Source organism: Pinus tabuliformis, chromosome J (genome assembly GCF_031772625.1).
Source record: "Pinus tabuliformis cultivar Carrire ecotype Pingquan chromosome J, CPIR1, whole genome shotgun sequence".
Taxonomy (NCBI): Eukaryota; Viridiplantae; Streptophyta; class Pinopsida; order Pinales; family Pinaceae; genus Pinus; species Pinus tabuliformis.
Genome location: NC_142295.1, coordinates 1,012,943,348 through 1,013,015,436, shown reverse-complemented (window position 1 = coordinate 1,013,015,436; position 72,089 = coordinate 1,012,943,348). Strand labels below are relative to the sequence as shown.

The 72,089-nt window shown below is 36.8% G+C and overlaps 1 protein-coding gene across 1 annotated transcript; it reads right to left on the bottom strand.

The window, feature by feature from the left end:
• Positions 1 to 35,597: 35,597 nt before the first annotated feature.
• On the bottom strand, positions 35,598 to 48,540 carry LOC149230296 (uncharacterized). Its single transcript, XM_089381267.1, has 3 exons — positions 48,505 to 48,540; positions 48,190 to 48,371; positions 35,598 to 36,102 (listed from the first exon to the last, which is right to left on the bottom strand). Exons 1-3 carry the CDS (start codon positions 48,538 to 48,540, stop codon positions 35,598 to 35,600), a joined length of 723 nt encoding a protein of 240 aa, XP_089237393.1.
• Between the last annotated feature and the right edge of the window lie 23,549 nt (positions 48,541 to 72,089).

Below are 72,089 nucleotides of genomic sequence, written 5' to 3'. Positions count from 1 at the left end.
TTCACCACCCCCTACTATATGTCCCAAATAATTCAAAGATGTTTTGCCAAATTCAGATTTTGAGAGTTTAACATAAAGTTTTTCTCTTTTCAAAACATCTAGTGTCTGCTTAACATGCTTTAAATGTTCTTCCCATATTTTTCTAAATATAAGAATGTCATCCAGATATACAATAAAAAAATCATCAAGAAAATTTCTGAGTACATCATTCATTACTCTCATGAAAGTAGCAAGAGCATTAGTTAAGCCGAAGGGCATAACCAGCCACTCATACAATCCCTGCTTTGTTTTGAAAGCAATCTTCCATGCATCTTGCTCTCTGACTCTGACCTGATGATAGCCACTATGCAAGTCTAACTTGGAAAAATAATCAGCTTCTTTCAACTGATCTAATAGATCATCTATGCGAGGAAGGAGATAACGATTTTTTATCATTATCATATTCAGTGCTAGGTAATCAATGCACATTCTCCACGAGCCATCTTTCTTTTTCACCAAAATAATTAGAGACCCACATGGTGATGTGCTAGGTCTGATGAACCCCTTCTCGAGTAGCTCCTATACCTACTTCTTGATTTCTACATTCTCTAAAGCGGACAACCTATACATTCAGACGTTAGGCAATGGAGCATCTTGCTACAAATTAATATCATGCACTATTTCCTTTTTGGGTGGAAGACATTTAGGTTCTTGAAACAATACATCATATTTTGAAACAACTTTTTCTAAATCAACTTGATTTTTAGCATCACAACCCTCAAATACATTGGTTTTATTAGGTTTCTTTTCCTTTACAACCATCAGTAAAAATTGTTTGCATGAAATTACAATTCGTTTCATCTGCCCTGATTTTATGAGAGTATAATTATTCTTGAGCTTACGAGCTCTTACAATATATTCGATTCCATCTTTAATGAGTAGATACTTGTTCTCAGCTCTATATAAAGTAGCTTTTCTATCATACAAGTAAGGAATTCCTAAAACAATTCCACATATATCTAAAGGAACTATATCTAACTCAACCTCATCTACAAATGCTGACCCAAAAGAAAACTTAAGTTTACATTATCTAATCACTTGTAGCTTTGCTTTGTCACATAGCCAACCTAATGGATATGGTTTCTTGTGAGGTGTGGTGAGTAATCCCATCTTCTTTACAATTGCTTCGGAAATTAAATTTACTTGTGAGCCACTATCAAACAAAGTATAAATCTTTTGATGATTGGAAATAACTAGAATATGAAAAAGCTCACGTCTTTTTCTCTTGTTTTCTTCATTATTAGCAGATTGTGCAAAATTACTAGTAGATGCTTTAGAATTTTTACCTTTTATACATGTGGCTGCTATTATTGCTTCATCTCCTGAGTCTGACCCCAAATCCTTTTGAATAGTTGCAACAATCTTCTTCTTCTTGCCCTCAAACTTCTTAAGTTTCAACTCAGACGGGTGCAGAATCCGGCAGTGTTCATCGTTATGCCCATCATTCTTACAGTGAGTGCATGAGGACTTGCTCTTCTGTACAAGTTGTCTTCCTCTATTTCCATTTATGTTTTCTTTTCTCCTTATTTTTGCTTGCAGTGGGTTGGGATGATCCCCCAACTTTTGGGTTCCCATTCTTACCTCTAGCTCCTAGATGCGTAGCCTGAATGGATACCTCATCTAAGATAGTGGGATTAAACATGAGGATAGTGTGCCTCATTTAGCTGTGTAGACCACCTATATACTTCAATAGAGTCTCAGATGAGTCTAAAGAAATTCCTAGAATCAAAGCTCTTTTCCTAAATTCTTGAGTGTAACCTTGCACACTTTGCCCTTTTAGTTGTTGAAGAGTTTGCCAGCTCAGCATGGCTTGCCGCATGTAGGCTAGTGGATAGAATTGCTTTTTAATTGCAGAAACAAATTCACTCCAGACAGAAAGAATCTTACCATGTTTCTTCATGTTAGCTTGTGTCCTGCCTTCCCACCATACCAAGGTGGTGTCTCCAAGGCGTAGGCTGGCCAGCTAAATCTTACTCTTGTCTGAGTCAATGGTTTACACTCTGCAATAAACATCAATCTGTCTGATCCAATTATCCAGCTTCTCTGCATTCAAATCTCCATCATATATTGGTAAATCAAATTTAACATCTAATTTAATCAAAGATGTCTTCTTTTTATTTTCAAGGCTATTAGGAGGCATGAGCAATTTTTCTTCTTTCCCTTTGCCTTAAGAGTGTTCATGGAGGTGAGATTCTTCTACTCCTTTGTCTTGTTTGGAGCTTGATGAATCTTCATCTCTATGTTTTTTATAGTCCTTATACATTTCCTCCACCATGGATTTCAGGGTCATAAAACTATCCATGAACTGGGGGTCTGATTCCAAGGGATTTTCTTCTAACATTCTCCTCTTAGAATAGACTCTTCCAATTTTTGGGTTAGTTTCAGTCAATTCTCCTTCTCCTAATTTAAGCTTTGATCTAGTTAGCATTCAACAACAAAATCCAGCACAAGCTTGTCTAACCTTAGTAACCCTAAGCTCTGGTACCACTTGCTCTATAATTTATCCAGGACAAGGAATGAAAGGTATTACAGACTCATGTGCATGGATGTGCCTATGTTACTTATGCAACGGATTGATAAGATTGCGAGAATACGTAGACACTAAGGCAATCAGAGAAGACATAACAGTCAAACATGTAAACAAAACATGTTTAATAAAGAGTTCACCCAATGCTCTTGGGCTATGTCTCCTAGTCCAACCTTTAAGTGGTGGCCTCTCTATTATGTTTTCAAGCAGAGTTTTTACAACAGTGAGCTTGATTTAAGACTCACTAAACAAAATGGAGTCAGTCGGAATGGAGTGCACATACTCTCCTTACTAGAACTCGACCTCTAAGGGTCACAATAGTATGACAGGCCTATGCTGAGGAGTTTTCTTGAACCTCTCAAGCCTTCAATGGAGTACAAAGACTCTTTGACTCTCTCTAGCTCTATTTGGCTCGATGTTGCCTTCAGGTTAGCTCAGCTTCCACTCTCTGTTCTTCGTTATTAGCTTTCTGTGTCTCTCTGTGTTGCCTCTCTCTACTTCTGTCAATTTATGGCTTTAAAGCTAATCTGTTCTTTGACTCCTCATTTCCACTTCCTGTCCTTCTGGTTTCCTTTCCTCTATCCATTCAAATTCCTCTACTCTGCATCATCATCACTGGGTAACACCTCGCAGGGAGGTGGCCACCTGTTTACTAACAAACTGGGTGTCAGATTCTCTGAATCATACTCAAATGGCCATTAAATCTATTTTCTTCAATATCGCCCACGAACACGAAACGTTTGCCAACTCATCATCCACATCAGACTTCAAGTCCCCTGTCATCTTGCCTTTGACCTATCAAATCCGGTCAGTCATTGGGACGTATCTCCGCCATCGATCTGGACCCCCTAGATCCTACAGTTTTCCTTCATATCAGGCGGACAAGTTGCACGACATTTATCCATATGATGCGGGTGGTTTTCTCTCTCTTGCGCTAGACACGTGTCACTTGATGTGTGGCATCGGGTGGGACTCAGTCAAAACTTCTTACCGCCTCGAAGCCTTCCGATATCCTACTGGTTTTAGGGAATCCCATGCTACGGAATCGAAACAGTTATTTTTCTGGATTTTATAGCATTTTCGGGTCTGGGCACTTTGGGGCTTTCCTTCACTAAGGGGGATTCCCATCGCATATCAGAATCCACCTATGTTTCCCGAATTAGCATCCGGTTTCACTAGTTTTGTGCCATTGCACTTTACCATGGGCCAACAGTCTATGTGCTTGACCGAGGGTCCTCGTTGCTCCGCTCTGGCCACAACTGCAATTGTTATAAGGATTCCTTCTTATAGCTTCGAAATTTTCTAAGACTTGAATATTTTAGCATAATTTGAAATAGTCATGAAAACTTAGAGAGTTTCAAGATCCAATTCGGATCACCCAATATATATCTATACCTCCCTCCATCTCTCCTTATTCTCCACTATATCTCAACGCCCCCAAAAACACATGCTATTTCACTTCATATTTATCAATCTCTTTGTCCCTCCCTCCCTCTCTCCATATCTCTCTTCTTTCCTCTCTTCACTTTCCATCTATATCTCTATCTCCATTTGCCTCTCTATATCACCACCAAAACATACACTCTATTTCTTCAATCTATCTACCTATCCCTCACTCTCTCTCTCTCTCTCTCTCTCCCCCACTTCTATCTCTCTTCCCTACTTCTTTCCTCTCTCCCTCTCTCTCCATCCTGTTTATCACTCCCTCTCTCCCTCTCTCCACCTTTCTCTCTATATTTCTTTCTTCTTACCTCTCTCTCTCTCCCCCTCCAACTCCATCTCTCTTTCCCTTCCTCATTCCACAATCTCACATCCTCTCTCTCTATCGTACTCTTTAGCCTCCAACTCTGTTACTATACCCCCCCCTCTCCTTCTCTCCCCCATTCTCTCCATATCTCCTTCTTTGTCTTTATCTCAACCCCAAACATCCACACCCTCTCTCCATTGTTACTCCCTCTCTCTCTCCACTTCTCACTCTCTATGTATTTCTTCTTCCGTCCCTCTCTCCCCCTCCAACTCCATCTCCCCATCCATCCCTCTCTCCTCCTCTCTCCCTCCCTCTCTCCTCTCTCTTGTACTTCCTCTTTCTCCCTTTCTCTCCTACCTCCCTCTCTCTTCCCCCATCTCTCTCTCTCTCTCTCTCTCTCTCTCTCTCTCTCCCTCTCCCTCTTTTTTTTCCCTCTAATCCTCTATATTACCCCATCACTCTCCTTCTCTCTCATGTATTATCTCCCATTATTCCACTCTCTCACTCTTTCTCTCTCTCTCAATGTTACTATATCCCTCCCTCTCTCCTTCTATCTCCTTCTCTCTCCCCTTCTCTCTATCTCTCCTTATTTATCTCTTTATCTCACCCCTAAACATACATTCTTTCTCTCCATCTCTCCCTTGTCAATCCCTCCCTCTCTCCACTTCTTACTTTATATGTCTTTCTTCTTCCCTCCCTCTCTCCCCTTCCAACTCCATATCTCTATCTCTCCCTCTCTCTTCCTCTCTCTCATCCTTCCTCTCTCCCCCTTTCTCTCCTACGTTTTTCTCTCTTCCCCCGTCTCTCTCTCTCTCTCTCTCTCTCTCTCTCTCTCTCTCTCTCTCTGTGCTCTCCAATCCTCTCACTATCTCCCTCCCACTCTCCTATCTCTTCCCCCTCCATAACTTTATGTCTTTGTTCTTGCCTGCCATATATATAGAGTTAATATATATCATAATATATTAATATATATTATAAAATAACAAATTTAATATTGGATTAAGACAAAGTTATTGTATTTAATAATATTAATATTATGATATATTAATATGAATATTAGATTTAATAATAATAATAATAATTTAATATTAATATTATGGTTAATAGTATTTTTTGCATGGTATTAATAATAATTTGGCCCATGATATTTTTCCCATTGGCTTCACCTAAGTAAAACCTATTTTTTGAGTGTTAGTAAGTGTAAAGAGGTTTATGGAGCAAATATAAAAAGAGGTTTTATTTATTTACCATACCTCTTGTTTATTTATATTTATATTTTTTTATCATATTTCTTTTATTTACAATGGCATTTTGCCTATAGGCTTGCTATATAATTAGATGTTGATTTCTAATCTTATTTGATATGTTTTTATTTATTTACCATACTTCTGCTTTATTTGTATTTTTATTTATTTACCATAGCTCTTTTCTTTAATATATTTTAAATTTATGTTGTGTTTATACATAATAATAATTAGATTGATTTTTAAATAGGGCGGACATTAGATTAACAATGTTAAATGTTAAATATTAACGTTTACATTTATGTTTATGTTTACATTTACATTTAAGTTTACATGTTTAGGTGAGATCTACCCCATGGGTGCAATAATTATAAATACATATAAATAGCCAAAAGAAATTTTATATTAATTAAAATAAAATAAATTTCAATTAATTGAAAGTTAAAATAATATTATTTGAATGAAAGGTTGCTTTCTATTTTCAAAGAGAGTAAGGAGATCTGTAATTATTTTATTTAAACTCTGAATTACAACAAACTTAATATTTTAATAATTTAAACTATCGTTTTGGGGTTTTGGGTGATTTTTCCATATTGTTGGAAATAATACTGAGAGGGGAGGTGAATCAGTATTAGTCAAGTCACTAATCTTTCTCTTTTTATACTCAAATTTACATACGCTACTTCAATGAAGGTAACCTGCGTGTACACGCAACTGTGTTTAAGGAAACTAGTGTATATCCAACAAAATTATGATTCAGTTGATTCATCATATGTTGATCTTTAATCTGTGCATTAGTACTTTATTAAACATTAAACAATAACCATGTGTAGTTAACAACAGAATGAACCATCACACATAAGCAACACACATGAACACCAAGATTTAGGGTGGAAACCCAATGTGGGTGAAAACCACCTGCTATTGTCATCTCTTTCCTCTTTTAATAATAGGAAAGTCTCTTTACAACATTGTGTTGGTGCAGACTCATACCAGTACGCAGGCTTCTACCTGCAAAAGGTTGCTACCTTCTCTTGTTCTCCAGCTTCTACTAGAAGGGAGCTACAACCCCCTAGCTCTTGTACTAGCCACTATGTTTACTAGTACATAGGTGCCGACCTATAGAAGGCTACGACCTTCTTTCTTCCTCCAAGGACCACGTTTCATAAATTTTCAGACTGAATGCTCCTTGTACACAAAAATACACATGAAGGCCGCATTTCATATAATTTTCATAGTGGACCCATTATCAACATTGAAGCTCAAAATCAATCACCACCGCACTACAACCATTAAATACATCTCCATTAACCAATCATTGAAACCCAATCATAAATCTCTGAATCACCCACAACTGAATCACTGAAAGCCCATCGTCACTGAAGCAAATCACAATCAATCAATCTAAACATTTAGTATACTGTCATCAAACTATAGTCACCAGAACACAGAGCAGAACCCAGAATTCTGCAACAATAGCCAGATCCAACTATAACTTCAAATATCATATTACATAATGTATATGCTACTTAGATGTGTTGAACTATCATGTATATGCGCTTTTGTCAAAGCCAACCAGCGTATATGTCTACAAATATTAATTCATAATCTTGTAGCTATTCCAGACTTCAGTCATACCCAAATCATAATATTTACAAAACAACACATGTGTCAATATTCAGATCTAGACTATACATGGTCAAACCATATAATGATAATTCATTTCAAGCCTTAAGATCTGATCCATCATTAGATCTTATCCCTCATCAACCGCTAAGGTTCATCCTTGGTTCAAATCAAGCAAAGCACCATAAGCCAATAACCTGCATATTATATCTCACACTTGATCATATATTCAATACTTGCACACCTTGGCCTAATGACATTATCCTCCTTATATAGTTTTAGGCCTCTCTCAATACCATGGATCAAAACCACTTAGGACAAATACCTTGGACCAAATACCTAGGGCCAATACCTCGGACCAAATACCTTGGACCAATACCATGGATCAAAATACCTCAGACCAAATACCTCGGACCAAAAACTTAGTTTTCCAACATATACGTGCTTTTCCTTCTGTGAAAGTGTGTGTGTACGTAGACGCTACTTGTGTTCAGTGAACCTGCGTGTATACGTAACTTGGTCTATGTGAACCTGCATATACCTCTCTTTCTTCATTCTTGTAGTCTAATCTATAATTATTTGTTGTTGAAATGATGTACATTGATCTGTCATCTAAGAGAGTTGTCATAGTACATTACTTCTAAACTGATTCCTTTGAACTACCTTGCATTTTGTCACAACTGTCAGGCATTTTGTCACATCTTATATCTCTTTTGTAGATTCATCTACTTACCATATACAAGTGAGTTGTTCTGCTACAAGTGGGTTGCCATCAAATACAACACATGCATCATAATGCCAACAAAACCGTAGGGGTTATAGATCATCTTGCCTTGATAATTGGAAATGTAAAGGCATTGTTTTGCATCTGGCACTATTTCCACCAGGGTAACACCTATCGAAATCTCTAGGAGGATAACACTGATCCACATCGTGCAATTGAATTTTCAGTGGATCCATGTGTTTGGTGCCCCTGAAAACCAACATCTCAACCATCAGAGTGATTTGAGAAAGAGGGATGCAGTGAGCTACTGAAACCTGGAAGGTTGGATTTTCAGTGGATCCATGTGTTTGGTGCCCCTGAAAATTGACATCTCAACCATCAAAGTGATTTGAGAAAGAGAGATGCAGTGAGCTTCTAAAACTTGGAAAAAACTAGTAGGTTTATAGATTCGAAGTTCCTTGTAATGGAGACATGGTAGGTGCTTCAGATGTTGGTTATATGTTTGGAAGTTCAAACAGCTGTCGATGGATCAATGGATGTTGAGGTTTCATCAAAAGTCGGTCTCTGAAAAAGTTTAGGTTGAGGAAACCTTCGGATTCGATGTTGGATTACTCTCACATTATTGTTGAGCTAAATCAAATATTCAGCTTGCAGAATGATTGACCCAATCGTTACACACTATGGCAAAGGTAAAATATCTTGTTAGCTAGATCTAGTGAGTAACTCTTAACAAAGTGTGAAAAAACTTTTCATAATTAATTTTAGATTTTTTGGAGTATTTTCATATTAATTTTTTATTTTTATTAGATTACGCTTTTCATCTATACCTAAGATGACAGTGGATGGTTCCAAACTTAGATTTAACATTTTTTAATTATTTAAATCATATTTATTTGACTTTTCTGGAGCTTCTTTACATTATTTATTTCTCTTTGGAGATTAGATCTTCCATATATGTCTTCAAAACTTGGACCCAAAAAACCATTATCTTTTTTCTCTTAAATGTGTTATTTTTTTTGGTTGAATTCAAATTGCAGATATCGGCAGACATGCTTGCGAATGCAACTTTAGAAGCCATGGCCAAAAATGCAGGAATGCATGGCGTAAAGGTTTATCACGTTGCTTCTTTGGTGGTAAATCCCATAACAATTCAAGAATTTTTAAAAATAATATTTGAATATTTTAAATGTAATCCCTACATTGATCGCAAAGGAAACTCAGTAAAATTGTTGAAGCAATTGACTTGCATTAATACGATGGAGAATTATGGGTAGGCTCTGGACACAATGGTTAGTTCACCAAACAATGTAAGTTGTAATGATACTCTGTGTTTCTTACCCGAAATTTTGATGACTATAAGTGGAATTTGAAAAGTTAAAAATTTACTCATGTAAATTTTATTTTGCATATAATTTCTAAATATAATATTTGTTTAAGGAGTAGATTCGTTATTTAATCTAAAGAATTATTGATTCACCATAATTATAAAATAAAAATATATATAAAATGAATCATTGTAAACAAATAATCATATTGTAGATAGCGGGGTTATGAAGATCATCTACAAAATATATGTTACATCAATTGAAGCCCCTGGAAAATATCTACAAGCCATATGCATTCTACAAAAGAAGGTGAATTATGTGAAATGGAGATGAAATACAAATTTATTGGTGTTGTGTTGTTTTAAACATTTTGATTGGTAATGAAGCAACATACATTAATAATTATTTTAATATATTTGTGCAAATTCGATACAATTCTAAAAATTTGTTTCAAGAGCTCTTTGAAGATGAACGAGATAGTTTCAAATGAGACAATTTCATATTTGATGTTAAGATTATCGAGTGGAAAAATTACATTGGAAATATTCATATTCCCTGAATTTATGAATATATCTTAAATGGGTGAATATGTATCAGTGGATCACAATGGTTGCAATGGCCATGAAGACATCAATTTTCACTTCACGATTCACTATTTCTGGGAGTGTGATGGGGGTTGTTGGAGCAAAAAGTTTTCCAGATATAAATGGAGTTCGTGGCAATGTGAACTTTGAACTCATTTTCACCAGCAATGATCTCATTAATGATGTGTTTACGTCACAGGGAGGTAGTTAAATGTTTAAAAATATTACTCCACAGAAATGTAGGTTGGTTGCTTTCCATCATGAATACATAAAATTCATCAATCCTCGAGTAGTATACAAATATCAAGTCATATCAAATCCCACTACATTTTTCTTCAAAAAGGAAATGCCATGATATTTTTCTCTCTTTGCCTTCATTTGATACATAGAGTAAGTTTGGAGATTCCTTAAGGATGAGTGGCCAGAGGACACAATAGCCCTGCATGAAATCAAACGTGAAGAAGTGGAAAGAGTGGGCTCTGTGAGCCAATTGTTAAACAAAGGAAGAAGATACAAGGTCATACTTAATGTCGACCCGAGCTAGGATGGTGCTACGCATGAGGTACAATGATTGAGGTTTATAGAGTATATTTTCTATAATATTCACTTTCAAATACGTGATTCTCATGTTCTCTTAACAATTGTCCAAAGAGGCTCTCCAGAGATGGAGTTGGGCTTTGGAAATATGGTAGTAAATGACATCTTTTATTTCCCAAGCTATGATATGGATGCCTTAGTTGTTTCTCAGGGTAACCCTATTTTAGGTGTTCATTTATAGCTTTATTCAAATGATGTCCATGAGGTGAAGTGCCCTCAAAGAAGCTCCTTGGCAAAATCAAGTGCTTTATCATGCAATATTTGATGCATATGGGAAATTTTATTTTAATTTTAGTCAATGTGGAAAATAAAGGTTGTTTCCATTCTACAAGAGTGAGAATACAATATTTTATGCTTCACTTCCATCTATAGAGGTTCTTGTTGAACAAATTCATGTTAATATATCTCAGCAATTTCAGGTCCCATGTTTCTCAGTTGGAGGACTTGTGGTGACTTCTGAAGGAGTCAGTTTTGAAGGTGTTAATATATTAGTTGATGATGAGAAGGACCTACAACAAATGTCTAGAGATATTACAAACTCGATCATGCATCATCAACACGCTACACAATCAAGGCTGAGAAGGATCACTTCGAGTTTAGCAGTTTGGAGAATTTCATGGTTGTGCCAAACATGGCTTCAATCCAAAAGATAGAAGCAACACGTTATAATATTTGTGGTTCCCTAAAATTAATGACAAATGGCTATTATGGAAAGTGTCAAGTTGGCTTGACACATGGGCTAGAAAATGTTAAGCCTCAAATAAAGAGGATTGATGATATGGGAAACTTTTGCTTCGAGGTTTAACCATATTCATATCGAATATCCCCAATGACCACAACAGCAGAACATGATTCTGGTCTTCAAATTTTGCCATTACATATTGATGTGATAGTAACTAGACCAATGTTTGGCATTGAATTTATAAAGGCCCTTGTTGATATCCATGGATCAGTAATATGCAAGGAAGGATGTGACTCCTCGATTTCTATATCACTTACTTCTCTAGTTGTTAAATTCTAGGTTCAAAGAAGATTAACTCTTTAAGTTTAACTTCTCTGGCTATTGAACTCTAGGTTTAGAGGAGCTGGTCATATATGTTGTGTCTTTTCTTAAAGAAATATGTGTCTTCTCAATTTGTTATTCGAGAGGCTTCCTAATATCTGATGTTTGTTAATGGGTGTCAAATTTATCTTGGTAAAAACAAAATTTATGCTTTTCTTTTACATGTGAAATGAACAACATGTTTCAATGTTTAAGAATGTTTGCATTTGATACTTAGTTATCACGTATAACATATATATATATATATATATATATATATATATATATACAAAGCATATATTGATGTAGCTTAGGTTGAATATTATGTTTTAGTTTATTATGTCTTGTTTACAGATTCAGTATATCCAATAGACATGAAATAAAGCCAAGCAACAACTTTGTTTCATATCTATTCCATAATGAAAATCTACACTACCTGAAATAAAAAATTTAACCTGCTATATGGTGTGAAAAGACCATAATATTCTTCCATGGCTTTTTTCCATGATGTTCATAATGAATATTTATGTCTTTTATCTCGTAAATGAGTGCAAATTTAGCCTATCCTGGTTTTGAAATGCAATGCAAGAACTTTCAAAACATCCCATACCTCGACATATCAGATCCCCACTCTCTCATCTCCGTATATACAAGTTTATGTAGATATAACTGAATTTCATGATAGGGAAATCAGTGTATTAGGTTTCTTTCTTCAGAGCACCCCTGCTCTAGAGATGATAGAAATTTGTTTAATTGATGACTTGAATTATGACGATCCACGATATGTAAAGTTTTTGGAGGAAGTGATGTTTTTGAATAGAGTTTCAACGCAAGCAAGGATATTGGTATGAGAATCTTCTTTTTGAATACACACTTCAAAATATTTAAACTGTTGACCAGTAAAAAGGCTTTCGAGCTTCATTTTCTTTTATTTTTTCTTTATGGAAGGGCAGGACCAATATAGGTTGTATGTGGATACGAGGATGAATTCTACTATGGATACGAGGATGTGGACACCAATGGAATGACCCTCTTAGTCTTGGGAAACATCGATTATGGAAGCGGATGATAGTCTCATGGAGTGGGTATGCGACATTTTTCCCCATTTTCATTTTGTTTATCATTCATTATTTTCACTGGTTCTAATAATTAGTTTTAACTATTTATCTTTTTGTCATTTATATCATTAAAATTCCATGTTTCCCAGGCAAGGTAACATCTTCGGTTGCGTTAGATGAGCAGACTGTAGGATTAGGATCTTCCCAATGAGTTTTGAACATTTGTCCAATATGCCTTGTCGATTTTGGATTGTCATTGTGGGTTATCACTTCAATTGTTATCTGGTTTGACATTTGATTGACAACGAAATTTTGTGCTTTTATAAATTATTTGTATGTTAATTTTTAAAAGTATTTAAGAAATTTGCCTTCAGTAGCCACACTTCAAACAATGGATTTCACACTACTAGGTTTAAGGTTTGGGTTATGTATTTGGTTAAAATTTCCCAAGATTTATATCATATCTCAAGTGTCAGGTTTGGGTTATTTGTTTGGTCAAAATTTCCCAAGATTTATATCATATCTCAACCTTTTGAAATTCAGGCATTCATGCCATTCAAATGTAACACATCATGACAAGGATGAGCCCTATTAAGCTCACCAACTCTGTTACTATGCTTCATGAATCATAATTCAAATGGACTTTGAATTTGGTTCTTTTCCTTAAGTAAATAGTATTAAGCAAAATCCTCTCATTCAAACTCAACCCCAAGTCATATTAAAAATTTTGACATGTGAATAACATTGGCTAGGCAGAAATTTTGACACCCAAGTCCTTGCAAGTTAGACAAGACTATCCATTTTTTAAAAAAATTGATCATATCCTTAAATTGTTAGCCCTTGGACTCCTTCATTAAAGAAAATATCATTCTATGATATTGATAATTGGTCTATCACAATGTGGATGAGGCGAAATATGAGTTAAGGAGTAGAGAAAGAAATTTTCCTTGACATTTCCTAGAATCTTTTGAACTTTTGGGGGCACATCACATGACACTACCATCACGACACCAACATTTGTTGGTAAAGTTCCACTACAAGTGGCATCCACTGATTCATGTTCCTCAACCTGTGACCGTAAACATGATTCTTCCTAAACATTTTTCCTAGATTATGATAATGATATATAGTCCTTATCATCGTAAATTATGGATTTTATTTCTTCACCCATGCTCCACCTTCCCCATCCCAATTGTAGATAAGCATCATTTTCTCTTGCATGCTTCCCTCTGATTGCAAAGTTATACCCATACTTGAAATCCGCATCTTGATCTTGGTTCTTATTCTTCTCTTCTTCTTCTAAGCTAAGCAATCATAAAACATTACCTCCCTACCACCACAAATAGATAAACCATTTTTCCTACACTATCTTTCAAGCTCCATAAGAGGAATACTAAATAATTCTCGAGTTTTTTCTCCCTCTCCAATCACCATCGCAACATCTTGATTTGGACCAGATCCATCTGTAATGTCTGTAATATTGGATTTAGAACTATCAAGGTCCTTCAAGCGTGGGGCATCTCCACATATTAAATGAAATGGAGGGACAGCTGAATTTCAAAACTGAAGAAATGTAGCTCTCCATCCGTTCACATAAGCATATGAAAGGAGAGATAAGTCTGACCAAACCTAGAGAACTTTCATCACTCTCTCCTGGAAGGACGCCATAATATAAATGTAAAAAAATTCACAAAAATATCCACACAGTCATTACACTAATTATGATATTTTTTTTTTACGAGTAAAAATTACTATCCACCTTGCTAATTGATGACCAGTAAAGGACTTGATTTTAATACATGATCTATTTTCATCATTACTATCCTCAACATGTTCTATTATTTAGAATGAGATTTTGTGAATTGGTAGGTGTGTTTTTCCACATTTATGTTTTTATATCTCACACAATTGGAATCCTGCTACATTTGGCCTCCTCTACTTCCCTAGGCTATATGTGTTAAAGAGGGTACAAAACAGTAATGATATGTTCTTTTTCCATAAGTTCTTCCCATTTTTTGGATGAATTCTGTGGAAATTTTATTCATGCCAATTATGTGGCACGAAATAATGTTTCGCTATTCTTTTTTATCATCTCTTGTTTACGAGTTAGCATGCTTCTATTGTACTAATTCATTACGACTATGTCATGTAAAGGTCAAGTTGAGTGGGTTTTACATTTTATTTCCACTATAGTCAACAATTGAATATATAATTTTTCAGTTAGGTTGAATGATGGGACAACACACTTTGATTTCCACTAGTGCTCTCTTTTTCATATACTATCACAAGTGAACAAATGCAAACTCACTTTTCTTTTTACCTGGATAAGAAAATGATGACAACATTGTATTTTGTAGTGACAAGGATGAATATGTTATGAAAACACCTCACAAAAAGATAAAAAAGAGATATGAACACCTTCGAAATAAGCCTCTTCAAGGGGGGAACCTCCTTTACATTACACAAATGAATAATTCTTGGATCCTACAAATGAAAAGAGCTCTTTTCTATGTATAGGAGTCTAAGGGGTCATAATATAATCAAAGCCAACATAACAATAATCATGTAAGGGCACAATAATAACAATAGCGGGCTTCTATGGGGCACAATAATAACAATATGGGGACTACATGGGCACAAAAATATGATAAGGGGGTTGTACTAATAACAATAAGGGGTTACACTAGTAGTATAGGGACCTAACATGCCCCTCTCCTTCAAAAAGTGTTGTCCTCAACACTTGGGTAGTTCTTGATGCTTCTGTATAAAATTATTGTCCTCCCATGTGGAATCTTCAGTGGGTAAGTTCTTCCACTTGATGATATACTCTGAAATTGATCTATTTCGTAGATGTCGAGTTCTTGTTTTTGTGACTACTCTAGGTTCCAATATGATTTTTCCTTCCTCATGAAGCTCTGGTAATATTGTTTGAACTGGGATCTTCTACAACTTTTGAATGAGTGGCCACACTTCTTCGTCCTTATTCTATTCATCCCTTGCTTCAGTTATCCAATCTGGTTGGATAATAGAAATAACACAAAACAATGCTTCTACATCCCTCATCCTTTCTTGAGAGTGCATCTACAACAACGTTTTTCTTCCCTTTTTTGTAGATGATTTCAAAGTCATAACCCAACATATTTGTGACCCATTTTTTTTTCTTCTAAAGATAATATTTGTTCTAAAAATTATTTATGATTGTCATGATCCATTTTTAACTTGAAGTGTCTTCCCATTAGTTAAGGTCGCCATTTCTTAAGTGCATGTAGTATTGCCAACATTTCCTTCTCATAAATAGCTTTCTTGAGATGCATACGTAAAAATACCCAATCACCTACATTAAAACTTCTTTCACTGTGATATTGATAAGCCTATTGTTTCATTCTATTATACACCAAATTGGTGTTATCCTTTAAAAGTTGGAGAACTTGTTGTTGGTGCTCAATGTGATCTTTCACTGCTTGAATATTTTTCTTCTTGATATGTCCTTCTATCTTGAGAGTTTGAGGAGTGGTAATTTCTTCCAATGCATTGCAAGATATGGTTGGATTCATTTCTTGATGCTCGATGTGATCTTTCACTTCTTGAACATTTTTCTTCTTGATATGTCCTTCTATCTTGAGAGTTTGAGGAGTGGTAATTCTTGCTAATGCTTTACAAGATATGGTCGGATTCATTTCTTCTTTCTTTGGGGTTGGTTCATGGTTTATATCCTCTTCTGTTGATGTTTCTTGATCCTTTTCTTCCTCCTCTTCATAATTTATGTAAAATAATTTCTTTCCGGCACACTTTTGACCTTTAGTGTATTTGCTATCACAATTGTAACAAAACCCTTTTTCACTTTTTTCTTCCAGTTGTTTTCGTGTAAACCTTGTAGTTTGTGGAAGGCTAGGAGAAAAAACACTTCCATAATTATAGTTGTGAGTGGTGGGATTCCTTGTTTCCATAATTTTTCTTTCAATTTTTCTTGCCCACCTGAATACCTTCTCCAATGAATCAGGTTCCCAAAGACAAACCTCATGTTGAAGGTTATCCTTTAAATTTCCTATGAAGACATCAATCCTTTGCTTCTCTGGAATATCATTTACCCTTATATTCAATTTTTGGAAGTCCTCAATGTGCTCTGCCATTGAACACATTTGTTTGAGATTAATCAATTGACTAAAGAAGGTGTTTTTCTTTGTATCCTCATAATGTGCTATCATTTCCTCCGTGAAAGTTGACCACATAACAAGTGGTTTACGAGAACAAAGCCCTTTATACCATAAAAATTGATCCAATTCTAAATATGAAGATGCAATACATACCTTTTGTAACAGTTTCACGTCATGCAGATTGAAATATTGCTCCATCTATAGTATCCAATTTACTGGATCCTTTCCTTCAAACTTCCTTATATCGCCTTTTCTTGATTTTGGGAGCTCAATCTTGAAACGACTATAACTCTGTAATTTTGGATCTTCCAGTTTTGAAAGCATGAACTGCAGTACACCTCTATGTCCTCTTTCTAATGTAACTAGTCTTATCAAAATTGGATTCTCCAAGAAAGCATTATGCACAATCTCCCAAGATGACCTGATTATATACCTTTTCAGAAGAGTGAACTTGTATGAAGTGCCATGTTTAACTGTTTTGAACTTCGAATTTGAAAAGGATACATAGAAAACTACAGTCCGTCCTCTTTCTGTAACTTCTTACTAAATTTAAATCTAATTCTCAAAGAGACAATTATGACAATTTTCCCCAAGTCACTTGTTTGGGATGTACTTCGGGAGCCTACCGAAACCCTAAATGTCTTGGACTGTATCTTCAAAAATATTGTGAAACAAGATCTAAAATTTGTGCCCGAGCTTCCCCATGATTTCGACCCACATGGGTTTTAATTTTAGAGTCTGAACCTTCATATAAAACAAATTATAGTGAAACGTACACGATGACCAATTTGAGATGAAATTATGGAGCTTACAAAAACCCTTACTTCCTCAGATCATATCTCTGAAAATATAGCATGACAAGATCTGAAATTTGGGCCTGAGTTTTAAACTGATTTCTTGTCACATGGGTTTCTGTTTTAGATTCTGAAACGTCGTAGCAAAAACATTAAGCGAACATTCCACGATGACCTATTTGGAGCAATGAAACCCTAGAATCCAAAGATATGATACCAAATGTTAGGAAACCATCTCACAAAAAGATAGAAAAGATAGATGAATGCCTTAGAAATAAGCCTCTTCGAGGGGGAAACCTCCTTTACATCACACAAATGAATAATTCTTGGATCCTACAAATGAGAAGACCTTGTTTCTATATATAGGAGTCTAAGGGGTCATAATATAATTAAAGCCGACATAACAATAATAATGTAAGGGCATAATAATAACAATATGGGGACTACATGGGCACAAGAATATAATAATGGGGTTGTACTAATAACAATAAGGGGTTATACTAGTAGTATAGGGACCTAAAAAAATATGTAATGGAGCTATGCCTTGAGCCCTTGAGCTCATCCTTTCCTTACCCAACATGACCATCTCCTATTGGTAACGGAGTTCAATTTATGAACCAGAATTTGTCTTCAATACTATTTCATGATAAAGAAAGAACACAGCCATTGTTGGATTTCCTTCGAGCACACAAATACCAAATCCATGTCATTTTTATTTCCTTGGTTAATATATTGCATCATTGTGTTTGATAGTTAATTCATTATTATTTTATTCCAATAAATCTCTATCAAATAGCAGAAAATGATGACCTCGCTGTTTTAGAGATATATAATATGAATTAATTAAAACTTCACAGGGTTATTTCAATTCTCATCTTTCTATTTCACTTCTTTAGAGAAAACTATATATTCAAATACCAACTCAACTCAAACCAAACTAAAATAGAGAATCCTAGTTATGAAGATGTTTCTCTCTCCATACATTATAATGACATTATTTTTTTGAATTATACTTGAAGTTCACTGATAATAACCTGGATTTATATATTTGTTTTAGCACCAAATTGAAATCATGGTAAAAATATGAATGTCCCATTAAATATGACCTAAATATGATTCAAAGAATATCACCTTTAGTCTGAGCATGTGGCAAAGTAATTTCTAAGGTGTGAAGTTTTATTAGAGGCATTGATTGTTTATTTGTTTTGGTTAGAAAATGGTTTTCTCTTGCTTTTATGTGACTTTCAATTTATCATATCTAACATGATGAGAAATGAGAAAGAATAATGTGTGACATTTATCTTGCAGAAATTGATGTTGAATGAAAGGATAAAGAGTTTAAGCAAGCTATAATCCACTTTGGTAAAGGTAGAGGGACATCTTAAAAAGTTACCTAGGAATACACCATATACATAGTTTGAACATAAGTAATATATGGCTTTTTCGTTTGCAGATATGTTCTTTTTTTAATTCAAGATATCATAGCAAGACAAATAATGATATTGTAGAAATTGTTAGAGGACCTCATTGAGGTCAATTTTTCTAATGTTCTACTTGATTGATGCATTCTCATGACAGGAAGGCTTTAAATACGAATTAATATGTAACCAAAATAAATTATATTCAATTTTTATACATATAAAAGATAAAAACAAATGTCAATTCCTTCATTTGATTGTTACTTGACTTTGGTGTGGGCAAGTTACATGAAATGTGATTGGAAAAAGGATTGGGAGACAATATAGAGATCATGTCTTGGATATGATTCATTTGTTGTTGGAGATCCTTCAGGCACTTCAGCCATCGACTTGGAAATGTTTCTAGTAAGTATTCCTATGGTTTTTAATGTTCTGATTCTTTCACCTCATGGTTATTTTGGGTAAGCAAATGTTTTAGGAATGCGTGATAAGATATCGATGGACAGGTAAACTATTTTTTTATAATTACAATGTCCATTCCATGATATCCTCTCTTTATTGTTTGATTGTATTTTTAATGTTTATTTCGATTTTTCATTGTATTTTAACTATGAAATTGAAAGTGCTTGGTATTATGTTTGTTTAAACAACAACCAAATCTTGAAGATGAAATTAATATTACATGATATTGATTGAAATCCTTTTAACTATTTTGTATTGAAGGATTTTCATGATTATTAGAAAAGTTTATTTTCATGTTGTTATTTGAGAATGTGTTGTTTATATACTTGACCAAGTTCATGCATTAGACAACAAATTGTTGTTGTGAATAAAATGACAAGGATTAGACATCACACATCAGATTATTTGTTTTAACAAGTAATTTACAACTTGAGTGTTTTTACATGTAACTTAGTTTGCATGATTGTGCCTAAGAATTCCTTGAAGGTTGAATACTAAGTTACTAAGGTTTTCTTTTCTATGGTGACTTTAATTTGTTTATACAGGTCATCTAGCCACATAGTGGCCATTATCGCTCAACTGAAGAAAACTTGTTTGAGTTTCTTGCTGTTATAGGGAAGAATGGCTTTAACATTGTTGATGTTGAGGTATATGTAATATAAATCCTTTATAGTATACTTTCATTTATATTCTAGTGTTCATCGTCTTTCATGTCTTACACTCTGCATTCTAGGTTCTTTTGTTTTCAAAAAGGGACCTCAGTATTGATGGTAAAAAGTGGGATTTGAAGAAAGAGGAAAACAATATCACTCGAGAGAAAAAATGAAAAAATAGAGAGAAGAGAACCAGTCCAATGGTACCCTTAAATCCAATATCCCGCATAAGACACACACATAGAGACTGATGTTCAAGTCTTCATAGTTGGTGAATTCACCTACAATGACTTGGCATTAGACAACAAATTGTTGTTGTGAATAAAATGACAAGGATTAGACATCACACCTCAGATTATTTGTTTTCACAAGTAATTTACAACTTGAGTGTTTTTACATGTAACTTAGTTTGCATGATTGTGCCTAAGCATTCCTCGAAGGTTGAATACTAAGTTACTAAGGTTTTCTTTTCTATGGTGACTTTAATTTGTTTATATAGGTCATCTGGCCACATAGTGGCCACTATCACTCAACTAAAGAAAACTTGTTTGAGTTTCTTGCTCTTATAGGGAAGAATGGATTTAACATTGTTGATGTTGAGGTATATGTACTAAGGATTTCTTTTCTATGGTGAATTTAATTTGTTTATACAGGTCATCTGGACACATAATGGCCACTATCACTCAACTGAAGAAAACTTGTTTGAGTTTCTTGCTCTTATGGGGAAGAATGGCTTTAACATTGCTGATGTTGAGGTATATGTAATATAAATCCTTAATAGTATACTTTCGTTTATATTCTAGTGTTCATCGTCTTTCATGTCTTACACTCAGCATTCTAGGTTCTTTTGTTTTCAAAAAGGGAACTTAGTATTGATGGTAAACAGTGGGATTTCAAGAAAGAGGAGAACACTAACACTCGAGAGAAAAAATGAAAAAATAGAGAGAAGAGAACCGGTCTAATGGTAACCTTAAATCCAATATCCCGCATAAGACACACACATAGAGACTGATGTTCAAGTCTTCATAGTTGGTGAATTCACCTACAATGACTTAGCAGCACAATGATAATGTTTTATAGTGATGAAACAACATTTCATGTGCAAATTGTAGTCCAACCAATGTTAAGTTGGAATCTCATATTGTAATACTTGACATTTCATATAATATAATTTATGTGGTTGAAATTATTTATAGTTGCACTTGATATTGTTTAGTATTTTAACTAACATATGTAATTTTGAATTTTCATATTAGATGAACCAATTCACATTGTATGATGTTTTTTTAATTTAGTCGCAAAATCATACTAATTAATCTATGTTGATTAATAATGAACACATAAAATCAATCAAAAACTACTAAATTAGTTGTGTATATTGATTAATGATGAACACAAATAAAATGAATATACAACTAAATTAGTCATTTATAATGATTATTAATGAAAATAAATGAAATGAATATAAAATGCTAAATTAGTCGTTTATATAATGAATATGAAACTACCGAAAAAATATAAATGACTACTGAAAATGATTAAGTTCTCATTACAAATGACAACTAAATTTTGCATATATATGACTATTAGTAGCTAATCTACAGTATCTTATAACACGAAACAAATTTAGTCATATTTCTTTGGTCATTACTTGATTTCAAACGATAACTAAAATTTGCATATATATGACTATTAGTAGCTAATTTACAGTATCTTATAACATGACCAACATTTTGGTCATATTTCTTTGGTCATTAATTGGTTTTCTCAAATGATTATTTAGTAATATATTCTTTCGTATATTTGGTCATTAATTGTGTCAATTAATGACTAAATCACTAACTAAATTAATGACCAAATTTATGACTAAATATACTGCTAGATGATAAAATTGAGACAAGCAATTAATGACTAAACCAAAAACAAATAAAAGTTGGTCGCGTTATAAGATACTATAAATTAGCTACTATTGGTCACCGACTGAAAAATAGTCATTTATATGCAAATTTTAGTCATTGTTTTAGTAAATAATTAGTCATTTTGTACTAATGTTAAGGAGGGGAATCTAACTATTTTTGATATCTAGACCATTGTATCCATTTAGATTTTTCGGTTTTTTTATGATATCAAAATATTCTCTAAAGTGTCTTCTCAATTATTTGTTTTCCCTCGAAATAATCTCAGTGTTCTCAAGGTTTATATGGTGCTTGGTTTTGCTGGAGTGCTCAACAAGGGCAGAGAAGTGAGCATGTCATTTCTAATAGTAGCATCATGTTCTTTCATCCTAATTTTAAAATATATTCCATGAGTACTGTTTTAGGTAGGCCAGGATGTAGACGTTTTATCCAAGGTATGCATCAATTACAAATTTCCTTTCATGGGAGGGACAGGAGTAGTCACAAGACAATTATTGTAGTATCCAACTATAGGTGGTGTTGTCATTGTGGATGTACGGATAAGTTGGGGAAATGATGGTGGGTGACCATATATGTTTCCATGGTGTGGGAGAGGTTTCTTAGGTTGAAATTAGGTGATATTCCCAATCAACCTATCAACAAAATTTAATTCCCTTAGTTTATCTTGGTTGGAAGATAATGGTCCTGGAGCATATAGAATAATAGAGTATAAGAACCTTTATTGTGCATAAATAAGTTCAAATTGGAGATAATTACTTATGGATTATTCCTCATTTTTGGGCATAGTTGTGGCTACATATTTCACCATAATGGGAAAATGTTATTTGAGAAAGAAATATAAAATAAGGGGACCTGGGATGTCCACTTTACAAAGACAGTGGGGTTTTCACCACTCATGGACATGGTCCACTATATGGGTAGTTGAATTCTACTAAAATTGAGTAAATAACTCCAATATAGTGTGATGGCATACTAGGAGTTGAAATAAGGTTAGAAAATATTTTTCCAAAGACTCAAAGGTGTCATGTTCTCCTGAAATCTCATTGACATACCACTTCATTGAAGTTAAAGTGAGGGTGTATTAAAAAGTATTATTTTAACTGAGTCCTTAATGATGTTATTGGAAGAACACCATATATAAAAAGACATGACATGGTTAGATAGGTATTATCCCTATTTACCTTCTAACTTTGGAATAGATGATGGTAATTTGGTTGCTATAGATGGCCATGGGGTCATGGGATCTGGGGTCATTTGTTAGCTTCAAACACAAAAAAGAGGTTGAGTGAAGCTACAAATGGAATGGCATGCATAGTGGTGGCCCTTATGGTGTGACCTAGTTTCTATCTAGTAGTATTTCCTAAAGAGGAATATGTTCCTAACAATATGTTGTTTTGAAGAAAAAGGTCGAGTAGTAGATGGTACAATACCTAGCACTCATCCAACCAATGTTAAGAGCCTTTAAAAGTGCTGAAAATGAGGGGGTCACCTATGTTACCCTAGTGAGTATGTGTACTATGAGGGGGGATTTCAAAGAAAAACAATGTGTTAACACAAAATACAAATCAAAAATAAAAGTTTAATTTCCTTTAAAACTCTTAAGGTGTGAAACAATCCAATGTTGATGTGGGAGTTTTACATGTTGAATTCTTAAAACATCAAACATTAAACCATTCAATCAGTGACTCAACCTTTAAGAAGTGTTTGTGACAATGGGGTCTCAAGCCACTTACTAAAAAAATAATGAATGTATTTATAGAGGGTTATAACGAGGCTTATTGGGGCTACGTTGTGAAGAAATTAGCAATGCTTCCAGCAACCATAGGAAATATAGTCTAGGTGCAAGTGTTCCTACATGTGACAACTATAGGGAACTATGTCATAGATTTTGGCCACTAACTTACCTTCATCCAATGTGGGTGAGAGAATATTAACTTTTTGTTGTCAACATTGGACCCAAAGACCCTACCAAGAATGGGGAGATTCAAGAAGTCCCATGATAGTCTGTAATCAAGGCCTAACCCATTTATAGGCTTTTTTCTCACTATTGGATTTTTCCCACTATATTATGGAGGATTTGAAGCACCTTAAAAGTAAACTTATATGTTTCATGTGTGAAATAACTAGGGGAGGTTGTTTGGATACCTAATCCCATGTTTGTAACTTAAAATGTTAATTATTTTGTGACCGATGTGGGTAAAAAATCTATTTAAGTTAAGGATTCTTTTAGAGGTCTTGAGAATGAAGGAGGATGACCTTCATTCAATTTTCTTAGGGTGTGGAAATGAACATCAAATAAAATAAGTATAAATTTCTAATTCCCTCTAGATCACCTAGCTACAAGAGGGAAGACCATACTCTTTGGACTGGGTTCATGTGAAATCAGTGTGTGAAGAGCTATGTGTGAAAGGTGTAAAACTGAACATACTGTGTGTGCGTTGGATTGAAACAATGATGAATATTGATTGATTAGTTACAATTTCCTCCTACTTAAGCTAAGAGTGTTCTACCTTGCAAAAATGAAGGGATCTACATTTAATGGGATGATTACTCATAATTAAACTACGTGTATAATTCCAATCTATACGGAGATGAACAATAATTATTTTAGAAGCATTTTATTCCTTGCAATATCACCAAAATGAAAGAGGGAAGAGAATACTTTGTTTCTTACTTTTTCTACTCTTGGTCCCATAAAATAAAACCAAATACACTATGGATGTGGTAGATAATTTAAATAAAATTCTATACTTTAGTGACTAATTGGAGAAAAGAATTCCTTTATAGATTGCAAAAAATTATAGGAGTGAATTCATGTCAATATTTTTTTCCTACAACTCAGTAAGAACGGAAATTATAAGAGAAAAATATTTCTTTGTAATTTTTGTGGGTTTTGGCGATGCAGTCATGAGGGTGGTCTTGCTTCTAATTTTTCAGTACCTATGGGGTGACAACAACAAAAAATAGAGATGAATTACATTGTGGTAAGGCCTAGGGATGACCTACAAACTGGACAAAATGTTACCATAATAAATACAAATCTACTAAACAGAGAAATAAAACCTACAACAACGAATAAGATTAGAAAAAAGATTGTGGAGTCGCCATTATTGTAGTAATGAATATAGAGTAATGTTGTCCCAATTTTTTTTCTCTTTGTATCTTAATAGTCACGTATAAAAAACCAACAATAAAAATTGTTATGGGTTTAACATTTTATATAATCATGGAGAAAATAAAGCATGAGATGCACACTTAAATAATGATTAAAATAGGAAAAACAAACTAAACACAACAAAACAAAAACAAGTCCTCTTTATTAGTTCATAGTAGAGATACAATAGATAAGTTAAAAGAAACTTGAAAAGATCTTTGGTGAGCAATGGTGCTCTCTAACTCTCGACAAGAAATTTCATTTCTCTAATCCTATTACAAAGCACCTTTATCTCAAAGAAGCTATAGAAAAATCTCAAATGGTGAATTCTCTAGGTATGGTGATACTAATTCCTCAAGCAATTTTTTGCATCATAACTTTTATCTCACTTCTACTTGTTTATGGCTCTCATTCTTCTTATATTTTATGGATTTAGAAACAAATTATGGCTCCTCCTTAGCACATTAATGATATGGGATAAGGAAATATGTAACTTTAGTTATGGACCTATTTTTCTCCCTAAGGTTAGCACTTGTGAGTTCTTTTACTATTGATTTAACAGCCCTCCTCACAAGTCCACCCAAGCAATTGACCAGCCGAGGTAAACATGTGACGAGAGGGCTACTATAAGGGATTCAACTTCCTTGGTGACCTTAAGGAAATGAAACTGATGGAACATATCATACAAACCCATCCACATCAGCCACAACACTCTAAGGAGACATGTCAGCCACTCAGGCATCTTGTCCCTGAGTCCCACTGATGATTCAAGCCTTTTAATCCCTAGTCACTATCATGCTATAGGCAACACAACAACCAGAAGGAAAATTCACTCTCACAGGCCTGTGTGCCAGCATCCTTGGACTTCTTCCAGCAGACTTGTGCCAGAATCCCTGAGCGTTGAGCCACTTTTCTAGCCTAGTATCCCGACCTCTACCTAGAACTTGGTATAACCTTCATAACTCATCAAAAACATGATGAAATTATTAAAAAAATATCAAAAATCAACCTCATGACTAGGCCTAAGAATCCCCAATAGGCACTAACATTCTTTCAAACACTTGCTGTCAATGCAATGTACAGGTCTATGATACAAGAAAAAGCATAAATGATTGAAATAGCTTATGAAACGTAACAAGAAGGATCACCTCCTTCTCCATTAAAATATTATATCATCAATTAGGTCTTACATTCATCCATTCAACAATTACAAGTAAATACATGAAATAACCATGACATGAAGAAGTCATTTAACCATGCTTATAACCAACATAAAACCATATAAATATTAGATATATGGAAAAAATTAAATACACATATAAACCAGTGAAAATGTAGGAGAACTTTGCTTTCATTAATCATAGGAAAATCTGACCAAGTTTAGGACTTCCATGTACACCCAACCATAGACATGGCTGAACCAAATCTCTCTTTCATCTAGTCACCCCAATGCCATATTCCAAGTATGAATGTGGGATCTCATAAAACAACCAGGGGAATCCAGAGGTCAAACCAACTCCACCCTCATCAAACCATGATTACACCAAAACCGATGCTCCGATCACAACTGAACCGAACTCAGAATTCCATCCGAAATCCATCACTATCCTTGAGGAATTTTCTGTTTCATTTTCTCTCAAGATTTACCGCAACCTGAACATAGATCACTAGGCCCTAAACTAAGACTCCTCCCTCATTCTTTACTGTGTATCCCACCAAAACTAATCAAGGGATTCTTAAGCCTTTGGGAATGAACCTTGACACCTCCTCCACCCTAGATTCTGAAATCCATTTGGCAACCCAAAGCTAAAAAACTAAAATAAACATCACAACACCATGGAATCTGGGAAAAGGCAAGGCTAGGCTGAAAACCACTATCATAACCTGACAAAACCATGCCACCGACAGCAAGAGAACCATACACCAACATGGAAATCCATACATTTCCAAACTAGCTATGAAATCACGCATGCAAAAGGTTATGTTAGGGCCTAAATCTACCTCAGGCTGAGAAAGGCAGGATCTAGGGTAACATCAAACCACGCTTAACTTGGTAGCTAGCCCTACCAGGTCGGGAGAGGGCTTTCTCCTTGTCAATCTCAGAAAAGATGGCCAATGAAGCTTGAGATGAATGATGTAATGACTGATTTTAGGCTAGGTATGTGTACAAAGGTATTTGATTGAATTTAAGATGGGTTGCTCGCTCAAATGTGAAAGGAAGATTTGGGTCCGGGGAATGAACATAGTTTTTGCAGAGATCTCTATGGGGCGAGGTAGGAAAATTGTTTAGCACTTCAAATTGAGTGAGATGGAGAGCTTTTAGACCAGTGAGGAGTTGGAGAGGGCATGAAAAACTCAAGGATCCTCTTCAAATAGCTGAAAACATAGATAACTAAACAAACCCTAGGTAGAGCACTGCAATTTTCAATGTATTCTACCTTTATCCTTGTTTGATTTAGTTAAGATGAAATAGAGAGTGATAATGGCATACATAAAACACATGTAAAACTTAAAATTATAGAAGAAAACATAATACCAAATCAAGATGCCACAATAATCCCATAAAGTGCTGCAAACCCTGGTCAATTCCTTAGCCAAACTCCTGAAAATGAATGTACAACAATGCTCAAAGCATTCACAAGAGTCCAACCTTTACAAATGACTTAAAAAATACTAGATATAGGCATCAAAGAACTCATGCTAGGCTTTAGGGGCTGATATCATGAGTTTAGGGGATGTTTAAACAAGATCTAAACTAAGAACTAAAAAGTAGGCAGTGGAACAGCATGCCTCTAAAACCTAGGAAATTGATTCATTCAGTTGCAAACTACTTTTTCATGATGAATCTACCAGAGTGAAAATTTAGCATAATTACATCAAAATCCATCAAGTCACATTAAATTGCATCATGAGTTTGACTTTTAGAAAGAGAAAAGTCAAACTGTGAAGAAACTAGGCGAAAAACAGAGTTTTTCGACCAAAATGAGCAAATTTCCTCTAACGTGCTGCGCTGATTTCCCAATGCGCATCACCTTTTTGCAGCTGATTTTGGAGGCCTTTCTGTGCACCACATTTTCTCCAAGTGGGCTTGTTTGAAATTTCTGCCTATGTACTTTCCAAAACAAGTGGAAGTTTTGAATTTTTCCTCCATTTGACCATCCAAAATTGTGTTCTCCCAACACTGCTTCATGTGTGTCCAAAAAGGGGTAGAAAGGTCATTTTTGAGGTGTTTTTGACCTTTTTGGCAGCTCAGAACTTGTCAAAATTTCTTGGCCAAGTGAGGGCATTCATATTTTTCCATGGAAAATCCAAAAATACAAGCCATTTTGTAAAATTCCTAGCCAAGTGAATGCGTAGCGCCGGTGGAGCGGCGCATTGGGCAGAAAAACATGTTTTTTAGCCCAAAAATTTAAAAATTGCAAAAATTTTCCCAAATTTCTTGAAATTTTGGCTGAGTGTTCCTCATTAGGTGTTGTGTTGGGCTAAGGAAGCCTCTGCCAAGATCTAGAATCTATTTGTCTCTTTTCTCTTCCTCATGGCTTTCTTCAATTTGGCTTTCAAATTCCTGATTCTTGTTTTGCACACCGTGTTTCTTGCCAAGTAGTGGTATACCATGTTCCTCAACATGTTTTTCTCATTGATGGCCTTCTCCAACATCCTCTCTAGGTGCATGTTTGTCCTCTCAAGCCAAGATTCACGATCAGCTTGAATTTCTTGCTCAAGTGTGGTCAATTTGATCTTCCTCCTCTTGGCAACTTGCCAGTTTTCCCTTATGTTTTGGAGCTCCATTATGGTTTGCTGATCTTCTAGCTGCTTGTTTCTCTACTCCAAATAATTAATGATCCACTTGGCTCTATCCAAGTTGAGAGACAAATGCTAAATGTCATCTTGCTGCTCCTGAATGATCTCTCTAAGTCTTGAGCTTTGTAAGCCCAAATTGGTGTCCTCATCCTGAATGAGGATGAAATCTGCCTCATGACCTCTTGAAGGTCCCTCATCATGTAAGGGCTACTTACCCTTGTCCTGTACCTACTCTGTTGATGGAGGAAACGAGACCCCTTCCACCCTAGGTGGAGATAGTACGGGTTTTGTTGCTGCAAACAACCTTCTAGTGCCCTTTTGATATGTGATGAACACTGGCACACTAGTGGTTTGTATCTCATGAATCTCTTGCTGATGTGAAGGCTCTCCTACCTCATGAAAAACTGTTGGGGGTACTTGAGGACCTGTAAACACCTCATGTGCAATGAAATCTTCCCATGAGATGTTCAGTAAACTAAGCTGATGCAAGACCACAATTTTGATTAGTGCAAGATGATATATACTATTATACTGTTGCTGAGAAGGCTTCTTTTGTACTAAGGAGGTCATCCTCTCAATGTTTCGGCAAATGAAATAAGGGAGGTTCATCATCCTCACCCTAGTAAAGTGCATCAACAATCTAATATGATAGGCCTACAGACAAGAAAATCTGCCCTCACAACTGAAATATCTAATTATGAGTTTCATCAAGGGAGTATATGTGTCCTGAAGATACTTGAAAGGAAAAACTCTACTGATATGTCTCTGAAACCTAGCCTTGATGTAAGGCTCATAATGCTCTTTGTCTATTAGCTGCCTCTTATACCATTGCTCACCTACATTTGGAATGCCAGTTGCTTGAGCAATAGTCTCAGGTGTCAAGGTGAATGTCACACCTACCAAAGTGACTTGGCCATCATGAAGATGGAGCACAAACAATCTGGCCAACTCAAGGTGATACTTGACTCTCTCCACCATCTCACAGAACTGATAACAAGATTAGTGTTGAAAGCATGTGACAACAAGAGGACAGGCCAACAACTCGGTAAGTGAAGTAGGCTCCTCCCTATTATGTTTTCCACCCTTGTGAGGCCTTGGTGCGTGCATTTCTCTGGAAGAATCACTGACTTTCTCCTCATCTCTGTCATAAGAAGATTCTGACTCCATGTTTGCCAATGTTTGAGTTTTCTTAGATGAGTATGAAGAGATTTTATGGTGTCTTTAGATTTTTTGCTGCCAAGGATATGAATGTGTGAGGGACTATGGAGGGAGTGTGTATGAGGGATTTTAAAATGTTGCTGACAGGTTTTTGAGGAATAAAAGGGTTTAGGGGATAATTTTAGCGTTTGGGAATAGTAATTAGGGTTTTGGGATAATGGGATTAGGGTTTTAGGGTTAGAAATTTAGGGATATGGGTTTGAGGGAATGGGTAGATGAAAATGTAAAGAAAGGGAGAAAATGATTGAGGGAATGAAGGAGTAAGGGAGTGGGAAATGGCTAGGAGTGGAATTAGCATCTATAGATCCAATTCATAAACCTTATGCAATTGTATTTGACAAAAAAACAAGGAGGTAGGGTTTTAATCACCATAATCACCAAGAGAAATTCATTCATTGGACATGGAGGGATGTTGACTTACTTGAACAAGTGAAGATTTGACAACTTTGATGTTTTGGAAGAGATTGGGAATGTTTTCGGGCCTTGTACCCCTATGCATTGTACCAACTCATAGGTGCACCGTGCCTTCTGAGTGCACTGCACCCGTTACAATTTTGCACTGTAGAGTGCTGCCCAATGTGCCATGCCTTCTAAATGCACCGTGCCCACAATCCAGTGCGTCGCGCCCTGATTTTCTCTTGTTTTTGGCACAAAACTCACTCTTTGGCTCTTGGAAGACCAATACACTTTCTCTCTTTCTCTTGAGGATGCAAATGAACTTTTTAAACATGAAAATAGTTTATATACATATAGCTTTGATTTTTCATTTACAAAAACCTACTTTTCTAATGTTTACTTTTGACTTGCTTTTAAAACTCTATTTTTGGGCAGATTGCTTTATTTTTGCCTTTGATGGACTAAATACTTTGACTTTTTGTTTTTCTTTGCAGGTGGTGAAGTTGCAGAGGCTTGGCAAGGCGACCAGGGTTGCCTCTGAAGTTATTACATATGGAACAAATGAAATTACATCAAATTGTACATGAAAAGATAAAAAAACTCTGTTTTTCCTCAAAACAGGGTTTTGAGGAAAAATCAATAATTGAGCATGTGATTTTGGTATTGTTGTTGAAACTTTATTTGACCTCCTCATGTGCTTGCTGACCATTATTGAGCATTTTTAAGACCTTATTAATGAAACCCTAGACCTAATGAGACCTAAAACCCTAACAATGACTTTTGTAAATTTAAAGACAAAAATTGACTGTAAATGATCCAGATGTATGAAAATGTGCCAGTGGGTAAAGGACATGAGGGAAAATGTACAATACACTGCTACCATCAGATGCTCCATGACCCTAAAGGAATGCAGCTAATCAAGTGAGACACCTAACATGCAATGCAACAAGGGAATTTGATCACTGATGGAGGGATGAAGATATCGACACTAACAGGTTACATGTAAGTATTCATGCTAAAGCTGCTTGATCCTTTTCTCCTTCCTTGATCCTTGCTTTCCTTCCTTTCCCTTTTCTTTCTTTTCCTTCCTTTATCCAAAGCTAGAGTGCTCCAAGAAAACTCTAAGTGACCAACAGTGAGGGACAAAGAGGGAATAATGAGAGAGCTCCAAACTTGAACTGAAAAAAGGTTAACACTGACCAATCTTGAACCAAGATCCTACACTGACTAAGCTTGAGCCAAGAGACTACACTCACTAAGACCTTGCCAACTAATCTCACCCACTAGCACTCCCGCTGTGACTTGGGCTAGAAAGGTTGAAACACCTTCGCATTGAAGATCATGATACCATGAGCGCAGGTCCCAAAGTTGCATCGCTCATGAGGATTTTACCGGGGGCGCGCATCAAGGCGGATTCCTTGATCTCTGACACCATTAGTCTCACTATAGTAGACAACATAAGAGATGATAGTGGTCCATGTCATTGCACCTATACTTTCCCCTCGTAATCACTGAATTCTTGAACGGCAAGTGGTGGGGTACCCTTGGAACTTCAAGGGAATTTCTTGAAGGGAACGACCAACTTGGAACTCTTGGCATCACAAATAAACTATTAGGCATGACACTATTGGAACTTCAAGGGAAGTTCTTGAAGGGCACGACCAAACTTGGCACCCTTGGAATCATTAAAAATAAATAAATTAATAAATATAATCAAGAAATGAAAACTAGGTAAATTTACATCAAGGGAAAATTATGTTAGAAACCGAGGAAATTAAATCAAAAATAAAACTTGGGTTAAGAGGATCACGGGAAGAAATAAAATATTTATCTTAAAAACTCTACCCTCCCCATGTCGGAAAATATTAGGTAGATTATGTAGTTTTATTAGGTAAGAAGGGGAAAGAGGTCATAATTGTAATGATAAAGATTAATCCTAAAATAGTTAAACCTAATTAAGACAAGAGGATGGTGAATTAAAATAAGATTAATATATTAAATTTTGGAGAAATGTAGAGAACCTCCATGTGGCAACAACCAACATAAGAATATCCATCTAAGAGATAACTTGAGTTAAATTAGGGAGTAGATAGGGGATCAAATCTTGACTCATTAATTGACTTTAGTAATGAACACAAATTAAGGAGTAACAAGGGGGATCAAGAGGCAACTAGGAGAAGAAATAGGAATCTTGTTGAGGTGAGGAAAATATTAGTTTTAAATTAAAATTTAAGTAAATAATTTTGGAGACCCTTGATGAGAGAGTGACACATGGGTGGGTGAATAATCAAACAATTGAATTATAAAAAAATAATTAATTATGCATGACATGCCAAGTGTCACCTATGAGGACTCCTATAAAAAAAGGGGCAAGCCATGGGAGAAGGGACTTTTGGGAACCCTATGGTTGGATGGATGAGACGATATCAGAGCAGTGATTACGAAACTATAGTGAGTTTGGTGAGGTAGAGGATTTTATAGAGGGGACTCCTGAGCCAAGGAGTGCTCTCCTCTACCAGCTAGTGCATTCCTCCATTGTACAACCTCATTGTAGCTCAGGGGTCCGTGGGGAAGAAGAGTACCCAAGGAGTAGGTTGGGAGGTTAATTGCTGAGTCATCGCATTTGGATCAAGTACGTCATCATTCACTCTCGGAGGTGACCGGCAACAAGGGAATACAAGTAACAACAAATCAAGTGGAGTCTCGTTTTCTGGTGAATGGTACATATGTGTTGCAATACTATTTTGTATGATTGCTTTATGGTCTTAGTTAAATGTATGTAAATTTTATGATATGTTCTGTGAAATGAATTTCAGGAATGTGTAAGACAATGCTGAATAAATTTGAATTCCCAGTGTTTTTCTCTTCTGGTTGTATTTTATTGTGAATTATTAAAAAAAAAAAGGTATATAGTATAGAAATTGATCCTTACACTTGGTATCAGAGCTATGTTAAACCCTTGAGACCTATGGGCCCATGCATGCATGACTAGTTTTGACATTATCTTCTTTTGATCAACTATGGCATGGGAAATTTGGGTAAATTGTATGAAAAACAAGCCAGCACCATAACAATTTCTCGCATGTTAATGTCCTAGCTCCATAAAAATTTCTCGCATGTTAATGTCCCATGGCTTGTCATTAAATTTTTCAATTAACAAGAGCAGTAGTCAAGTTGAATATTAGGAAGCCTATTTTAATGTTGCATACTTGGTTGCAAAGGAAGCATAACTTTATCCAGTAAGATTGGCTTTTAAAAAAGATTAAGAAATTGTTGAATCTTTGATGTTTTATTTTTAGACAGGTTTTGAAGATAAAAAAAAAAACAGCTACCATATAAAGAAGGTTTGTCCTTGCAACCGAATACAAACAGTGCAATATAGGAACCCATTTCATAAGACATATTTCATTATTTTTAGCACTCAAGCTATTTATAATTTTCTTAAAGTTTGAGTTTATATATCCATTATTTTGTTAGTGGTTGAACATCCCTTGAATATTAGTACTGCATCATCATGAAATATTGCCTGTACATCATTTGCAGACCATTGCTCTTCCATTATTGTGTTACTATTTTGTTATAACTAGTGTATTATAGCATTTTGTTTTATTTTAAAGCAGAACATTCAGTAGCATCTGAGTTCATGTCCTTTAGCAATTTGACATGAAAACAATTGATGATTCCTAGAATCCCAGTGTAGATGTGTTCCATTTCTTTTATGATTTACTTGCTGGTGATTTTGTCCTTAGTAGGAATGTAGAAAAGCCCACACAGCTAAAACTAAGAGCTTTCTTTAGAATGATTGCAAGTTTGACTAGAATTGTACAAAACTTAAGTAGAAAATTGCTAAGGAGTAAAAATTTCCAAGGGAACACATCTCACTTGTGATAAAATAAAAACAAAAATAAAATAAATATATATATATATATATATAGGGTTGGTCCATTTGTGGGTGTATAAAAGAGGCAGGTCGGCTGTTTGACAAATTGCCTCAACTAAATTTCGCTACATGGAATGCGATGATTATAGGATATGCCCAACATGGGCTAACAAAGGAGGCCCTTGAGCTCTGCTCAGAAATTGAAATAATAGGAATGAAACCAAAGACATAAACAGGCATGGAGTTTCTGACAATTTGGACCTTTCTGGTTTTACAAAAACATTTCTGAATGGGGATATTATCTGGGAAAGTGTTCCATTGGGAATTCTCAGTTTACATAAGATTTACACCTCAAAACTTTGAAGGTGTTTTCTCTTGTCAAAATTATTTGCCATAATCACATCCTGAACATTCCTTGAAGCAGAATGATACATATGTGAACCCAGCCTGCCCACAAAATATATGAATCAAATCCAGATTTTATGCTGAGATAGTGAACCTGCCTACCCTGATCAAGCACCGTTATATTCGCACAAACCAAAAGAACAGTCGAGAAAGTAAAACCATCCAGCCTCAACCCCATCATCAACACTTGTCAAAACACCTTGAGAGCCTCTTCATATTTCCCATTCAGAGCATACCCTGCAATCATCCCACTCCATGAAATGACATTCCTTTCAGGCATACAATCAAACACTTGCCGCGCTTCCTTAACAACACGTCATTTGGAATACATATCAATAAGAGCACTACCTACAAAGATATCTGAATCAAATCTTGCCTTGAGAATAGAAGCATGAACCTGTCTGCCCTCTTCCGGAGCCGCAATTTTAGCGCCTGCCTTGACCACGCTGGAAAATGTGAATTCATTCAATCTCATTCATGCTCTCTACATCCACCCAAATAGTTTTAAGGCTTCCTCTACGGGTCCATTCTGAGCATACCCAGTGACTATGGTGGTCCATGTGATTGCTTCCCTTGATATAATATATATATATATATATATATCTAGATTAAGTCTTTAGTAAAAGGCTAAGATCTTACCAATTGCCAGCTTACAAGGCAAGCATAAAAAGCAGTTGTGCCTTTAGATCGATCAAAGATCAAGCATTGCAACAATGAAGTTGAAAAGTAGTTAATCACCAACTTATGACATGTAAAGACAATGTCAATATGAACTAAATGAAGACAGATCACAAAATCTTCTTAGCTCCAATATGCTTGTCTCTTATGCAACGTTACAGTTTTTCGTAAGCACGAAATCTATTGCACAATTTCTGGAGAGATGCAACTGAATGTTGCATTGCATTCAATTTAAAGTCCCTTGACATAGCCTGGAAGTCATTTCTGTGCATCTTAATCAGTCGACCAACATAAACATGCTTCATAGTTGTGAGCCTTTGTAAAGGTGCAGTTTTTCTATCCCTTCGTCTTTTTCCAAATGCAGATTTCAGATCGTCCTCTTCTAAGTCACTGCCACTGTCAATAACTTGAAACTTGGGATCCTTAATTTCACCATTTACTTCATTGGGCAGATTCGGCTTTGGCAACTTCTGCAAGCTTTCAACCTCAACAATGTTCTCACAATGGCTTACTACCCCAATCAAATTTGGATTAGAGGCCACCCCGAACAAACGATAGATTCGAATAACGGTGCTAATCTCATCCCACTTTCCACTTGTCAGTTCTTTGATCTTTGGAGAGGCAAGCTTGAAAACACACGGCTTAACCCTTGGATGACACCTGTGCTTTCATCAAATCTAGTAGTGATATTAGATATTCAAGATAAAGGGTTTCTTGAACTGATGTTGAACTGGAAGTGCCAAAATCAGTGGCCTACAAAATTGCTAAGCAGCATCAGATCTTCTTTTGTATAACCCATGTTGATTGACACGTATAACCCATTTGTGCCATATTTTTATTTGTTCTTTAAAAAAGAAATAGTTCCCAGATTCATTTTTTTGTTCTCAAAAACATAAAATAATGTCCATTTTCAATAAGGCTCTGGTCGAATTTAGGAATATGAGAAAAATCTAATTTGAGAAATCCAATATTGCCGTTCCAATTTTGTTTCGTGATGGCTATTTAGAAATTTACCTCCTTATGAATTAACACTGTCCACGATTTTCATTCTCCTTGTTACATCAAAATCTTTTCCCTTTAATGTCAATTTATAACTTTGGTTCAGCCCAATAGTTCAGAAAGCGAGAGATGATGATGAAATATAATTATCCATTTAAATTAAGTAAATAAAAATAATCTCACCCGCCTAATATAAAAAGGAAATTATAAAATTAATTTTCAAGATAAGCATTGTATTATGGTGTGAGTTCATGACATTGATGTCATTGCATTTATGGTTTTATTTTTGTGCAACTATAAATGATTATTCATAGATGTTGTTTATATTGTTATGATTCATGCATGTTATATTTGTAACTCTATGTGGAACTCAAAGGTTCTATTCATAAGTAATTTCCTATGCTGCAATAAAGTGTAAATGAAGAACCCTCTGGATTTGATGTCCTATACTTTTAAAGGAATGGATATTCAGTGCATTGCATTGAAGACTAGATGTTACATAGAGAATATTTGATTATAAACATAATGTTCTACATAGTCAAATAAAATATCTTTTGAATGTTTCGAGGACAAGACATTATTCATCTAGATGAATTTCTAAGCCACTCCAAATAATGGTTTATAGATTGATTCCAAAAGGTTACATATCAAACGTTTATGCAGTTTTCTTAGGAGGCTAAATGCAAAGCGTGAGCAAGTGCTGAGAGGAAATAGATTGAATAAAAGATACAATATAAGGAAGAAATAAAATAACCTTTGGTTGGTTTGAGACCAAACCTGGTTTGAAAATGGCTAGATGATGTTGTAGGCACATTAAAAGGTTTTGAACAATGCGTGAGAAAAAAAAAACGCATATGGAAATGTGGCTAAAGCAATGAAGAAGATCGGATGAGGAGAGGTGGAGATATCAATATATCTCTAGATATTTTTCATTTGCGTTCATGGTAGTGTATTCATGTACTCATGCAATCATATATGGAACTTTAGGTCTAGATAATGTTAAAAATAGAAAAAGAGATTTTAGTGTGTCCATATAATTACTTTTGAAGTGCTTCAGAATTTGTCTTTCAGTATGTAGTGCAGAATCCCTAATGTGGTCAACGGAATTTTTATTTAGCCCAAATTTGATTTAAAGGAAGCTTTCATGAAGGTTGTTAAATGTTTATTTAAATTTTATATGAAGGTTGTTGAAAATGATGGCTTGGAAGTTTATTTGCAGAAGTTATAGAAATTTAAGAAATATATTTGTTAGTTTAAATGCTTATTTAATGAAAGTTTACATGAACATTGTTGAACGAGAGTTGGAAGTTTATGAGCAAAAGTTATGGTTATGAAATATTTTATGTTTATGAAATATTTTTGTTAGTATGTAATGAGTAGTATGTTTAATTTTATTGAATGATGATAAATAAAGTGATACATGGTTATGATTTTTTTGTAATGTAATAGGAATATTGTTAAGTAATATGTTTAAATTTTTTGAATGATGATTTGGAGTTTTATATGTAAAAGTAATTTTCTGAAATATTTTAGTATGCAAATTAATATAAATATTGTTGATTAATATGTTTAATTTTTAAAAGTCAATAAAATGTTAAACTAAAATAATAAAACATGTTTGTTTCATTTAGATTTAAAATGAAACTAAAATTCTAAGAGCAACCATGTTAGAAACATTAAATAGACAAAAGTAAAAGGAAAATAATATATAATAGACCAACTTAAAAAATTAAAATAAATAGAATTTGGTTATAAAGAATTATAAACAAGAAGTATTGAAGAGCATGAGAATAATAAAAATATGATCAAATTCATTAGCAAGAGAAAATTCTTGGTAAGAGGTCACATTTGAGTATTTCTTGTCTAAAAAACAGTAATATTGACTTGGTGGAAGACTAGTAAGTTACAAGTGAAAATGTAATTCCTTACTATGAATATCTTTGGTTTACACAAAGGCATTGCATTGATAGCAAAATATGAGGGGTGGGATGTTTTTTTTTTATTAAAAAGAGAATCACTAGTATGGATAATGAAGGAAGAAGCATTTCAAACTAATTTTTAGTGATTCATAATTGATCAGCTATGGCTAGCATGATTCACCAACATGAATCCTAAAACTATTTTTAAGATATAGCCTATTTTTATGTGCTTATTATTATTATGTGATTACCAATCATTGTAAATTCAAATTCAAACAAGCTTGGTGCCGCAAATGACCAAAGTCAATAACATGCGAAGGATCTAAAATATAATGATGTAAAGTAGAAACATGAAACACATCATGCATACGTGCTAAAGATGGAGGTAAGGAAAGCCTATATGCCACCGACCCTTTCCTTTCAAAGATTTCAAAAGGTCCCACAAACAGTGGAGACAGTTTTTCTCCCTTTCCAAATTTTATAGAGCTTTTTTTGGGGCCTTACTCTCAGGAACACCCTATCCCCCACTTCATAGCTTCAGTCTACCTGATGAGCATAAGCATAGCTCTTTTGTTGATCTTGTGCTTCTTTCAGCCTTCTCCTAATCATAGTCAATTGTTCTTCCATCTCTTGCACCACTTATGGTCCCATTAATACTCGGTCCTCTAGTCGGTCCCAACTAAGAGGTGTTCTGTAGGGTCTTCCATATAAGAACTCAAATCGCACCATCTTGATGGAACTCTGATAACTACTTTGGAGGACACCAAAGAGATGTGTCACCATTTTCCTTACCTATTCCAAGGACTTCGAGACGAAGTCCATTATTAAGAGGGGGTGTATGTAGTGCCCCACTCTAGTTGACTGGCAATGATATGTCATTAACGTTTATTTAGCCCTAAGGCCCACACTTTATTCTTTAAGGACCTCAGGTTGAGGATCTGGACATATGACTCTATTATTAGTGGTTGTGATATTAGAGGTTGTGATGTTTGTGTATGTTCTCCATTGATATTATGATGAAGATAGCATTAATGGTTATGTATGTATCTATTGGTATTATGATGATTGTAGCATTTATGGATATGTATGCTCTCTACTGATATCATTATGATAATAGCTTTGATGGATAGGTATGTTTCCATTGATGTTATGATGATGATAGCCATGATGAATGTGCCCCCATGTTACCTACTTGCATTAGTTCTGGTTCACAATGAGCAATGATTGCGAATGACTAGGTGATGTTAGTGATGCTATTATGACCACCTATGAGGACTCCTATAAAAGAAGGGGCGATCCATGGGAGAAGGGACTTTTGGGAACCCTATGGTCGGATGGATGAGACAATGTCAGAGCAGTGATTACGAAACTATAGTGAGTTTGGTGAGGTAGAGGATTTTAGAGAGGGGACTCTTGATCCAAGGAGTGCTTTCTTCTACCAGCTAGTGCATTCCTCCATTGTACAACCTCATTGCAGCTCGGGGGTCCGTAGGGAAGAAGAGTACCCAAGGAGTAGGCTGGGAGGTTAACCGGTGAGTCATCACATTTGGATCAAGTACGTATCATTCACTCTCAGAGGTGACCGACAACAAGGGAATACAAGTAACAACAAATCAAGTGGAGTTTCGTTTTCTGGTGAACAGTACATATGTGTTGCAATATTATTTTGTATGATTGCTTTATGGTCTTAGTTAAATGTATGTAAATTTTATGATATGTTCAGTGAAACGAATTTCAGGAATGTGTTAGACAGTCCTGAATAAATTTGAATTCCCAACGTTTTTCTCTTCTGGTTATATTTTATTGTGAATTATTAAAAAAAAAGGATATAGTATAGAAACTAGTCCTTACACTTTACCTGTGGTCTTATATTTCCTTTATTAACTTTTATTACATGAAATTTTCACCAGGGTTGTTAGAGAACCCTCCCCTTTTGGGAACACCATCCTCGATGTTAAACCACACCATGACCTAAACAAGACCGCTGGAAAGAAAACATATTTCCCTTGGAGCTTTATAATTTAGAGCTTTATAATTTATCTTGTTGAAGTATTTACAATGAATCACCTGCTCCAAAGCAAAACATCATGACAACATACCACATACTGGAGCATTATAACATAGCTCATTACAGTATCTATAATTACCACATATACACATATGCACATTTTCCAAACCAACAAATAAAAGGATATGATGCCCGTATCAATCAACAAGGGAATCCATAGGATCATACCTCCACTCTCAAAAGTAGTACCATGATTCGATTCCTTCCCAGGAAGTCTAGAATTCATTGTCATAGTCAAAGCTGCATCCAATGCCCAACTTTACCATCCTATGCCACTTCTCCTATCAGCAAACAGTTACCGACTCATTGTTCCAACAAACACTCCCAATGTGTATCTAATTCCATATGAAAATTCTAATGACCAAAACCAATATAGCCACAACCTTCCCTTCTCTGCTACCCAGTCCGTCGGAAAATTCGATCACCTCCTTCCGTGCAGTCACTCACCTTACATGTTCTCTTACATCCCCTATCTCGGGTGATACAAAATGAAGGCATATACCTGCCTCAAAACCATCATACCGGTCATATCTTTCTCATGGAAATCAATGGACACTATTGGGTACCAGTGTCCTACAATGGCCCTACTCCTAAAGTGATTTACCAACATACTGCTGCATGTTCCAATTTCTTTTGTTGTTGCTTCTAATTATTTATGTCGATTTCAACCAGCCAACTGGGCATGTTCATGCATTCTTATTCTAAGCACATAATTTCCATTGGATTCAAATAAATCGAAATAACCTCAAATTATACCTCATTAGTAGTTCGTCAATAAGGTACACTTGCGATCCTGTTCACTTCTTGTCACAACAAGTCAAACTAAATGTTTGATAAAAACATCATGTATAAACATATCACATCAGGTTAGCTCAAAACACAAACATCATATATTGACATCATAAATCACATGTAACCATCATAAACTAGAATCATAGATCACACGTGATCATCATAGACTGGAATCATAAATCACATGCATAATAATATTGAAATAGAATGTTGATACTTATCCTTTAATCAATCCTTAGCTTCTACCTTTGTCCTTATTCTATATGCACACTAGGTTGGTTACACACCCAACAGACACCCAGTGCCTTCTCCTCAAACATGTGCACATACACATAGTGTGCATCACACAAATACAACTACACATGTCATACAACACCATGGAATACATGCATCTACCCTAGTACCATATGTAACACATGTACACAGTACCGCCTGTACACTACAAGCACCTGCACAATGTGTACACAACATCACATGAACACGGCATCACCTACACAACGTGTACACAAAACATGTACATTGCACCATTTTGAATGTGTACACAATACCACATGTACACACCACCACATGGACAACATGTACGCAACGCCATATGTACATAGCGCCACATGCACAACATGTACACAACACCACCTACACATAGTGCCATTTGTATAACATGTACACAACACCACTCATACAATCATGCGCACAACACCAGACCTACATAGTGCCACATGTACAACATGCACGCAACACCACCTATACGTAGCCCTGCATATCCAGCATGTACATAGCATCATCTATACACAAAATTATATATGCAACATGTGCACAACCATAGTACCACAAATACAAAACTACATTGTCTTTACCAAACAACCTTGCTTCTAGTGTCTTATCCATGCTTGTGCGAGCATGTCACAGACCACACTACTTTCATTTCATTGATGTATCCCTCTGTATAACTTGTCCATAACATAGACATAATATACTCACATAATAATAACCCATAACTATATGATATTGAGCTTGTATATTTTTCATAACTACTCTTCGTAAGACAAGGAACCTCTTCATGCCATTCGCTTTACTGTCAGATCATGATCATAACATAATTACCAAATAACATAAGGTATAGGTTAAGAGAACATCCTTTATTCATGCACAACATGCACAAAATTGAGAAAAATGATTCCCAACATATCCAAGGCATTTGACACCTAGTAACCATTTACTTTACCTTTTCTAGTTACCTTTCACATGTTTGTACTCCTATTTTCCATTTACACCAATCAACCCAACTAGTCCTACTGAATGTCATAGTCTTACCTTCCATTGTGCTTACTCATGCTCATAAGTTCATCTGAATATTACATTACCTTTCGGGTACCACACAACTCTCCCCGAGCTCTATCAAATTTCCTCTTTCCTAACCAATTCCCAAGACTCAAAACATAAAATGCAATGCCAAGAAACAACCAAGAGGAAAACCATAACAACACGACACTGCAATAAAGTGGCATAGCTATGCACCAGACACATGAAAAATAACAAGTCAAGTGCAACAATCGCAAAAGGCTAGAAGCATGAGACTAACAACAAACACCATGACTCAATCCCCATGGTTCCCAAGGAAAGCTCAACACGAGCCTTCCTCAAGATTTCATGGAAGCCTCTCTTTCCGTGCAACTACGTGCATCATACTGCCATAAACGCATAACTTTTAGTGCATAATTAAACATAACAATGCACTGGTTACCTTACCTTTTTGTTCCAAGCATGATGCCTTGCAATTGAACACATCCACACCATCTCTCATGCAACTCTAATTCCTTGACATATCCACATGTAACTAGAGACTAGCTAACATATCTGTCAAGTACATGTTCATGAGTCTAGCACATATCCACATAATGTCAAACAAAATCAAGGTTAATAAGACTTCCTCTATGCAAAGCACTCATTCATTTGGAATTAGTGTTTCCAAACATAACCAAAGGAATCCTTGTCCAATTTCGTTCTTTTAATTTTTACTTCGTTGGAATCGGGGCTTACTATGTGTTGTCACACCAACCAACTATTAGTTATATAAACACATCAACTATTACCTTGTCATGCTAATACCAAGCATGTTACCTTGCAACTAGTCACACATGTCAACCACATGTTCCAAATATCAGGACATTCATATCTATCAATTTGAAATCAACTTTTACAAACAATGATGTTATAATGAATAGTAAAATCATAGTCATTAGACATAATGCTTCAACTATCAACTACATTCAAGTACATATCAACTGTCTCAAACCATATATGTTAGTACAATCATATTAAAACAAAATCATTTGAACACATACTCATATTATGCAATTCATCAAACATTCAACCAAATTGCAACATACCATGCTAAATAAATTAACTAGATCACAAAATCAAACAGTTAAGCACCAAATATATGACATAAGAAAACTTGTACCTTATTGTATCTCAGGGGAGGCTATCTTGTCTGCATCATCAAGATAGTAAGCATGATATAACTTATCAACACATCAGCTTAAACATAAATAAGATCATGTTATCCTTAACAATCACTAACTAACATGTTCACATCCTAACTCATAAACAATTACCATTATACATAGAAATCACATATGTACGATCAGTCTACTACACTACACAACACAATAATTCAACTCATACCTGAATTTCGTAACCCTAACCATCTGCATAGGTCAAACTAGGTTAACACAATACATATAACATCAACATCTTCAATGCAATGAACATAATCATCATGCATATGACCAATCCAAAATACAACATCAAGATCTCAATGAAATAACCCTAATCATCAATTTATTGGCATATAACAACAATAAGATATATACCATGCTCATGAAGAACATATAACCTAATCATCAAGTTATCTAATATAAAACAACAATCGCAATGCATACAACTACAGGTTACTATCATTCTTGACTATCTGACACATGTGCATATAACTACACTAATCAATTAACATCTATCATGAATGTAACCATAACATCAAAAGACATGTACATAAACCTAATGTATATAACCCTGATGCATATAAAAATTCTTAACTTACATACTTGCATGTCAACTTACAATAATTGTATGACGATCTACTCTTACCCCAAAGCCTAATGTTGCAAACTCCTTATGATTATCTGCATCTCCTGCTCTATATCAACCAACATATTAGCATCATAATGTACCAATATCACCCTAATGACCTAAATTGCATACCATGACTTCATAAGCCATGTTTGACCTACATCCATGCATAACTATAACGAAGACCATACATGCATAACTACTACATATAGACATATAACACATGAGTACAAAACCATGTACACATCATTCTAACTAGAGTCCAATCATCAATGTATGACCATATCAACTGCAAAACCATGACCTCATGCATGAGAACAACCATTACTCTGTTGTACACATTGCCACATGCAACCATTAACATGCATAAGAAATTCCTAATCAACTACCAATATGCATGAACGCATGTAGTTGATCATGAGTGATCAATTATTGTAACCAACCTACAAGACTAATATATGTAATCAAACATACAAGAATGCAACCTAACATACAAGGATGTAATCAAGTTGCATATAATCATGTAACCAGTCTTATACTTCTGAAAATGCATCCCACAAAATCATATCAAGCTCCTCATTATAACCTCACTGCAATCATGATCAACATGATGCAATGCAAACAAGCACATGGAATGCAAGTGTAAGAAACACACATGCCACTGACATGCATGCATGACCAACACATTCACCCAAGGAGACCACAACCACACTTTGATACCACTCTGTGGTATCAGATATGACCCAAAGAGAGTGTAACCTTCTCTGATACCACTCTGTAACACCCCCTCCTCCTAGGTTCACCCAAGCAATTGTCCAACTAGGGCAAACATGTGACAAGAGAGGATACTATAAGGGATTCAACTTCCTTGGTGGCCTTAATGAAATGGAACCGATGAAACATATCATACAAACCCATCCACATCAGCAAAAACACCCTCAAGGGACATGTTAGCCACTCAAACATCATGTCCCTGAGTCTCGCTGATGATTTAGGGCTTTTAACCCTTGGTCATTCTCATGCTCTAGGAAAGACAACGACTAGAAGGAAAATTCGCTCTCACAGGTTTGTGTATGAGCACTGCTAGATTTCTTGCATGGGCTACTTTTTCCCAAAATAGAAAAAAGAAACATGAAAAAAAAAACCCTATATTTTAGGGAGTTCTTTTTTGCAGCTTAGGTTACATGCAAAGATCGTTTTAGAATCTTTCCTCCAAGTGTCGCTTTTTCCTAGATTTGTGGCATGCGCGTCATGAGAATCAAACTTATTTATTCGACGCTTTAGAGCTCACTCCTTCACATCAATCTTTGAGCTCTGACATCCCACAACACATCTAGGATTCTTTGACACATCCATCTCAGCTATTTCCGAGTAAGTCAACTTAACTTATCTTTTGCATCATTTATGTTGCTTTTGTGTTTTGCCTTGTGAGAGTGTGTTCTGCTTGATTTTTGTGAATGCTTCCTGTGATTTACATGCATATTATCTTGTACTCTCAATGTTTTAGTTTTCATTAGCATTTCACTACTGCCACATGCATGACATTGGTTTGCACGAATAGTCGCCGATTTGGTGACTCACTTCACATACATGCATGTTGTTCCATTTTCTGAATCTTTCATTCACTGTTTGCATGCACAATCATTCACTCCTGTCTACCTTCACAATCACCATGCATTCACATTCACATTTTCTTTTAGTTTCTCGTCAGCAGGTCTAGGAAACCTTGGCCTAGACTCTGCCTCACCAAGATAACATTACACAATCCTGAGAGGGAAGGCTCTGCCTTTCTCCCAAGAAATGTGCATTTCTACCCAGTGACTATCCTCCAATATTGCATTGCATAATTTTGAGAGGTAGTAACTGTTGGCCCAAAAAATTGCATAATGTAGTCACTAAGCCTGCAACCCTTGCCAACTAAAATTGGGCATTGTGCAATCCCAGTAGCCAGTAGGCCAGTCTAGATTGTATATTACACAATTCCAGCAGCCAGCCAGCTTCCCACCATCAGAGACTGCCTTTTGCGCAGTTCCAACAGCCAATCTCCCGGCCTCTCAGAAAAAAATTGCGCAATCTTTGCCAGCCAATCCCGAGGTATGTTGCATGTCTTCCCTCAAGTTTTCTTTGGTTTTAGCTGATAGATTTCTTGCCATGTATGTCGCAATGTCTACAGATCTAGTAGATTTTTTCCCACCTCTCAGTAGTTTTGGGTCGATGGCCTCCAAGAGAGTAGGATCAAAGGACATAGATAGAAGTGAAATTGGAGCAGCAGTTGAGAGAGTGTCTACACGTTTTCTGATTTACGAAGACCCAAAGCTGATTATAGACAAGGACATCAAGGTGAAATGGCAAGAGTTCAATGATGCATTTGCAGGAACATTTGGGGAAGACCTCAAAGAAGTCTATGTGAACATTCACAAGTTTGGCTTGTACCGAATTGCATGTAGGTATCCTGTGTTCCCATACACAGACATGATACATTGGATCGTCTTGCACACTAATCCCAAGATGATGACATTGAGTAGTGTTAGCGGGATGAATATTTCTACCTTCAGGGCATAGGATTATGAACATATGTACCATATGTCGAAGCCAATGATCACCATGGAAACAACCTTCATCATACCCAGAAGCAATTCCAACTCCAGGGATATCTTGAAGAACTGGGTGGAGGAGCCAGCCAAATTAAAGATGACACCCAACTAGGTTTACAAGACGAAGATACTATGGAAGTTGTATCAATAATTGGTCATTTTTTCATGTCTCTTGTATGATCAAAAGAGCATGAAAACCTTCCCGTAGAGTTGGGTGATCAAGTTGGACCAATGTTGCATGAAGCGGAGATGAAACGGGGACGTTTTTTGGAAGCGGGGATGCAGAAGCATCATTTTCCAAAAATCTAGGAAGCAAAGCGTCTGCGGAAGAATTTACTATATATATATATATATATATATATATATATACATATATATATATATATATATATATATATATATATATATATATATATATATATATATATATATATATATATATGCATTTATAATCAAAACAAACATCCCAAATACCAAATTAGTTGTAGAAGACATGAAAACATGCATATTTTTGCATAAATAAAGATAGATATAGCATCCATTGTACATTAATGATTAATTATTCGAGCATCAACCATTTAGATGCATAAACCATCTAGAATCTAGATTCTTCTCCTCTTGTCTAGCCTTTTCCTCTACCTCGATTGCCTAAGGATATTAGTCAACATTGCCCAATTTTGATCAAACTACCTAATCCAAGACTTAAAATATGGTAGAAAAAGCTTAACATGCTTGATCGATGATTTTGACTTGATTGAAAGGTAATTTTTTGCTAAGGGCATGACAAAGGAGTTCAACAATTAACATCACCAACACTAGGGTACATATAGGGCTTGGTGCTCTTAATTAAATTCTAATTGCATACCTTCATACCTGATATAATCTAATGAAATGCCACAATCCCATTGATCCTGAATTCTTGAAAACTATTAAGTCTGTTAAATTTTGAATAGGATATGAAATTCTATTTTCTCCATATGAAGTCCAATGAGACTGGAACCACTCTCAAACATCCTAAGTCATTTCATGGTAGTGTTAAAAATTTAAGTAAAAGGATGAAAATAAAGAATTTAACATTACCATGAGGAATGAATGGGGGCTTTATTCCCTTCATTCCTCAACCCTAACCCAAGGTGGACCCACCCCCAACAAGAAAACTCACCAAAAAAAAAAATACTGATTTTTTTAGGCCGTGCGGTGCACTTTTCCGAGGTGCGTACGAAATCGTATGGGAACCATACGATTCGACCTCTGAAGCGTTGTGCTTCGTACGGCCGAAGCACCGTAAGAAACACGCTTCGGAGATTTCGAAACGTGTTTCGAAAGGACACTTCCAGAATTTCCAGGAAGCGTCATTATCAGTTCGAAACGCATTTCATAATTTCGGAACCGCGTTTCAAGGGCTAGATCTGGGGGAGGGGGGGACGTTACCTGCAACATTGAGTTGGACTAACTGGCCAATGAAGGAAAAGCATGCAACTAGTCTGACATGTTGGCTCACAAGCTGAAGGAACAGGTAACAAGAGCTTGACAGCCACCCAAAGGTTAGCAACCAGAAACCTACATGTCCGCCTACATCTTGGATGTAATCCATGCCCATCGGGAGTTCCCAGAGTTGAACTAGGCATGGACATTGACATAGACCTATATGAACACTTATTGTAAAATGTTATCTGAATGCAGCTTTAAGGGAGTTATCACACAACTATTAGATCATTTGTCACCCCGATGTACAAGATGATATTCGAACACGATCCACCTTGCATGTCGAAGGCAAGAATGGAGGCACTTATCAATATAGAAGATTGGTATGCCTCATTGTCTAGCACATTCATACAGATGTACAACAGAGAAGCCTCCACATGTTTTACCAAAATTTTCCTTGGACAAGCTCGTCATGCAAGAAGTATCATACCACATCTCAGCAGGATTTTCAGCTAATCTGCATTGGAAGAAGAAGGCACCTTGGCCCGCTCTTCCATTGCGGATTGGGTTATACGAGATAGAGAGTTTCAAGCATGTGGATGTCAAAGTAGAGGAGATCAATAAATATCCATTCGATGCCCGAAGCTACAATCCATATGACCTGCATTGTTAATTCAAATATCATTGCACGAGAGTACAGTTTCATTTGATCCACAGGGCATGGCATTGGGCAAAGGAGGACCCATGGAGATATTTTTATAGCTTCTCCAGGCCTAATGAACCTATAAGCATCACTGTGCAATGGTTAGTGAAGTAGTGTGAAGCAACATCCAGGAGAGCACCAGCAGCAATAATAGTGGTAAACGTACCAATGCTCGACAAAGGCAAGAGGAATTTTTTTGTTAGTGCGAAGGCATAACAAAGCTACAAGTTCCGAGCAGACCTTCTTGTCTAGAAAGCATATTTCGAAATAGAGGCGAAGAGGCAACATCGCAATAGGAGGAACGTGCAAAGTCAGACAGAAAAATAGAGAATGGAGGAAGCAAAGAAGGACTTGCATGAGTTGAAGGAGAAACTCTAGATGGAACAGGAGTTGCACATACAGGAGAAGGAAGCGCAGTAGGAATAGGTACAACAGGGGACCTAACATGTACAGACCGATGAAACTATGCCCGTACAAGAAGTCGGCTCATCTGTATAGCTGGCACCAAGAAGGTAGGGTGAGTAGTTACAAGAGCAGGACTTTGCTCAAGATATTGAACAAGCACGTGAGTAGATGGATACGGATATGGAGAAATAGGAGTTAGATCAAGACATTGACCTCATGCCTCACCAGCAAGAGGTCAACCCACCAACTTCATTAGATTCAAAAGTGGAGCAAGTCCCAAGCAACCAAGGAGAAATTGAGATCCTTGGAGACAATCCGGAGGGAGAGATGCACAACATGTCATTTGATGAGTCCCAACATAGAGTTGTTCAAGCTCACACAATTTGAGGAATGAGTGATCGCGTCTGACGTGCACAAGAATCCAACAGTGTTGGACGATGCTACCAGAACATATTCCGAAGCCACTAGATCAAGTTTTCACTTCGTGATAGCTGATAACAAGAAAATGGCTAAGGAGTTACAGATAGCGAAGCAGGGAGGAGAATTGGTTACAGCATTCACCTAAGTAGAGTTGAAGAAGGAAATACTGGATAAAGTATTGTCCCTTGAAACAATCATGCCGATGTTGTATTCCAAGTTTGGTACCATGCATAAGGTAGTTGTCCATCTTAATGGATTGCAACAACAATGTGCGAGGAGAGCACGTATCTTACCAGACGTGCATACTATTTTTTATTACATGCAAACATGGACAATGAGATACAAGGGAGCATGTTACACTTGCCCGAGATGATGAAGACCAGAGTGGTCGAGCCGAAGGCACACACCCGAAGTCAGATCCAGAACTATGAATATCTCCCACAACTCATGACTATTCTATAGGCTTCCCACGCATAGTTCTTCAGGAGTATGGATGTTGTTGTGCACGCACACACGATCCCATCTATTAGGACACTCACCCAAGAAAAGACAAAGGCACAGGTCTAACTAGAGTGTAACTTGTACTTCGACGAGTTGATGCACATAATCACCAACCCAGACATGTTGATCAGTGTAGACACCATGCATCAGTATGTCGCTAGTCTAGCCACACTCAAGACAATGATACACATGTTATCAGACGAGTTGGAAAGAGGAGCTCAAGAAGTGTACTCAGATGCTATGTAGGCAAGATTTGTTTTCTAGAAAGATGTCACCTTAGAGTACACGGACACCATCACAGACTGCCAGGCTTGGCATCAACTCACTACTATCAGCTAGTGTGAAGATGTCAAAGAAATGGTCTTCCCATAGTTGTCCAAGTCATACCGATGTCTTGCATGGCTTGCTCAAGCCTACTTTGTCTCACATGGGTACATGTGTGGATTGTATGTCATGTCTTGTCAAGTGTAATTTTCAAGTGTCGATAGTTGGATGTAATAGTCATAGAGTAGATGAAGAGTCATGAGGATAAATGAACAGTCAAAAAGGAGAATATCAAGGGCCACCCCACCCTTTGCTATATATAGTCCCTCATAACTCATTGTAGAGGCTTTTGGTTAGTGAAGCTTTTGATAGGAATATCTTAGAGAGAGCTTGGACAATATTGTAATGAGCCTTGCTTCTCCATTGTGGAGAGCTAGTATATCTCATTGGACGAGCAGGCGACAGTGTCTGTAATGATCCACTGTTGGAAGTAGTGGTTGGTCATGGTTGTATTGTATGACTGGAACTTACACTTCTTAATATAACGGAGTCAACACATTTCATGCATATGTCATATTTTATTTCAGCTATCAAGTTTACTCTAAATGATATATGTATTTGTTTTCTTATGCATGCATGTGAAGCTATTTTCTGTATAAGTATGTATGAACCTTACTGAAATGTGTTGTTGGTTTAACCATCACTTTGGAGTTCTAGCTTACTTGCCCTCCATGTTGTGATTCATCTTTGCTCGTGTGTTCCCTTCTTAACTACGTTCTTTCATAGGTTTCCAAGGGGTGCACTCACGTCACCCTTTGTGTGTTAGAACCGCTGATGCACATTCCTTGACCTGCTACATATGTCACACCCTTATTACCAACAGGGACATCTTACTTGCCTCTATGCGAAACCGCTATCAAGGCAATACCGTACGACCCACTGTTAGGACTCCTACACCAAATAGTCTGAGGTCTAGTTGGGACTTCTTACCAGGGAGATCCCCTGACATGTTGGTCGGTCCAGCACCGTCAAAATTTATGGTGCTAGAAGGAGGGCTAGATGACAATATGTGTCCTCTCATCTTGTTGTGAACCTTTGCACATCTATCATGGATTTTGTCACATTCACCCCTGCATGATTTTTTTCACATGCTGAACCTTTCAACATCATGAGGGAATTTTTTGATCTCTTGTCTAAATTCACATATGATAGTGAAGGTGAAGTGGCCTGGCCTTTCTTCTTACACTACTTCCTTTCCATTCTTAACGAGGAAGATGGATGTTCTGACAAAGAGGCCAACTTGTTGCTTGCGTACACACTTCATGAATCCCCACTATGGTGGTGTTGTAGCCTACCGGCTAACAGAGTGCATTCACTTGAGGAGTTTTGTGATCTTATTGAATCTACTTTCCACCATTTCGATCTAGAACCTCTTGATCAAAAACTGTTACAACAACAGAAGGCCCCACATGAATAGCCTATGGATTTTTGGCAGTGCTTTCGTGTTTTGCAGTTTGAAGCTCTAAAAATCTAGATCAAATTTCCATATCTTTGGGATAGATTTGAATATTGTCTTAACAAATCAGTCCATCCCAAGAAGAAGCTTGAGCCCAAGACCCGCTCAGCATACTTCACTGATGGATCTTTGCAATCACAGACAGATACAGTTGCTATCACGAGTGACTGTTCACAGTCCCCTCATCAAACAGCTCCACCATTGCATAGTGATGTAGAAGAACATGCACACACACTTGTTCAACTATCACATCCTCCCAACATCACTTTGCTTAATTTTAGTGCAGACTTGGTTATGAGGCCATTGAGTTGTCACATGCATTTTGTACCTCAACCTCTGCCTTCATACTCGAATGATCCTCTGGATGATACTGTCTTGTGTTATTCCATTCTGGAATCTACACTTGTTGTGAATGAGGATCAAGCCACCGACAAAGTTAGTGTTGCACAACCAACATGCATTTTCATTCATGAAGAGTATGACTGGGAGCTTGAGCATCAACACTCAGTGAAGGATGACTCCCTTATGTCCGAGCCCCCTCCATTCTTTCCTGACATCTTTGGTGAACCTTCCATCCATGATTTCGCATTTGTATCTCCATCTATAGATGCACCCATAGTTGATCATTCACAGCACACAACAAATGTCAGCCCATCATCTGACAACGGAGAGGATAAACTATTCATTGAAAATCCGCTTGATTTTTCATCTACCTTTTATGGAAACGTAGAGGGTGAAGTTTTTCGCTTCTCATCTACCCCTCTATTTGATTCATTAGATCATGAGGATGTCACTGAAATTATTGATTTTGTTGATCATAGCTATCGTGCTCTATTTACTCCTGTATTCAATCATGATGATGATTCTATTGCAGTTGATTTTTTGAAGCCACCTATTTATGATGATCTATCTATCAATGAAGTCAAATCCCCCAGAATATTGAGGAACTTTAGCCCAATCTGATGGTTATGTCAAGCCCTCATTGTCCTAAGGCTGGTTTCACTTCTGATCAGGAAATTGTTGAAATACCGAAGGCTCCTCATCACTCATCTGTATGCATTGAATATCAATCCCACACACAGATTATACTCCCTCCACTAAAACTACACGAGCTCATCGCTCATGCATTGGGGGAATCTTACATTGCAAGCACACATTCACGATGTAAGTTTTCTTTGTTTCTTTCATTTTCTTACATGTCATAGTCAAGAATATGCATATGCTTCATAGTTGCATGTAGTGTCAGACAACACCATGATAAGTCCATGGAATGCATATCGTGTACTTGCACTCACTTATGTTCTATGGACACATTTAAGCTTGGAGTGTGTTTGTCTTCATTATTATATCTTTCTTGTTTTCTACTTCGCATAGTTTTCTTGTTCGTGAAACATGCCTTCACCAACATGGGTCGACCAATGCGCCAGTGGTTCCATTGGAAGTATCACTTCATGTGATCAGGCCCATGCAGCGTTATATTAGGAGTAGGAGTAGTGTTTTCTTTTGGTTGTTTTCTTGCATGCTTGTTTTCTTACTTTCTTTACATGTTTGGTTGTCTGCTTGCTTGTTTGTTTTCTGCTTTTCTTTCACAGTTACTTCTACTTTTTCTTTGTTTTGTGTTTGTTTTCTTATTATGCGCTCGTAGGTTAGTTTGGCATGAGTTTGTGAACAACTCTTGAAACAAGATGGGTAATGTACAAGAGGACTTGTGTAGTTATCAATACTTGCTTATCTTTCATCTTTCCTCTGTATGAAGAACTTGTTATATTTAGTCCATGATACGCCAATGGAAAATAGGTACTGTTCGAAATGTACCTTGGTGAAAAAAAAATGCTTGTGCATTAACTAGTGTCACCTGCTCTAGCCGGTTATTTTTGGGTTAACCCTTGGTAGCACAGTCAAGTAGAGTAAGGTGAGGGGGAAAACCCTAATAGGCACGTCAGAGGTATATAATAAACTTCTTCTCTGAAGGAACAACCTCTTCTTCTCTCAATAAGTCGGGATCACTCTTCCGTATCTGAAATTAATAAGTACTATGCACATGTTATGAAAATGAAGAATGAAAAAAATTAAAAGTGAAAAATTTTGAAAAATGAAAAATGAACAAGGCGAAAGAAGAGAAAGGCTTCATGTGTAGAGAGGCGATGCAAGTAGCTCTGTTAGGGTACTGACCAGGCTCACTGCCAATGGAGCGATGCTTGTCTTCTTGTATGACTCTATCAGTGTACTATCCAAGCCTACTGGCAGCAAAGAAACACCAGAGATGAAACTAAGACTCTGATGACTATACTGCTTGTGCACCAATATACCCCTCATCCCCAATCGAAAAAACTGTGTTGACTTAGCTTGGAATGTGTTTCAATCAACCAAGAGCTTAGAAGATGCTACATCTCACAATCAAGCAAGTGTGGAAGCCAAGACGAATAGAGCACTGAACAATACTTCTGGACGTGTTAGACTTGCTTTTCACAAACAAGGTCCATTCAGAGAGCTACAGTTCTACCAGTGTGTCGCCAACTATTGTAGTGGCTACAACCACCCTCCAAAATTTTTCCTTAGCTGCGTTTTGGAGCCTCCCTACCAACCATCCTCAGTGGAATGTATTGCACTATCAAGTACATGAGCTTCAATGGTTTTCTAGCAGCATGACAACACGTGCATCATGGCCTATTTCACTCCCCTCACAAACTGCTTCCCCAGACTTGGTCTAGCTGTTGGTTGGGTAGCTCCCTCAAGAAATTGTGCAATTCTTGAGGGGAACAAGCCTTCCCTCTAGAAATTGCACAATCCTGTCTGGCAGCTTGTTGGGCTCAGAAATTGTGTAGTCCTATCAGTCAACCTTCCCAAGAAAAAATGTGCAATCTGGACTAGTGGGACTGCTTAGCCTCGAAATTGTGCAATCCCTCTAGGCAGCTAGCCCAACTTCCTCCCAGAAATATGAAAATTTATCCCTTAGGCATGTAGACTATTGCATGTGCCATCGAGCTAACTGGTTCCACCCAGGACTGAGAAAACTTGACATGCGTGCATGGGCTAATTTTTCCCAAAATAGCAAAAGGAAACATGAAAAAGGAAATTATGCATGGGTTCATTCCTTCACATTGATCTTGGAGCTCTGACATCCCACGATACATCCAAGAGTCTTTGACACATCTAGCTTAGCTATTTTCGGGTAAGTCGTCTTAACTTGTCTTTTGCAACATTTCTGTCACTTTTTGTGTTTTGGCTTGTGAGAGTGTTGTTTGCTTGATTTTTGTGAATTCTTGCTATCATTTACATGCATATTAGATTTTATTAGCACCATTTCAGTTTTTGTTAGCATCTCACTATTGTTGCGTGCATGAGACTATTTTGCATGAATGGTCGCCGATTCAGTGACTCGCTTCAAACACATGCATGTTGTTCCATTTTTTTAATCTTTCATTCACTATTTGCATGCATGATCATTCACTCCTACTTATACTCCATATCACCATGCATTCACATTCATGTTTTCTTTTAGTTTCCTACTAGCGGGTCTAAGAAACCTTGGCCTAGACTTTGTCTCACCAAGACAACATTGTGTGATCGTGAGAGGGAAGGCTCTGCCTTCCTCACAAGAAATACGCATTTCTTCCTAGTGAATGTCCTCCAGTCTTGCATTGCGCAGTTCTGAGAAGCAGTAACTGCTAGCCTAGAAAATTGTGCAATGCAGTGACTAGGCCTGCAACCCTTGCCAGCTAAAATTGCACATTGCACAATCCCAGCAGACAACAGGCTAGTCTAGATTGCGTATTTCACAATTCCAGTAATCAACCAGCCTCCCAGTAGCTTGGACTTCCTTTTTCACAATTTTAGCAGCTAGTCTCCCAGCCTCTTGGAAAAAATTGCGTAAATGTTTTAGGTCATCCCTCAAGTTTGCTTTGGTTTTAGCTAATAGATTTCTTGTCATGCATGTCACAATGTCTCCAAATCTAGTAGGTTTTCGTCCACCTCTCAACAGTTTAGGGTAGATGGCCTCCAAGAGAGAAGGATCAAAGGACACTGAAGGAAGTGCAATTGGAGCAACAGTTGAGTAAGTGTCTACAAGTTTGTCGATCTACAAAGACACTAAGCTAATTGTAGACAAGGACATCAAGCTGAAATGGCAAGAGTTCAATCATGCATTTGCAGGCACATTTGGGGAATATCTCGAAGACTTCCAAGTCTATGTGAACATTCATAAGTCTGCTTGTACCGAATTGCATGCAGGTATCTCATGTTCCCATGCACAGACATGATACATTGGATCATCTCACACATTGATCTCGAGACAATGACATTGAGAAGTATCACCAAGACGAAGATTTATACCTTCAGGGCATAGGATTATGAACAGATGTACCATATGTTGAAGCCAGTGATCACCATGGAAACACCCTTCAACATACCCAATAGAAATGCCAACTCCAGGGATATCTTGAAGAACTGGGTGAAGGAGCCAGCCAAATTCAGGATGACACCCATCTAGGTTTACAAGACGAAGATATTGTGGAAGGTGTATCAATACTTGGTCATTTTTGCATGTCGCTTGTATGGCCAAGAGAGCACGGAAACCTTCCCACAGAGTTGGTTGATCACGTTGGACTAACTAGCCAGTGAAGGAAAGGCATGCAACTGGTCTGACATGTTGGCTCACAAGCTGAAGGAACAAGTAACAAGAGCTCGGCAGCCACCCAAAGGTCAGCAAGAAGAATTATACATGTTTGCCTACATCTTGGATGCAATATGTGCCCATCAGGAGTTCCCAGGATTGAAGTAGGCATGGACATCGGTGGAGACCTCTGTGAACACTTATTATAAAATATTGTTTGAATGGAGCTTCAGAGGAGTTATTACACAATTGTTAGATAATTTTTTCACCCCAGTGTACACGATGATATTTAAACCGGATCCACCTTGCATGTTGAAGGTAGAAAAGGAGGCACTGATTGATATAGTAGATTGGTATGCCTCACCATCCGACACCTTCATACAGATGTACAGTGAAAAGAATCCTTTGCATGTTTTATCAAAGTTTGCCTTGGACAAGCTCGTCATGGAAGAAGTATCATATGAAATCTCGGCACAATTGTCAGCAAGGTTGCACTAGAAGAATAAGGCACCTTGTCCTACTCTTCCATTGCAAATTGGGTTATATGAGATACAGAGTTTCAAGCATGCTGATGTCGAAGAAAAGGAGATCAAGAAATATCCATTCAAAACCCGAAGCTACAATCTGTATGACCCACTTTGTTTTGTCAAATATCACTTTGCTAGAGTACAGTTTCAGTAGATGCATGAGGCATGGAATTGGGCATAGGAGGACCCATGGAGATATTTTTATAGCTTCTCGAGGCCTAATGAACTGGTCATCATCACTGTGGAATGGTTAATGAAGCAACATCCAGGAGAGCACTAGCAGAAATAGCAGCAGAGGTAAACATAGTGGCACACGAAAAAGGAAAGAGGAAGATTGTAGATAGCACGAAGGTAGAACAAAGTTGCAAGTTATGAGAAAACCCACTTGTGAAGAAATTAGCTTTGGAAATAGAGACGAAGAGGCAACAATGTGACAGGTGAAATGCGCAAAGGTAGAGAGAAAAACAAAGAATGGAGTAAGTAGAGAAGAACTTGCATGAGTTGAGGGAGAAACTCTAGAAGGAACAGGAGCTATGCAGACTAGTCGACTCATCCAAACAGCTAGCACCAAGCAAGCAGGGTCAGTAGTCGTAGGAGTAGGACTTTGCTAAAGAGATTGAAAAAGAACTTGAGTGGATAAATACGGATATGGAGTAACAGGAGTTAGAGTAAGACATCAACCTTATGCCTCGCCACCAAGAGGTCGACCCACCATCTTCATCGGATCTGGAAGCGGAGCAAGTCCCAAGTGACCAAGGATACATGGAGATCCTTGGAGAAAATATGGAGGGAGAAATGCACAACATCTCATTCAATGAGTCCCAACATAAAGTTGTGCAATCTCGCAGAGTTTCGACTCTGAATGATCACACATCTCCTGCACAGTTTGAGGAACGAGTGATCGTGTCTGACTTGTGCAAGAATCTGACAGCATTGGCCGATGCTACCGGAGAATATGCCAAAGCCACTAGCTCAAGTGTTCGCTTCCTGATAGTTGATAATGAACGAATGGATAAGGAGTTATAGATGGCCAAGAGAGGAGGAGAATTGGTTACGGTATCCGCCCAAGCCAAGTTGAAGAAGGAAATACTAGATGAAGTATTGTCCCTTGACACAGTCATGTGGGTGTTGTATTCCAAGTTTGGTACCGTGCATAAGGCAGTTGTCGATCTCAATGGCTGGCACCAGTGATGTGCGAGGAGAGCATGTATCTTGTCAAACGTGCATGTTGTTGTTGATTACATGCAAATATAGACAATGAGATACAAGGGAGCCCTGTTACACTTACCCAAGATGATGAAGCCTAGAGTGGTCGAGTTGAAGGCACGCATCCGAAGTTAGATCCAGAACTATGAAGATCTCCCACAACTCATAACTAATCTACATGCATCCCATGCACGAGTATTTAGGAGTATGGAGCTTTTTGTGCATGCACATGTGATCCCATCTATTGGGACATTCACCCAGACAAAGAGAAAGGCATAGTTCCAACTGGAGCTTGACTCATACTTTGACGAGTTGATGTGCATAACCACCAACCTAGACTTAGTGATCAGTGTAGACACCATGCATCAGTATGTCACTAGTCCAGCCGCACTCAAGACAATGATGCACATGTTATCATACGAGTTGGACAGAGGAGCTCGAATAGTTTACCTAGATGCTATGGAGGCAAGAGTTAATTTCCAGAAATATGTCACCTTAGAGTACACGAACACCATCATGGACTACCGAGCTTGGCATTAGTTCGCTATTGTCAACTACCGTGAAGATGTTGAAGAGCTGGTCTTCCCATAGTTGTCTGAGTCATAGTGATGTCTCGTATGTCTTACTTAAGCCTATTTTGTCTCACATGGGTACACGTGCAGATTGTATGTGATGTCTTGTCAATTGTAAGTTCAAGTGTCGATAGTTGGATGTAATAGTCATAGAGTAGATGAAGATTCATGAGGATAAATGAACAGTCACAAAGGGAAATGTCAAGGGCCACCCCACACTTCGCTATATATAGTCCCTCATAACTCATTGTAGAGGTTTTTAGTCAGCCAAGCTTTCAATAGGAGTATCTTAGAGAGAGCTCGGATAGTATTGTAATGAGCTTTAGATTTTACACTGTGCAGAGCTAGTATATCTCTTTGGCGGAGGAGGCATCAGTGACTATAAAGTTCCACTGTCAAAACTAGTTGTTGTTCATGGTTGTATTGTATGACTGGAACTTACACTTCTTAATATAATAGAGCCAACATGTTTCATGATTATGTATTATTGTATTTCAGCTATCTTGTTTACTCTAAATGATATATGTATCTTTTTTTTTATGCATGCATGTGTAGCTATTTTTTGTATATGTATATATGAACCTTACTGAAATGTGTTGTTGGTTTAACCATCACTTTAGATTTCTAGCTTACTTTTCTTCCATGTCGTGATGCATATTTTCTTATGTGTTCCCTTCTTAACTATGTGCTTTCACAAGTTTCCAAGGGGTGCACTCACCTCACCCTCTATGTGTTATAACTGCTCATGCACCTTCCTTGACTTGTTGAATATGTCACACCCTTTCTACCAATAGGGACATCTTACTTGCCTCTGTGTGAAACCACGATCAAGGCGATACCATGCAACCCACTACTGAGGCTCCTACACCAAATGGTCTGAGGTCTAGTTGGGACTTCTTACCAGGGAGTTCCCCTGACATATTGGTGGGTCCAACACCGTCAACACATAGACATGACTAAACCAAATCTCTCTTTCAGCTAGTCACCCCTTTGCAATATTCCAAGCATGAATGTTGGATCTCATATGACAACCAATCCATGAATAACCAAGGGAATCTAGAGGTTAAACAACCTCCACCCTCATCAAACTGTGCTCATACCAAAAATGCTACTCCAGTCACAAACAAGCCCAACTTGGAATGCCATCCCGAATCCATCACTATCCTTGAGGAATTTTCCATCTTCTTGTCTCTCGGGCTTTACCAAAATCCAAACCCAGATCACTAGGCCCTAAAACCAAACCAGTCTCTCAGAATTTACTGCAATCCAAACCTAGATCACTAGGCCCTAAATCAAGACTCCTCCCTCAGGCTTTATCATGTATCCCGCTAAAAGAGGTCAAGGTATTCCTAGGCCTTTGGCAATGAACCTTGAGAAATTTCAAAATCCATATGGAAAACAAAAGATCAAAAACCAAAATAAACATCCCAACACCATGGCATCCATAAAAAGGGAAGGCTAGGCTAAAATACACTATCATAACATGATAAAATCATGCCACCGAAAATAAGAGAACCATACACCAACATGAAAAGTCATGCCTATCCAAACCAGCTAGGAAATCGCACATGTAAAAGGTTACTTGCAAGTACTGTTGCTGAAGCTACTTGATCCTCTTCTTCTTCCTTGATCCTTTCTTTCCTTCCTTTCTCTTTTCTTGCTTTTCCTTCCTTGATCCAAAGTTAGAGTGCTCGAAGAAAACTATAAGTGACCAAGAGTGTGTGTGTGTGTGTGTGTGTGTGTGTGAGAGAGAGAGAGAGAGAGAGAGAGAATAATGAGAGAGCTCCAAACTTGAACTGAGAAAAGGTTAGCACTCACCAAGCTTGAGCCAAGAGCCTACACTTACTAAGCTTGATCCAAGAGCCTACACTAACTAAGAGCTTGCCAACTTATCCTCAAAAGCCTTTCTATTAATGAGGCCTCTATTTTCTTCATTTTCCATTATTTTCCTTCAATTGCCTCCTCACGTGAAACATGTGACCTTTTGTCTTATTTTTCTCCTATTTTCCTTTATTTTCATAAATAAATGTGCCAAAAATGCCTTTTTGCCTTTTAATGCCTTTAACTTAGCCTTTGCATGTTTTCCTTAGCTAAAACACACATCCAATTATGCCCACTAGGATATTTTTGCCCAGTACTCAGCTTGGAATACGTATCCCTTACTCGTGGTCTTATTTTTCCTTTATTAACTTTTATTACATGAACTTTTCACGAGAGATGTTACAATTGACCACTTGTATGAGCTTTAACTACTATTTTGACCTAGTTTTCTCCACAGTCATAGGGACCTAGTGTTTAATAGAGAGGCTATAGGCCTTCACCCACAGGGGGCACCCTACTTCCTAGCAGTTGTAGATGATATTCCTTAGTCTAGTCCATGAGACCATGACTTATGTTTCCTAGGAGATCAATTTGAAGCCTCATATTTTCCTACCACTTCAAGTTGGCTTAGGTGCATTGTTGGAAAATATTCCTAACTTCTCTTTACCTTAAGAACCTACATTCATCTTCCTTAGAGAATTTTTGTCTCCTTATATACGAGTTTGTCCTTGAGAATGAGGCTAGAGAGTTAGTGTGACAATTATGGATTCATGCTTCTATCATTTTGATTCTGACATTTTAAGTCTTCTTGTCTTGAGGTCATACTGCTCGAAGAGGGGGAAAATCTACTGTAGTTTACAGAGGATAATCCATTCGTGAAGGTATATGTGTTGTATAATATTGTATTATGACCAATAGAAATGAATGTTACCTTTCCTCTAAATTTAAATTTATGATTGGTTGTTCATGTCTATTTTTATTTGTTTAAGTTGATGGTCTTCTCCGAAAGGTTATTTATGTTCCTTGTTTGATTTTTCTTATGTCCAAGTTCTAGATCTAATGTGGAGGATGTGATCTCCTGGTTGGAGTAAGGAATCTTTGCATTGAACCCAAGATCTACTACCAATCTATAAGAATTACACGTTTCATCTCAAATCCTCAATAAGGAACTGCATGCATGAATCATTGTTTGATCACATGGTTTGGTATATATTAGCTTGTTTTATTTTTGTGATATAATTTCTGATGTGGTTTTATTGTCAGGGCCATAAGACTATGGAGAAATAGCCCCTGGTGGTTGTGTGTAAATTTCCATAACATAATTCGCAACCATATTGGAGATTTTTCCCTGGTTGTCATAAGATATCTTCTATTTTGTTTTGGATCTAGTTTTTGGTGTCCTGCATAATTTCTTTGTGCAATTACGAGTGATTATAAGTTGTTCATCTAGAAATTAGACCTTGATTTCAATTTCTTGCTCATGTATCTATGAAAAAAATATTTTTTTTCCTCACTCGCATACATAAATCGGGTTACAATGTGGTTGAAGCTTCAGAGCCATTGTGTTGTCCATTCTGTCATTGCGGTTGGAGCCACACTATTTAGCAATTTATCCTTGCAGTTGTGGTTGAAATCTAATATCTCTTAAGATATCCTACAGTGCTTTAATTTTTTCTTCACCCATATTCTTTAGCCTTTGTGTTGGGTCCACATCTCTTACAGATTTGACTCACTTGTGCTTGTTTGGGTTGAATTTGTCTTGTTTTCATTTCTTGTTTAGCTGACTTAGTTATGATTTCAACTCTTCTATCTCCAGTATGTGCTAAATGTTCAAGATATATATATATATATATATATATATATATATATATATATATATATATATATATATATATATATATATATATATATATATATATATATATATAGTGTCATTAGCAGTTGACAAATTTATCATATTTGATATTATTCCTTATTTGGGAGTTTGATCCATCTATTTGAAAAAAAATTAGGGTTTCCTTGAAGCCTTTCTTGTGCTCATTTTTGGGTTTCTTTCCCTCAAGAGTTGGATCTCTTTTTTCATATCAATTTTCACTTCTTTGTCTACAAAAATAATTGATGTTTAGATATTCACTCAATTGGTGTATTTTTTTTTTATTTGGTTCTTTACTCTTCATTGAGTTCTTGATCCAATTCAAGCCATTATTTCACTTTCCCTTGCTTGCACATGGTGGTGTTTTATTTTTTGTTAGTTGTGGCTATGCAAATAATCACTAAAAAGATTTGCTTGAGTGATTTTGATTTTTTATTACCACTAGATTTGTGATTCCTTTATTTCTCTTATTTCTTACTAGTTGATCCTTCAGATAGGATTAAAGGTTTTGACATCTATAGATCATTTTTTTCTTATACATTGGGCTACAAACCTAGTTGATTTGCATTGCATTTTTTCTTGATATTTTCTTTCTTTCTTGTATCTAAGCTTTATTTTCTACTTTCAAATCCCAAGTCCTGATATTTTTATTGTCTTGTGTTATTGATTGGGGGGCTTTATGTTTCTCTTTTAAGTGATCTATTTTGGATTTTTATTGGTTTTTGGATATTTTCCACTTAGTGAATTTCATCTAAAGGTAGTGAGAGTGTTTATAGAATTTGTTTTCACTAGAAAAATAATAAATACTCTTACCCTCATGTACTTCTTTCATTGAAATGGAAAGAAAATTTTGCATTGGCATGTTGCTGTATTAGGGTGCTACTAACAAGAGTCTTCTGACACCATTCAAGTTTCACTCCATTTCCCATTGAGTAATTAAGAACCATTAAAATAAATTCTTAAATGAAATTTGCTAGACTCTTCTTTTATTTATTCTAGTAGTACACCAACATTACCTTAGGCTAGGGTTTTGGGGCTAGGTTTGTGAGTAAACTACTCCAAGACTATAAAAAAACTTAACATCCTAAGAAAGGGAGTGTATAAATCCTTCATCATCCCATAGTCAAAATTAGAGCATAATAGAAATCCATCTACGAGGGGGTTAGGCATAAGTCACCGTGCACAATGTTCTCCTCGAGGCTACCCAACGCATGGCAGGGTATCCCGTGCGTGCGGCTGACTACCCTGAAGCCCAATATTCGTGTGCCCGTGTGGAACGGAGGTACTTTGGCCATTCCTATGAAAAGAACCCTATATATGATGGTTGTGCGAAACAACCAACCCTCTACCTTACCTTCACCTTAACTGCTCTAATTGCGGAGTTAATATCCTGCATGTAAGAATTTGTCTTGAAGGCCATCTAAAAAATACCATTATGATTGGTTTGTGTGTGACTACCTTTTTAGGAATTTTCTACCATGTGTTGTTTGGTCTGAGTCTTGTTTTTTCCATAGGGGCTTCTTACTAATTTAATTGGTTCATGAATTCTTTCTCACTGTGGTTGAATGAAGTGACTATAATTCTCATAGACTATTAGGCCTTTCTCCTCAAGAGGAGAGTCAACTACCACAGATGTAGGTTAATTCCCATATTTGAAGGCTCAAACTAGACTTAGGTTGGGGGGGATAACCTTAGTCCTAGGGAGGAAAATTTTGTTGCTATTGAGCTAGTCGACAAAAGTCCCTTATCACATTTTAATCCACCTTTGTAGATCATCTTGGCCTAGCTCTACTGTAGTTGTGACCTGATGGTAGCAAGCCTTATTATGAAGGAGTTCCTTTCACGGCCAATGAAAACATTTCTTATTCTATGTAGGGGTAGGACCCACTTTACCTTTTGAAGCAATAGTCTCCACTTCCATGACATCTTTGCCCCTACTCTATTTTATAGGGTGTATACCTCCTTCTACACCTCCTACTTCTACTTCAGGTATTCCACTGCTCACGTTTGTGACCTCATCAAGTTTTACATATTTTTTGGTGCTGTTTCATTTTCCTAACTTCATGTTTGGAGTAGAAAAAAGCTCTAGTTAACCTACAAGAGTTGGTACATTTACTCCTAGTTCATCTCAACCTACAGTTCCTCATTTTAGTGTCAATATCTTCACACTTCCATCAGTGATCAAATTGTTCTTTTTGCATGCATATTAGGTGTCCCATCCAATCAGATGCATTCCATTAGGTCATGGATCAACTGATGGTAGTGGTTTCATGTCAATTTCCCTCATGCCATTCACCTGCTGACCTGTTCATACATTTTTTTTAGTCATTTACTATCATCCTGTTTCATTTCATTTATAAAAATTAGTTTTAGGGTTTGGTCTCACTAGGTCTTAGGGTTTGTCATCATGGTCTTCCTATTTGAATAAAAAGGTCAGCAGGCACATGAGGAGGATAAATAAGCTCATAAGTTTACTTCTGTTATGCTCAATAATTCTTTTTTACCTCAAAACTCTGTTTTGAGGTGAAAACAGGGTTTTTTCCATTATTGTACAAATTTCATGTAATTTCAATGTTTCTATATGTAATAAGTATTCCAATAGCTGTTTTTGGTGACCTGGTAACAAAGCCAACTCCTGCCATTCAAAAAATCAATGTAAAAGTCCACCTGCAAAAAAGCAAAAGCTAGAATATGAGTAAAACAGAGCATTTGTGAAAAAGCTAGCAAAACATTAGAAAAGTGGGTTTGGTTAATGAAAAATTAAAAGAAAAGGGATATAAAAGCCAATCCATGTGTTTGAGTCTTCATTGTTGCAATTGAATGAGCTAAAGGGAGAAAAATCATGTTTTTGGAGAAAGAGGGAAAAAACAGAGGAAAAATACAGTCATTTTGTCGGCGCTGCGCACCTGGGCTTTGGCATTATGCACATGTTGCAGATTTCCCATATAAAATTGGTTTGGTGCTACGCATACAATCAACACTACGCACTTGAGAGGCAGCGCTGTGCACCTGTCCACTGAGCTACAAAATGACTCAAGTCACCCAAATTCACTTCAAATTTCTTAATTGGCCTTTCATCAAGTAAGTAAAGCTTCTCATCTTGTTTAGCAAGGGTTTTTCATCAGTTGTGGTGATTTTCATATCTCAAAAAACTAAACCCTATCTATCCTCCAAACTATCTCATAAATTTGCAAAGGGTACTTGATTTCTGCTATTCCTATTCCCTTAAACTATTTTCCCTAATCCCCTTTCCCTTAATCTATTTTCCCTAAACTCTAACCCTCCATATATAAACCCTTCTACATACTATTCTCAAAACCCTAACCCTATACCCTATTCCCAAAACCCTAACTCCCACTTCCTAATCCTTCACTACATCTATTACACTATCAAACCCCTCATTCCACATTCATAAATACCATTCACTCCCCTCATTTCCCAAGAGAAACCCTTTCACTTCATATTTCAAAATATCTTCATACTCATCTGCTTTCACTCCAAATTCATAAGCATGGAGACAGATTCAGACTATGAGAGGGAAGAGGAAACTCTTAGTGATTCTTCCCGAGAAGCTCATGTGCCAAGAAAGCCACACAAAGGGGGAAAAATCATCTGGGAGGAGCCCATTACTCTCACAGAATTACTTGCTTTCCCTCTTGTTGTAGCTTGCTTTAAACACCAGTCTTGTTATCAGTTTTGTGAAATGGTAGAGAGGGTGAAGTATCATCATGAGCTTGCTAGGTTGTTTGTTCTTCATCTCCACAATGGCCAGGTGAACCTTGCTGGTGTCTCTTTCACCTTGACACCTGAAACCATTGCAGCAGCAACAAGCATCCCTAATGTAGGTGAACAGTGGAATAAGGGGCAGCATGTGGGCAGAGAACATTATGAGCCTTATATTAAGGCTGGATATCACAGGTAGATCAGCAGGGTTTTTCCTTTCAAATATTTGCAGAATATTTATGCTCCTCTCATGAAACTCATTATCAAGTATTTCACCTGTGAAGGAAGGTTTTCCCGCCTATATACATATCATGTCAGATTGTTGATGCATTTCACAAGAGTGAGGATGATGAACCTCCCATACTTTATATGCAGGAATATTGAGAAGATAGCTCTCTATGTGTAAAGGAAACCTTTTCCTCAGTAGTTCAACAACATTTACCACTTCTCACTAATTAAAATTGTTGTCTTGCATCAGCTGAGCTTACTGAACATACCATGGGATACCTTCATTGCACATGAGATTTTCAAAGGCCCTCAGGTGATTCCATCAGTGCCTCAAGAGGAAGGAGGGCCATCAAGACAACCATATGTTCATGAGACTGAAACTACAGGTGTGCCAGTGTTTGTCACCTATGAGAGAGGCACTAGGAGGCTTTTTGCTGCTGCCAGGCGAGTACTATCTCCACCAGGGGTGGAAGGGGTCTTGTTTTCTTCACCAGACCATAGGCAAATGTTATCTTCACCGGGGGTGAAAGGGGCTTTGCCTTCTTCTCTAGCTATACAGGTTGGCCAACAGTCAAAGAGAAAAGACAAAGGGAAGCAAAGGATGCATGAGGAGGGCCCTACTGAAGGGCAAGACAAAGATTTTGTTTTGATTGAGGAGGATGTCACTGATTTGGGCTCTCAAAGCTCAAAACTGATCATCAAAGAGAAGGAGGCTGAAATACAAGCCTTATCTCTTGATCTTGAGAGGGCCAAATGGATCATCAACTTTCTGGAGTAGGAGAACAAGAAACTTACAGATAAACAAGCTATTATGGAGCTGCAAATGATTAGGGAAAATAGACAAATGGCAAAGAAGAGAAAGATCAAGATGACCTCCCTTGAGCAAGAAATTGAGGATGACCAGGAATCATGGTTGGAGAGGGAAAACATTCACCTAGAAAAGATGCTTGAGAAAGCCAACAAAGAGAAGAAAATGTTGCGCCATATGGCCTATCACTACCTAACCCGGAACAAAATTTGCAAAACAAGGGTGAAGAGGTTAAAGGCTAAGTTAAAAAGAACTTTGAGGAGAAAAGAAGAGAAAGATAAGCTCAAGATATTAGCTGAAGCCTCATTGGCCTAGAAAAGCACCTAGAAAGAATCACTCATGCCAAATTTCAAGAAATTTGGAGCATTTTTTGTCATTTTTGAAATTTTTAATGCAAAAAACAGGTTTTTTCAGCAGGTGTGCAGCACCACCGGAGCTGCGCTTTTGTTGGGGGCATCCATTTGAAAATAAGTTTGTATTTTTGGAATCAGCATGAAAACATATGCATGCTCATAAATGGTTGAGAATTTTGGACAAGTTTTGGGTCTCCAAAAGGGAAAAAAACACCCAAAAAGTGCCCTCTCTACCACTTTTTTGCCACACAGGAAGCAGTCTTGGGAGATTCAATTTTTGGAGGGGAAAATGGACCCAGAATTTAGAAATTCAAGTTGTTCCAGAAAGTAGACTCACCAAGCTTTCCAATGAGCTATCCTACACCTAATTTGGATTTCAAGAATCCTTTCAAAAGTGAACTAGAAAAAGAATTGCGCATAGGATTAGTGGCGCTATGCATAGGAGGAATTTTGCCTGTTTTGCCTGTTTTTCCATATTTCACCTAGTTTTCTCTGTAGTTGATGTTTTCTTGCCCTCATGGTGAAATTATCATGGTGAATGTTAGAATTTTTTGTAATTATGGATGTAAAACACTCTATAGGGTAGATACATCAAGTCAAAGGTGGTTTTGAACTAAATGAATTGGTTTCCTTGGTTTTAGAGGCAAGATGTTCCACTACCTATATTCCTGTTCTTAGTTTAGATATGGTTGAAACCACCCCTTTTCTCATGGATTCAACCCTAATAGCTAGCTTGAGTAGTTTCCTTTCCTGTTGTAGAGCCTCAAACTTGTGCTTGATTATCCATCATTACCTACAGCTTTTCTTCACTTATCCCTCTCTTTTGCTCTATTTTCCGCCCAGATCATTACATTTAATGTCTCTAAGCATAATTAGTTAACTTTGCTTATGTTTTACTGTTGGTTTAGATTTTTGACATATAAACAGAGTTTCCGCAGCTGTTCAGCAATTCTGCAGCTGCTCAGCAATTCCGCAGCTGTTCAGAGATTCCGCAACCTTTTTGTTGTTTGATATGCTCCACGTGTCTTCTCAAGGAACGAGCCACATGGGCATGTTGGGTTGGATGTACACATGGATCGTATGCTATTGGTTGAGCCAAACCAGTCACGTATGCCCTTGGTCAACGCAGGTACTCCCTCGGTCAAACGGTCAAGTTCTAAACGGTGGCATGAGAGCCGTGAACAGTTGGGACACAAAACCGTAGCCGGCACCTCCTCCACGCCACGAGGACAGCTAAAGACAGGATTCAAGCATAGATTTGTCTCCCATGATGACCGTTTCCCTTAAAAGTGCACGGAGTTACCTATGTGTTTGCTGCACAAGCTAATTAGCTAAGACTGCGTGTTGCTGCGTAGTTAATAGGTTAGGCTGTAGTTGCTTAATTCACGCAAAGATTAGTTTCCTCTGTGCTTATAAATAAGCGTGTGCCAATGCTTGTAGATTAGCTTTTTGGAGTATTGAAATTGCTGCGCTGATTCTGTTATAAAAACTCTGTTTTAGAAGGCTGTTCCTACAACACTTTTCACTGTATTTTGACATGCTGGTTTTATAAAAAGAAGACTGTTCTGTTCACCTTTTCGTAGCTGATCTTTTAAGTTGGTTGCGTGGATGGAGGGCCCCCATCTATGACAGCCGTGTACATAGTGTTTGGTTTCATTTTCATGCTTTCAGCAATCTTTATTTCTTTCATCATGTATGATAGTGTACCATTTGATCTTATGTCATTTCATTTCCAGCCTTTATTTTAAACTGATCAGTATTGTTCTTTTGCAGGTTTTTAACCCGGGATTGTTTTTGTCTTTGTGTATTTGCTTTATATCTGATGGTATTTTCAGTTGACAGATTCAAAGTTGCTGCCTTTACTCTATTTTCATAGCTGATTTCTAGTTTAGTTTCTCAAAGTTGTATGTTAACACCTGGATGGTCTCTTTATCATAAATTGTTCATCTTTAAGAGATCAGATTACTAATAAATTACAGCTGGCTTTGAGTACTTTTTAGACTAATCTTTAACTACTTTCTAATCGTGCTTCACATAATTCCATGTGCTGAAAGCAGAGAGTTAGGAAGAGCTGAACATTATAACTAGTCTTTAAAGTAGATTTTTCTTATTTTTGATCACTTTTTAAACTCATCTCTAACTACTTCCTAATCGTGTTTTACATAGTACCATATGTTGGAAGCAGAGAGTTAGGAAGAGATAAACATTATCATTGGTTTTTAAAGTGATTTTCTTACCTTTTTATTTGCAGCAGCATGAATGGTGTATAGTGCCATTAGAAAGTGGTTATTTGCTTTCAGTTCATTTCAAGTTATTTATTTCTTCCAAGCTTTTTCTTTGCAAGTTTAGAAGATAGTTAGAAATCACCTGTAACACACACTCACTCATCTAGAAATCACCTTACACACACACTCACTCATCTGTTTATAAAAACTCCATTCCATCTTAGGAAGATAAATCGACCACAAACAACACCCCCAAACGACAAAAAGATCTAAGAGGTTGCTTAAGTACATATAGTACACCTTCACTTCATCAGCTTACGAGCCCCGGGTTGACAATTAATGACATCAATTTAGAAACACTAAATTGACTAAACATTTTGGCGCCATTGCCGGGGAAGTGAAATTAAGTAGCCATATTCTTAGGAAAATAAAAACATAAAAATTTCAAGGAAAGAAGTTGATAACCTATCAAAGTATGCTCTCCTCTTGCACTTCAAGGTGATCTGGAGGATCAGAAAAGAGAAAGTTATTGATTTGGTAGTTTCTTGAGTATGCTCTCTTCTTGCACCTAGAGTGAACTGGAAGATCAGAAAAAGAACTATTAACTTGACTTGAAGAAAAATAATAAAAAAAATGACATGCATAGAGCTAGAGATTCTAGGGGAAGGTTTTTAGCTAGAGCTCGAAGTTCAATTTTTACAAGTCCATCTGCTTCAAGGGATAGACAAGAGATACCTCCCTTATCTCCAACCGACACTCCTAGTCCTAGAATTCCTGGAATTCAAGAGCCAAGAGTTGACTCTCCTACACCTTCTATTGAATTTGAACCAGGAAGAGATTCTTCTCTTTCTCCTACAGAAAGACCAATTGTAATTGAGGAAGTGGAATCATCTGAAGAAGAAGGAGAAATCTCTTCTCATTCACCTTTTGTAGAGGAACCAGAAGATTTTGAAATCCCTAGGAGAACCATCATGGCAGAGGAAGAAGGAGGTGGTAGAGGTAGAGGTAGAGGTAGAGGAGGAGGAGGAAACAACAACAACAATAATGGAGGTAGAGGTCCCCTTAGAGGAGGAAATAGGGATGGGGATAATTCATTTGGGTTTCCCATTGTTAATGAGGATTCCCGAGCCACTATGAAAAACATATCACCATCTGTCCTCCCAAATTTCCATGGGTTAAGGACTGAGGACCCTGAAACATTTTTATTTGAGTTTGAAGTGGTGTGTCGAACTTATGACTACCTGGATGACTCTCAGAAACTCAAATTGTTCCCTTCAACACTGAAGGATCAAGCCTTGAAATGGTTCATGGGGTTACTCACTCAATCCATTAGGTCTTGGGATGAAATGAAACAGACATTTTTGGATAGGTATTTGGACTATTGTATGCCTACTAATCACAAGGACGAGGTTTTTAAAATGATACAAAGAGAAGATGAGAGCTTAGAAGATTTACTTGAAAGATTTCAATATAACTTGAAAAGAGAAAAAATGAGTAGCTTGGATGAAGAGACCTTAAAAGCCCTCTTATTAAAAGCCATTAGGGATGAATGGATAGATATCTTAAACATGATGGGGAAAGGGGATATTTCTCAACTTTCACTCAATGATATAGCAGAACTTTGTATCCATCTCTCAAGAGGCAAATCAAAAACTCAAAAAGGGCCTAGAGATCCTTCTCTCCTTAGAGCAAATAAATCTGCAACAGGATCAGTAAGTAGGGCTGAAATCGGCAATATGCTTGATGAATTCAAAACTGACATCTTAGGGAGTCTTAGTGAACAACTAGATACCCTTAAGATTCACAATAAACAAAAAGCAGAAGCTGAGGCTTTGGCCATTTTTTGCCCGAAATGTAGAAAGAAACATGCTTTAAGGGAATGTCCCTTGGACACACACGTTGTAGAAACATGTGTAATTTTCTCAGAAACTCATGAGACTAAGGATTGTCCTTCAATACCTGGCCTC

Excerpts from the sequence above, each read along its gene's own strand:
- LOC149230296 (XM_089381267.1), bottom strand. The coding sequence starts at position 48,540 with ATGGGCATGGATTACATCCAAGATGTAGGCGGACAT. Across the intron at positions 48,372-48,504 it reads TCCAAGATGTAGGCGGACAT|GTAACGTCCCCCCCTCCCCC; the intron begins GTAGGTTTCTGG and ends TCAATGTTGCAG. Across the intron at positions 36,103-48,189 it reads CGAAGCACAACGCTTCAGAG|GTGTCATCCAAGGGTTAAGC; the intron begins GTCGAATCGTAT and ends ATGAAAGCACAG.